General features: G+C 46.9%; 2 protein-coding genes across 13 annotated transcripts; one reads left to right on the top strand and one right to left on the bottom strand.

Moving 5' to 3' along the window:
- The first annotated feature begins 8,405 nt into the window (after window positions 1-8,405).
- PIGH (phosphatidylinositol glycan anchor biosynthesis class H) lies at window positions 8,406-16,984 on the top strand. 2 transcript variants are annotated; one of them, XM_001499883.6, is made up of 4 exons: window positions 8,406-9,021; window positions 13,027-13,236; window positions 13,700-13,783; window positions 15,425-16,984. In XM_001499883.6, exons 1-4 carry the CDS (start codon window positions 8,842-8,844, stop codon window positions 15,515-15,517), a joined length of 567 nt encoding a protein of 188 aa, XP_001499933.1. In that variant the 5' UTR covers window positions 8,406-8,841; the 3' UTR covers window positions 15,518-16,984. The 2 variants fall into 2 exon arrangements, with proteins under 2 accessions (XP_001499933.1, XP_005605320.1); XM_005605263.4 differs by having other exon boundaries at window positions 8,743-9,021; window positions 13,736-13,783.
- PLEKHH1 (pleckstrin homology, MyTH4 and FERM domain containing H1) lies at window positions 16,097-66,655 on the bottom strand. 11 transcript variants are annotated; one of them, XM_070249653.1, is made up of 29 exons: window positions 66,355-66,655; window positions 58,181-58,339; window positions 46,324-46,386; window positions 45,273-45,422; window positions 42,220-42,303; window positions 40,309-40,390; window positions 39,348-40,108; window positions 36,215-36,293; window positions 35,577-35,668; window positions 33,869-34,019; window positions 33,537-33,679; window positions 32,350-32,460; window positions 31,328-31,414; window positions 30,817-30,978; window positions 29,759-29,839; window positions 29,206-29,388; window positions 28,715-28,823; window positions 27,811-27,923; window positions 27,015-27,191; window positions 26,552-26,649; window positions 25,877-26,054; window positions 25,173-25,328; window positions 23,976-24,076; window positions 23,095-23,236; window positions 21,791-21,933; window positions 21,531-21,660; window positions 19,656-19,742; window positions 19,202-19,348; window positions 16,097-18,253 (listed from the first exon to the last, which is right to left on the bottom strand). In XM_070249653.1, exons 2-29 carry the CDS (start codon window positions 58,304-58,306, stop codon window positions 18,092-18,094), a joined length of 4,098 nt encoding a protein of 1,365 aa, XP_070105754.1. In that variant the 5' UTR covers window positions 58,307-58,339; window positions 66,355-66,655; the 3' UTR covers window positions 16,097-18,091. The 11 variants fall into 11 exon arrangements, with proteins under 11 accessions (XP_070105754.1, XP_070105750.1, XP_023483738.1 ...); XM_070249649.1 differs by having other exon boundaries at window positions 39,348-40,132; window positions 66,355-66,460; XM_023627970.2 differs by lacking the exon at window positions 66,355-66,655 and adding an exon at window positions 65,871-66,003 and having other exon boundaries at window positions 39,348-40,132.
- Window positions 66,656-67,315: the final 660 nt, after the last annotated feature.

Raw genomic sequence — 67,315 nt, 5'->3', positions numbered from 1 at the left:
TCTAACAGGCTCCTAGGTGATGTCAATGTTGCTGCTCTACCTACTACACTTTGAATAGCAAGGCTTTCTTTAACCAGAGGTCTTTCACCTTTCCTTATAAATCTTCAGAAAAACTTTCACATGAGGTTGATTTATTTCCTAGGCTACACAGTTGTGGCTTGATTGAAACACTTAAGTCGTTGCTAACAACCACATGAAATTGAGCTGATTTTAACGATCTAACTGAACCTGTTTGTCAAATGTATGTCCATCAAACTAGATCCATATCTTAACTAAGCTTTCCCACAAGTTTGGTTTATTCCATTTTAAGCTTTTAGTGTACAAGGATATAAAGTATCTTGATGTTACAAGGGGAGAGAAAACTTCCACATAAAAGCCAGTTGTGTTCCTTGACTTAAATTGAATATATTAAGCTTTACTATCCTAGAATGCTAAAGATGGGAATGTGAGTCCATGAAAAAAATCTCTGCTTTCTGTTCTATATCTGTTTCTGTAGGTTACTTTCTACTTCTGTGTCTGTTTTTCCTTTTTTCTCTAGTTGTCTATTTTTCCCACCGTCATTCTTCCTTATTTGAAATAATTACTAGCCATTTTCACTGGATAGGAACACAATAGGGTGATACTAAGTAAATAATGGTAGATTAACAGGATGAAACGCTTTGTAGCTATTTTAAGTGGTATTTATAAAATCTGTAGATAGATGGAAAATGTTTGCCTAACCATTAATTTTTAATTACTGTTAAATAAGGAGGCCATTAGATTGAGGTTGTTCTAATATCCTGGCTGCCTACCTAAGCAAACCAAAACCTAAGCCTGTAAACATCTCAAGGTTAGGAAATGCAAATCTAAGGACACCTAATCACAAACAGCCAACTAGGTTTTCCAAATAACGCAACCTTAAGCTATAGCCAATCAAATAATTTCTTTGCTTTGCTTCCGCCTCTTCTCTATAAAAGTCTTTCCCCAGCTCCTGTCAGTGGAGCTTGTCTAACTACTTCCCGTTTGGTGCTGCCCTATTCGAATTGATTTTTGCTCAAATAGACTTAAAGTTTTTGATATGCCTCAGTTTATATTTTCATATTTACAAAATGGTGTAACTGCAACAATTTAAAAAAGTGTAAGAGACAATGATGGAAAAGTAATATGTAAAACAGAAAGGTTTTCAGGATTTTTTCTCTCATTCAAAAATTTTTTATATTACATCATCTTTTCAACAATAAAAACGTTAAAACATAGAAAAGGACCCAAATGCTTAGAAAAATAATTTATTTGTTTAGGTGGCAAGATTATGGATGTATTTTCTTTTATAAAATTCCAATTTGATGTTGTTGGAAAAATAATAAACATATCTTATTAAAAATGGATGGGTAATAAAATTTTTTAAATATATATTGAGTATCAAAAAACATCAAATACCTAAAAATAAGTCTAATGAAAAATGTGCAAGACAAGTGCAAAATATTGCAGAGAGAAATTAGAGAAGACCTAAATAAATGGAGAGATATACCAGGTTCATGGGCTGGAAGACTCAGTGTAGCCAAGATGTCAATTCTCCCTAAATTGATAGATTCAACACAATCCAAGCAGGATTTTTAGTGAAAATACAAAGAATTTAGAACAGCCAACACAATCTTGAAGAAAAACGACAAAGTTGGAAAACTTAACACTCTGAGAAATCAAAACCTAGTATAAAGCTAGAGTAATTGAGACAGGTTGCTATTGGCACAAGGAAAGACATAACAACAGAACATAAAAGAGTCTGGAAACAGACTGGCACCGATATAGTCACCTGATTTACAACAAAGGTGCCACTGCAATCAGTGGGGAAAGGGTGGTCTTTTCAACAAATAATGCTGGGGGGAAAACAAAGAACCTTGATCTTTACCTCATATCAAACAAAGATTAATTCAAAATAGATCATAGGCATAAATATGAAAGGCAATATTATAAAGGTTCTAGGAAAGAAAAAGAATATTTTCGTCAACTTGAGGCAGGCAAAGTTGATGAAACAGTTCTTGAAAAGGACATAAAACAGCACTAATCTACCAAAAGAAAAGACTGATAAATTAGACTTCATCAAAATTAAAACCTCTGTTCATCAAAAGACAACATGAAGAGTATGAAAAGGTAAGACACAGACTGTGTTTTACTGAATGAATGATAACACTTCAATAAAAAAATTTTTAGGGGGCCGGCCCAGTAGTGTAGTGGTTAAGTGTGGAGGCCAAGGTTTGTGAGTTTGGGTGCAGACCTACACCACTCATCAAGCCATGCTGTGGCAGCAACGCACATAAAAAATAGAGAAAAACTGGCACAGATGTTAGCTCAGGGCTAATCTCAAGCAAGAAAAAGAGGAAGACTGACAAGAGATGTTAGGTTAGAGCAAATCTTCCTCACCAAAAAAAAAAATTTTAACAGACAGATGAGGAAAATTCCACTTATGAAAGATGGAGTAGGGGCCAGCCCAGTGGCATAGCAGTTAATTTCACGTGATCTGCTTCTGTGGCCTGGGGTTCACCAGTTCGGATCCTGGGCAGGGAGCTACACACCACTTATCAAGTCATTCTGTGGCAGGGGTCCCATATATAAAGTAGAGGAAGATGGGCACAGATGTTAGCTCAAGACCAATCTTCCTTAAAAAAAAAAAAAAGATAGGGTAGACATATTTTTCTCTATCCTTCCCACTAACAACAGCTACAGTCCTTGGACATTTTATATAAAACCAACAAACAAAAAGCTCTGAAAGAAGGAGAGAAGAGACGAGCTGGCTAGGGATCTCGGAATGACACAGTAGTGTGTTCCCTGGGTTTTCTTTTTGCCTCAGATATTCCTGACTGGGTGCTGGAGAACACAGCAACCAGGAAAACCTACTCCCTCTAGCCAAAGGACAAAGTAAGGAGCAACCTAGTAAGGGAGAAAACTTTAGACGATACTCCAGACAAACACTACTGAAAAAACTTCAGCCCCACACTCACTGCTGCCAGCAAAGGCCAGGCGGGCAATGTAGACCTCTACCTTGCCAGGCTATAAAGAGGTGCCCCACCCTGCCACTGGGGTGGTATCAGAGAAGGCCGAGTAAGGAGTGGGGACTTTCATCCCCGCTGAGTGGTAACTGCTTCCCCCAGCACCAGCCGGTGGTGTCAATGGAGAACTTGTGGGGAGCCTGGACTTCCACCCCCACCCAGAGGTCACAGGGAACACCTCCCAACCAGGTGTCAGTGGAGGCCATGTGGGGAACTTGGACTTCCACCTCTACCTGGCAGTAATGTGGCAGTGCCCCCTTCTTCTACTGGAGCAGTGTCCGTGGAGGCCTGCTGTAACAGAAGATTTAAATAAGATCCAGAATCTCATAATATCCAAAATGCCAGGTTTCAAATGAAAATCATTCATCATACCAAGAACCAGAAAAATCTCACCTTGAATGACAATAGTCAATAGATGCCAATACCAATATGACATAGATGTTAGAATTCTCTGACAAGGATTTTTAAGCAGCCATCATAAAAATGCTTCAACAGCGATTATAAACCCTTCAAAGAAATGGAAAAATAGAAAGTCTCAGTAAAGAATAGAAGATATCAAGAAGAACCAAATGGAAACTTTAGAACTGAAAAATATAATAACTAAAGCAAAAAACTCAAAGTACAGGCTCAACAAAAGAATGGAGGAGACACAGGAATCAGTGAACTTGAAGACAGAACAACAGAAATTACCCAATCTGACCAAGAGAAAGAAAACAGACTGAAAAAGAAAAATGAACAGAGCTTCAGGGATCTGTAGGACTATCACACAAAAAAACCTAACAATAGTGTCATCGGAGTCGCAGAAGGGCAGAAGAAAGAGAGTGAGGCTGAAAAAAAAAATGAAGAAATTACGGCTGAAAATTTCCCAAATTTGGCAAGACCTAAACTTATAAATTCAAGAAGCTGAGCAAACTCCAAATGGGATGAATCCAAAGAAATTCAGGCCAAGATATAGTCAAATTTCTGAAAACTAAAGACAAAGAAAAAGCTCTTGAAAGCAGTGATGGAGAAACAAGACTACAGGGGGAAAATTGTTCAAATGTGAGATTTCCAATGGGAGAGATTTCCCATCGGAAACCATGGAGGCCAGAAAGAAGAGGCACAATATTTTCCAAGTGCTGAAAGAAAAATGTCAATCCAGAATTCTATATCCAATAAAAATATCCTCCAGGAATGAAGGGGAAATCAAGACATTCTCAAATGAAGGAAAACTAAGAGAATTTGTCACCAGCAGACCTATCTTAAAAGAATGGGTAAAGGAAGTTCTCTGAGCAGAAAGTAAATGATAAGAGAAGGAATCCTGGAACATCAAGAAGGAAGAAAAACCCAAAAGAACAAAAATATGAGTAAACACAATAGACTTTCCTTCCTCCCTTCAGTTTTCTAAATTATGTTTGATGGCTGAAGTGAAAATTATGCCACAGTCTGATGTGGTTCTCAATGAATGTAGAGAAAATATTAAGACAATTATAAATGGGGAAGGGTAAAGGGAAGTTAAGTTTCTATACTTCACTTGAACTGGTAAAATGTTGATACCAGTAGAGAGTTGTTATGAGATAACAGGAAAAAAAAAAAAATATATATATATATATATATATATATATATATATATAGTTCTCTGCCCCAGGTTCCTGGCACAGAGCTCCTAAAAACCCATATAATTTCCTCAGTGATAAGAGCACTAGAAGCATCTTTTGTTCTAATAGTTGGTCTTTGACCCCAGTTCCTGACACAGCGCTCCTAAATCCCTTTGAATTTCCTGGGTGACAGCAGTGTCTTTTGTTCTAATGAGGTGACCCTTGGTGGACTCCTGGATGGAGGCTGGTCACCAGAAAGACCAAGCCATGAGTATAAGCTTGGGATTTTTCAGCCCTGCTTCCCATTCTCCAGAGAGAGGAAAGGGGCTGGAAGTGGAGTTAATGATGGATCATGCCTACATGATGCAGGCTCCATAAAAATCTCAAATACAGGGTTTGAAAAGCTTCCAGGTTGGTAACCACATCCACGTACAGGGAGGGTGACGAACCCCAACTCCATGGGGAGAGAAGCTTCTGCATTCGGGACCTTCCCATACCTCACCATATGTATCTCTTCATCTATATCTTTTATCATATCCTTTATTTTGTAATAAATTGGAAATGTGTTTCCCTGAGTTTTGTGAGCTGTTCTAGCAAACAATTAAATCCAAGAGCATGACAACCTGCAATTTGTAGCCACATCGGACAGAGGTTGTGGGGAACCTGGGGACCTACTACTTGCAATTGGCATCTGAAGTCGGGGGTAGTCTCGTGGGACTGAGCCCTTAACCTGTGGGATCTGACACTAGTAGATAGTGTCAGAATTGAGTTAAATCATAGGACACCCAGCTGGTTGTTGTGAGTGAGGTAGCAGTGTGAGACGAAAAGAGAAACACAGGAGGAAGGCTGAGTTTTTTCTAAAACACTTGTGTATATATAATGTAATACCTAGAGCAACCACTAAAACAGCTATACAGAGATACACTCATAAACACTACACAGATAAATCAAAATGGAATTCTAAACAAGGAAAGATGAAAGGCGTTTATGTCTCTTTTTAAAACCCTATTTAGTTGCAATTTCTTTTAACTTATATGGGCCTTTACTTTTTCTCCCCTGTGGGTAGGTGGCCTTGAATAGGAGACCCACTCTGAGTTAAAACAATAGTGCAATCATTAAAGCCACATCATAAAAAAGTAAATAGAATAAAAACTACAGCATAAGACAGTATTCTTAGAACTATTACTCAATCCATAAGTATAAGCAAATACTAAAAGAAGGTTCTATAGAAGAGTTTTAAGAATCCAGCATGGGCCATAAAAATAAAAAGTTAACTGAATTCTTTGATTAGATTTTTTCTTACCATTCATATTCACAGACGTTAAGCTTCCAAGAATACCTTCAACTGTAGAAATAACTACCCATCTTATCAAAAGTAAGTCAGATTAATCCTGTGTAGCGCCATCACAGTACTCAATGCACTCAAATATATTCCCTGGTTCTTGTGGCTAGAACTCTTTGGAAAGTGCAGCAAAGACTGGGCTAGTTATTCTCCAAATCATACTTCTCTTTCCCCACTAGGCATACTGACAGAACATTTCCCAGCCTCCTTTGAAGTTAGGTATGGCCATGTTAAGGAGTTCTGGCCCAGTGGAAAGTGGGTGGGAGACTCTGTCATAAAACCCTCCAGTGCACAATCCTCCATTCTTGCCCCTCATCTGTTGGCCAGATGGAGAGGAGCCAATGGAGAGGACCATAGGAGGCCCCAAGGAATTGTAGCCACTAGAGAGAAGGAGCCTGGGTCTCTGAATCACCACTTGGCAAAAATTATGAGTCATCTGACCAGGAGTACCCACAGGAACAGCAGACAGACAATAAATATTTATTTTGTTAAGCCACTGAAATTGTGTGTGTGTGTGTTTTTAATAGCAGTTAGCCTAACTTAACAAATGCAAGAGTACACATGATTCTCATGCTTCCTTTTTCTGCTTCTCCACAACTGAATTCACTAGGGAATTAGTTGTGAGACTCCTTCAGCGACCCTGCAAAAAGACATCAAACGTCCTTGGAGAAACCTGCCAACTGCGAGCTTCTAAGTTATTTTCATTAGCTGCCCTTCCTTGCTGACATAGTCCACTTAACTTTTGAGTCTGTGAATACTTTGGAATCCAACACTGAGAGCTAAAAGAATCACTCCTTGCTGTTTTTACAGTCATGGTCAAGAAAGCTCGTCACTTGACAGCCCAGTTGGCATCTAGGTGAATGGCAAATACATAGGTTTCCATTTCTACTGAGGAATCAAACTGCATAACAGAGTTAAGATGACGCTGTGATCTGACAGAGCAAAGCAGTTATAGAGATTGTGGAATTATATGACCACACTATTTAGCCCAAATTATTCAAAAAAAGTAAGTACATTTAGGTGTCTTTTGTTCTTTCTACGACTCTACAGTTGTGAAACTTCTGAGGCTGCACAGGTTCTTAAACTTTTTTGTGCCACAGACCCTCTGTAAGTCTGGTAAACCTAATGGACTCCTTATCACAATAATGATTTAAAAGGAATAAAACACATAGGACTCCAAAGAAAACTGAATTAAAATATTATCAAAGTATTTTTTAAACATGTTATTAAACGTCTGTATTGACACATAAAATAACAAGACCCTAGTAGTGGGTCTAATAATTACTGGAAGTTTGAAGTAATGATGAGTGGAAATAACATTTTGATATCACTAACAATTATTATGAAATGAAAATATCTGTGGTTTCTACTGGTGACAAAAATCACAAGTATTACTAATACTAATTGGTTTGTTACTACATTCACAATTAAAAGAAATTAAATTTCAATTAGAAGTTAATGAAACAAAAGATGAAATTTTGATCTTATCCATGGAGCCCAGGTTAAGAACTCCAGGACTAGAGGTTTCCCCAAAACATTGACAGTGTTTATCTCTGGTGGAAATATGGGTGGTTTAAATTTTCCCCTTCCTGTATGTTTCAAATTTTTCACAATAAGCAAACATCACTTTTATAATTATAAAAACCATCACATGATATTTACAAAAATGAGAAGGGTGTATTGCTTGGTAAGTTTTAAGGTACAGAAATAAAATTGGGAAAACAAAGCAATACTTGAAGAAAATCCTTTAGAAAAAAAGGGGGAAACAAAATTCTGGATGAAGATGGAGAAACTAAACCTGACTTTCATCAGAGAGACTTAAAACTGGTAAGACCGTTATCCCATTTACCTTCATACACAAAGGGATCAATTCTTTAATACATGATGTTGCCTCAGGGCTGAAGCACCATAACTCTTTTAAGAAGCCACACAAACACTCTCAGGCCACATCCGAAGTCAAAAAAGGGAACCCACAGGCCGCTATTACTCATTTTACTAATTTTATTATCCATACCGTTTGCATCTTCCCCTTTTGCTAACCTCCCAGCCAGGATTTGTCTGCTTACTCAGTGCTCCGCGTGTGGTCTGGGAGAGAGAACGCCCAGGCAGTGGAATCCAAACTCCTCACCGGGCTCCTACAAGACTCTCCTGGATCTGACCCCTACCTGCTCCCCTACTTCCAGCTGCATTCCCCTTGCGTCAGCCTCTCTGACCTTTGGATTCCTCCAATCAGCCAACCCTGCTCCAGCCTTGGGGGCTTCACCTTTCCTGGTCCTCCTTCCTAGCAGATCCCTCCTTCGGAGCTCCCCATGACCAGCCTGGATCCTCATCCTTGTACTCCTGTGTCTTTCCTCAGAGAGACTTTCCTGACTGCCCTAATTGCAAGTCCCCAAGCCACCCCGCCCGTCACGTTACTGCTAACAGCACTCTCTGAAATTATTTCCATATTGTTTCTCTTACTAGGAAACTACTCGAAGGCAGGAACCTTGTCAATATTGTTCACCGCTGTATCCTCAGCACCTAAAAACTACCTGTCGCAGCAATGAATAAGTGGAATGAATGAATACCTGAGGACTGTCTTCTTGGGGAGCACTCTGGCTTAGAAATAGATAACAGTTTGTCAAGCAAAAGCACGTTAACAGCGTTTTTTATCTGACTGCTGAATTGTTGGCCTCCTACTAATCTCTGGAGTAGACAATCACAGGATCCCCGGCGAGCCCAGGCGCGAAAACCTAAACCCGCAAGACCATTCCACGGCTGTCGGCGTGCAACTGCGGCTGCGCGGAGCGTCGGGAGGGGCGTGGCCAACCCCTTTCTCCGGAAGTGGGTCCAGAGCCGGCGAGAGGATGCGGCGGGCGGGCTAGAGCGGCGCCGGCCGGGCGGGTGGGGCGACCGGATCATGGAGGCCGAGCAGAGCTTCTCAGATATCTGCGGCGGTCGCCTGGCTCTGCAGTGCCGCTACTACTCCCCATCCTGCCGGGAGTTCTGCGTCAGCTGCCCTCGGCTTTCGTTGCGCTCGCTCACCGCTGTCACCTGCACCGTGTGGCTAGCGGCCTACGGACTCTTCACCCTGTGCGAGGTAAAGGCTGGTCGGCCCCTCCCCGCGGTCGGAGTTGGGGGCTTGGGTTTGGAAGGGCCTTTGGGGTCTTAGGGTCGAGCCCGGACCTCTAGCCGAACCCTCCTAACGTCGTAGGGCCGGAGGGCGAGAAGTCGCTGGTTCTGGGGACGCCATTTCGCTGCCGGACAGTTCTTTTCATTACGTTTACTGAAGTTTGTGCTCGTGTACTTTACCCCTGTCTGGGGTCGCTACCATGCTCTGTGGTTCCACCCCGCATACCTGTTGTCTGTGCCCGACAGCCTAAAACTTTAACTTACACGTGCTCTGAGTCCATGCTCATAGTAATTCAGTTTCAAGAGTTCAGAGAACTAAGTGGCTCGTCCTCATCCATCACTTCCACTCCTCAGAGGAATCACTGCTAACAATGTCTTATATAGTCTTCTAGAAACTGTCTTTGCCTCCACAATGTGTGTGCGTGTGTATATACACACACACACGAGTTATTGAAGAGCTTGATGGCAGCTTTTTTGGTTCTTCCTAATCTCTGTTTTTCAAGGCAATTTACCCCTCCCTTCCCAACTTCAAGTTCTTTCCAAAGAATTATGAAATTTCAGAGATGAGTGCTTCCTATGCTCAGTTTCCAGACTCAATCCTATTTTCGGAGCCTCAGTTTTTCACATATCTCTAAAGTGGAATTAATATCTGCCATGCCAGCTTCACAGTATAGTGAGGGTCACGAGGGATAGCTTTGTGATAGACCTCAAATAAAACGAACGATCCTAATTGCCCTTTTCAGGATGAGTTTAGTTTCATATATGGTGCCTTGAATTGAATATATTATTCTAGGAGTGATCTGACCAGAACTAAGTGCAGCAGGGCTATTTATTTCTATAATTTGGATATTGTTTCCATTAGTGCATCCCTTAGCTTTTTTCCATCAGAGCCTATTTGAGAGCATGGTAATTTAGCATAGATATATGCAGAATTAAGACTGCCCTAATTTGTACCAAATTGTATTGAAAAGTTTGTTCGTAAGTCAGTTGAAATGGCTCAGTTGCCAGGATAGTCCTTCCCCCTCAAAATAAAAAAGATTTAATTTATAATATAGTTGAATTTTAAGACTAGCCTGCGTTCTGACCATGTGCTTATGTGAGGAGGAGGGAAACGATAGTTTATTAAATGCCCACTAATTGCCAGCTGCTTTACTGAATGCCTCCTTTCAACTTTAGAAGAAAAGGAAAGCTCAGAAAGAGTAAACTTATCCGAAATCACAAAGCTAGTAAATGGCATATCTGGGCTTCAAACCCAGGCCTGTCGGACTCTGAAACCCTTTCTTTTCCACTATATTATGATGTCTCCTCCTTGGGGAGGGCTTGCTTAGGCAACCTTTTTAATTAGGAGAAGTTTGTTTTTATGCCAGTTCCTTTTGTACTCATCTCTCTCATCCTAGTATATCCCACTTACCCCCATCGAGCGCCTAGGACTCAGTAACCTCATCTTCCTTTAAACTCCACTGTGACACCTAAGGGCTCTGTGTACCAAAATTTCTTATCTTTCCCCCCCATTCAAAACTATTCGTCAGAGTAATGAATCTCAGCTAGGAGTGAGAAGAAATCTCATGAGGAGTTCATTAAAACGTGGCTTAACTTCAACCCAAATGAATATTGAATTGTTAGAATTTCAGACAGAAGAAGGAAGTATAAAAAATGCAAGTAGTAATGAAGTTTTGGGCAGGGATTACCTTATTGAAAAGCTGATATGGATCAGATTCTCTAGGCATTTACTGTTCTTTATCCCTTCTTTCCTTCCAGTTTTTGAATTCACAGTTCTGTTAAAATTCCAAGTTTTTACCTTATTTATTCCAACATGGAATGTTCTTCCCCCTTTTCTCAACTAAGTATATCTGTCAATAGCCGCCACCTCCTCTGCACCAATTAAATTCTGCTTCCTTGGAAGTCTTCATGGGATATTCCTGTGTGCTTTAATCTTTCTCTTTCTGGCTCTCTCTTTTAACCCTTTCTTAGGCACTTATTGTCAGTATCATGGTATTCTCCCAAAATATTTTATATGTATTAGTCTTGCCTCTAATAAATCTGTAAGGGCCAGAACTGAATTTTATTTCTCTCTATCCTTCCATAATGCTTATTCAGTTCAGACTATGTACAAGATACTGTACTAGATACTGGGCATTTAAGTAACTCAAAGTAGATATTTCTGGATCATCAGAGACCCAGCACATAGATTTCTCCATCCTCCATTCATTGATCAACAAATAATTATCTAGCACAGAAGTCAGCAAACTTTTCCTTTAAAGGCCAAATAGTAGATATTTTAGACTTTACAGGTCTCTGTCTCATATTCTTTTGTTTCTTTTTCTTTCTTTTTTTTAAACAACACTTTAAAAATTGTAAAAACCATTCTTAGCTCAAGGTGGACCAGACAAAAACAGATCTCAGGCCCAAATAGTTTGCAGACCCCTGATCTAATACTTACTATGTGCTAGGTAGAAGAAAGTTGAAAGGTACTGTCAAAGAAGACCAGAGCCGGTCAGTAGTTAAGGCAGTAAAAACAGATTTTATTCAGAAACCAATGCAGTAGGAGAAGAGAGACCTCAGTATAGAATTGGGCTCAATTCTGAATATAGCACGGACAAGTGGGAATTTATAGCCAAGGAGCAGGAGGGGGTGGGTGGGGGTAAAGAGAGATTTTGGCTAAACTGACCTGACAGGATTCTTGCTGAAGGCAGGCCAGGGTGATCAGATAGCAAGAGTGGGGGTTCTCTCTAAACTGACTTAGCAAGATTCTTGCTACAACTTGTTGGGCAGTGCAGGCCCAACAAGGATGGAAGCCAAGGCTGAAGGTTTAGAAGAGCTTGACTAGAGTTAGGTCAAAGAGGGCATCTTATCAGTAATAAAGAATAGTAAGACACTTCCTTCCCTCAAGGAATGACACTCGTAAATTACTGAATCTCTTGATTCTAGATCATCAAGGATTTTTTTTTCTGTGCCATCCTTCTAAATAATAGCTTTTTGGAAAAAAAGAGAAAACAATGCCACATGAAAGAAACATACATCAATATAAAACACATTTCAACTTCAGAAATGTTAAAAGGTTGTAAATGTGTCTTAGAATCAAAGGAATAAATACCATTTTTTGAGCCCTTAATACATTAGTTAGTCATTTCAGTTAGTCAGTCAGCCTGCCTTAACACATGATTTAGTCACAACCCAAAATAATGAAAAGAGCCCTATATGATAAGATCTTTATTATTTAACAAAACAAGAATTCAGGAAGTAGGAGGACTCTAGAAGTGACTCAGTTGCTTTTGGTTCTTTTCATCTTACTGCTTCCACCCTTGGTGTACTCTACTTGTCCTCAGCCTAGCTTTCCATATGGTCCGGCAGAGACTGTAGTAGTTACAGGCATTAAAACCTTTGTATGAAGGGGCCTTCTCTTCCAAAGATCTCTTTTTAAGATGGACTTATTTTTCCAGAAGACCTCCCCTCACATCTCATTGCCCGGAGTTGTCTGTGTCCATTTCTAAACCAATCATTGGCAGAAGGAGTAGGAACCAATCATGATTCACTCCAAGTTCAATTAGGAAGGAGGAGTGGCTGTTGAGTATTGTCTCCTACACTGTGCTAAGCATTTTATTGTTCAGTCTATGATTTTGCACTATATAGTCTACTAATGGAGTGTGAGAAGAAAAGATCTGAGTCCTTAAGTTGCAATTTTGGAAGAGAAACCTCAAGAGTGGTGTAATGGTGGATGTTTTCCTGATGGAGGTTTTCCTCCCCACACTTATCCATTATTTGTGTGGGTGTATTTCATCACATGCTTTCATAGCACTTCAGAGCCCAAATAAAAGTGATTTCCTCTTCCTCCATGGATGTTCCTCCCATCTGTTCAACTCAAAGCAAAACAATGGGTTTTTTTCTGCATTGCCTGGAGTTGATGTATTAAACAGCAGATATATGTGGAGGACCATTTGGTAATCTTACCGCCTGTGTCTGGCTCTCTCTTTAGAACAGCATGATCCTCTCTGCTGCCATCTTCATCACCCTCTTAGGCCTGCTTGGTTACCTCCATTTTGTGAAGATTGATCAGGAGACTCTCTTAATCATTGATTCCCTTGGCATCCAGATGACTTCATCTTATGCCTCAGGCAAAGAAAGTACCACCTTCATTGAGATGGGCAAGGTGAAGGATCTTGTCATTAATGAGGCTATTTACATGGTAAGTATTTAAGTGGTAAGTATTACAGGCCTCTCTGGAGGAGGCAGCCTATGGGGTATGCCTGGATCTGAACTGAATCTTAATACCTAAAGTATTTGATGTCACAGAATTAAACTTGAGGACTCTCTGTTCTAGTACTTGCAGTGTTTCCCTTTTAGCTGGCATATCTATAAACGATAAAAGAAACGTCCCTTTATTTTTAAAGAGATGCAGTGGGTTTTCATGGATAGGGAGTCAGCATTTCAACTTGTTTCTAACCCAGCTTCAAAATTATCTCTGGTTGTTGTTTTGTCTCTTTTCATTTAAAGAATGAGAATATACTTCTCCCTCACTTCAAAAGCTATCAAGTGTTCTACTACTTAGAGATAACCATTTATGAAAAAATTTTGAGCCATCCCTTGAAGAAAAAGAAAACAAAATGAGTTTCACTTAGATCTCTGCTATCTGGTTTATTTTCTTACAGCAGAAGGTCATTTACTACCTCTGCATTTTATTGAAGGATCCAGTGGAACCACATGGGATATCTCAAGTAGTACCTGTCTTCCAGGTGAGCACCGAACACTGAAGTTTCTTCTCCAAAGAAGTCCTCCACCTTTCCCCTAGTCTGCATATCCACTGCTAGTTATGTTCAGTAGGAATGTGAAACTTTTGTTGTGAAGAGTAAAGTATTTGAGGATACTTGACAGCTATTTTTAGTGAGAATTAGGATTTTAGTTATTTCAGAAGTTCCTTTCTGAGGCAAATATAGGCTTCCAGAAATATTACAAATTTATACATATTTTAGAGAAAGAATAAATATATAGCAACTTCTGCCTATAAATTACCATTCATCTACTTTGACTCTGTCAGTCTACCATTATATGATTTTACATAGATGGTATTGATCTATACATACTGTTATACACTATTTTGTATCTTGCTTTTTAAATCTAATATGCATATTTTCATGCATCTACAAAGGCCATTATACTTACTATTTTAAATAATTATATCATGTCGAGTATCAGTTTATTTAGCCACTCTATTGCTGGTTTTTGAAATCATGCCCAGGTTATTTTTTGCTTTGCTCTTATAAAACAACACTTATACAAACATGATGATAATAAATTACTTTATAGGTATATAAAGTATTTATGTATGCAGTTAACTCTGCCTCACTGCACTTCTCTTTTCACAAAGGATTTAAGGCAGCTAAGCTAAAATTCTTTTGCATTATAGTTCAATTATTTTATTAAAGCTTATGAATAGTTTCATAGAGTTTTACAGTGTTTCAGATTTGGCTCCAGAGATTGGACAACGTTACCATACTTTGGGGAATTTGTACTTGTTTTTCTACAGTCTTGGTTAACAGTGGGTTTAGCTATTTTTTAGTTTAGTATGTAGGTAAGGGAATTTAAAGTTATTAAATTTGTATCTCTTTAAATGACAGAGACTTTTCTTACTTCCTTTTAAGTATTACCTAGCAGTATTTCCACTTGTTTTAAACTATTCCTCTCCTCTATTAATCAAGTAGAATCTAAATATTGATTATGCATTTGTAACTATTTATATATTTTAGGTAGTAAACTTTTATTAAATATGCTTTCCACATATATTTTTCCCATTCTGTGGCTTTTCTTCTTTTTTTTTCTTTCTCTGCTTTTTTCTCCCCAAATCCCCCCAGTACATAGTTGTATATTTTAGTTGTGGGTCCTTCTAGTTGTGGCATGTGGGACGCCGCCTCACCGTAGCCTAATGAGCAGTGCCACGTCCACGCCCAGGATCCGAATCATGGAAGCAGAGTGCGTGAACTTAACCACTTGGCCACGGGGCCGGCCCCTCTGTAGCTTTTCCTACATATGAAACTGCCCTTATTGTCCCTGAGGACTGTTTCACAGCTTGTGACGTTTCCTGAGAGGGTCTGTCCTTATTATTCCTCTTGCTTGCTCTTAGGTGGAGGTCATGAAGTTTAGACAGATTAAAAACTGTCTTTTGAGCTTCACACAGTTGACAGGCTGGGCTGTGGGCTCAGTCTGGGACTCCTCCCAGAAAGATGCTGTGAGGCCTGAACTTCTGCCTCTCTGACTCACACTCATGCCAGTTAGACCCCTGGATGTGGGTGAGAGATTGAGGTTGCACATGGAGGCAGCACCACTAGGCACTCTATTACATTCATCCCGACTCTGCATTTCTCCCCTTTGGAATTCAGAGTGCCAAGCCCCGGCTGGACTGCTTGATTGAAGTCTACAGGAGCTGCCAGGAGATCCTGGCACACCAGAAAGCCACCTCAGCAAGCCCGTGAGTCCCAGCATTCAGAAGGCCAGTATTGTCTTCCATGGGAGATGACTCCTAAGCCATAGTGGCTGGTTTATTTTCTGTATTCTAAGCCATCAGATGGACACAGTCCTAGGAACCAGTATGGATGCAGTGGATCTCAGAACCATAGAGAAGGTGACTGGAAACCTAATTCACTGTGTGATGTTGAGCCAAGTATTTATTTGTATTTTAGCGTTCCCCTTATAAGGTTTTGCCTACCTTACCAACTGAGGAGAGACCTTATGAAAGGATATGTCAAAAGTAATGTTCACAAAGCACTTTGTAAAATTCCTAAGCACATTCAGGTTTACTTTCTGTTTAAATTTGTGGAACAAGACAATGGGAAACTGATATCAGATCTCTTGAGAAAGATAATTTCCAACTGCCTAGTACCTCTGTATAGAAGTTAAGAAAAAAAGTTCTTCGGGTACTGGTTAGCAGGAAAAAGTATCCTACAAGAGACTAGTCTCTGGCCACCCAGCTCCTGTTTTCTGTACAGGGTTAATTTATGACAACTTTCTTAATAAACAGATCTCCTTCCAAAACATACACGATAATTGCCTGATTCACAGACAGCTGCTTTTTATTGACAAACATGAAGGTAGCATTTCAGTCCTGGGTGTCAAGCACATTAATACCCTTCCGTTACGCTGCATTGTCTGTGGTTTCAAAAACTTCTTTTGCCAAGAGGGATGAGACAAAAGGCCAGACAGAAATTCAACTTTGGTTTCCAGACACGTTAAAGAAGGATACACACACAAACTACAGAAGGCTTTGTTTATAAGGCAGTTTCTTCTGTATAAAATTAATAAACTTTTAAGGGAGGATTCCTGAAGGGTTGGGAAGGAGATAGGGTGAGGGAAATAGCTTAACCCCCAAATTCAGTATGAACACAGCTCCATCCTCACTTTTTTGTGGGGATCATATATTTTTTTAAAACTCCCAGGTAGATAACATCCTCATTGACCATAGGGACATTCAGGATGTTACAAAACCAGAGCTGTAATTTCTGCCTTTTACACCAGCCCCAGAGGGGTTATTGAGGAACCTGTGGGACATGTGACATGTGACTTGTTCGAGGTAGAAATGTCTCAGCTAGATCCCAAATCCTGGGTGGAGGGCAGGAACAGAAATGGGAGATAGCTGTAAAACTGCCAGCCTTGCAAAGTCAAGTTCATTTAAAAGAGGCAGACACTCTGTTGTGCTTTTTTTCATCATGCTTGTCAGTTTAAAGAGTGAGCGGGGACACTTACAGCAGCTGAGGTGTTCAGATAAACTAGTTCCAGCCTTGCAGTTTTTGCAGTGTGCAACACACACACACACTTTGTTGGGGTTAAAGGCTTGCTTCTTGTATGCTAAACTCATACAGTTTTCAGCACTGTATTGACAAATGGTAAGACTGCCTTAGGGCTATGAAATAAAACAGTTTCTCCAATCTGGGAAAATCAGAGTATGAATGAACTCTTTCGTCTTTTTTTTTCCTGTTAGGGGAGGGCAGAGACAAAGATCACCTCCTCTGACTCAACAGAAGGTCTCAGTTGAGGTTGAGGGGATGCTGGTATCATCAGGAAGACAAAAGGTGAAGGAAACTTTCTGTTTCTTTTACCTGATGCTCTTAGGCTAGGACAGATACCACATATGTGCCCTCTGCCCTCGAACTAATTCCAGCGGAAGTTCGCCAGAAGTCTTGAAGAGCCCAGGTGCCTGGAGGGGTCTTCTGTTTCTGACTCATTTTTGGTGGCCTCACAGAGCAGCAAAAAGCAGAGCACATTTGCTTGGTCTTTCAAAGAGTGGGGGAAAAGTGATGACCACCTCGTCCTACAGTAGTGAGCACAGCCTTCACTGAGCCCTGTCCAGTCATTAAATGAGACAGGGAGAGGTCAGGATGGACCTACCCCTTGCCCTTGCTTGTACTCAGTTGGGCTGACAGTCCAGTGTGAGGGAGATCAGCGTCAGTCTCAGCAGGGACAGCGTCTTGTCCTGCAGTGATAGGAGCTGCTGCCCCAGAAGGGGCACTACAAAACTACAAGTGCCTATTCGTTTGCAGTAGGGGAAGGGAAAGGAAGCCCAGTTTTAGTGAGTTCTAGGCCTTTGTCAGAGTTCAGGTGAACGGAAAATTTTAGTCCTATGCTGTTCAGGGATGTTGGGAAAACTTCAAGTATAAATCCCCACATAAGGACCATATACGATATAAAAAGCACTGGCCTCCCTGAGAGTATCAGTGCAGAAAGCCCTGACTCACAGCATTGAGGCCCTCAGGAACCTGTTTGTTCCTGGAATTAGAGAGCATCCAGAGCTCAGTATTCTTGGGAAAAAAAGTTTTTTTTTTTACTGGGTCTGGATTTTTAAAAGTTGGGCCCTGAAACATACTATAAGGCACCTAGAGAGTAAAGGCTTCAGGGACACTAAAAGACACATTTCACAGAACGAACCGGGGCTGGGGTGGGGGTGGGGGGTTGCAGGGAGGGCTGTTAGACTCATCACAGTAGTATCTTTCCCCAGGATGCACATCTCTAATCCTAGAGGCACCAGGTGGGGGGGGGAGGGGCAGGAGGAATATTCACAGCAATGTTGGCCCCTTGGCAGCTCGTGGAACAGAAGGAAAGAACTGTTGTCCATCCAGTTCCCACGGCTGGCGGGCAGCAGGCGGGCTGGTGGGTGGGTTCACAGTTGCAGAGCAGTGGTTCATGTAGCTGGCCATGATGAAGGTTGCCTCTGCAATCTAAGGAGACAACAGAGAAACCAAGGAATTGAACTAGCCTTGGCTTGAATTGTCACTTTCTCACTAGCTGTTATGTTGGGTACATAACCTCCCTCGGGTTCAGTTTCTTTCTCTCTTAAAATACCCACCCAGGAGAAAATGTCCAAAGGGGATTATTACTGTGAGGTTCAGAGGCCCAATGAAATGGGCACCTGTTGGTCTGGAGGTCCTCTGAGATAGACCATACCCCGCCCTGAGGACAGGAAGAGCAATATTCCCCTCTGGTTATCTCCAAGGGGGCATCCCTGGAGGAAGGGAAGGGCTCTGGATATCCTCTCCTTTGGCAGAGGTGGTATTAAAAGGAGAAAGAGGTTTGGCAAACTCTAACTTTAGGATTGAAACAACAGGGTTTCCAGTTACTCAGAAGGGAGTCAGGAACTATAAATCAAAATTTAGGTTATTTTTGCTAGTCAGCATTCTCTGTACTGAGAAGGAACAAAGCCTTTAAAGCAAAAGAGGTCTTTGGACCATTTTCAAGACCACAAGGAAGGGGGAGCATGTGCAGATTGTCCCACTTTGTGACTAGTTTTGGCACTGAGGAAAAAGCTGCCCTGGCCCTGGGCCTGCTGCAAGGAGGGGAAGGACGGATGGGCACCTGACTCAAGTCTGCATGGCTCGGGCTTGAGAGAACTCAAAAAGACAATGTGAAGCGCACAGGAGTAGGTGGACCAGAGTGAGTTCCCCACCTCAGCCAGCCCCTCATCTACCAGCTCGACAGTGACTGCTGAGATGAGACTCCACCTGAACCCTTTGGAGCACTGACTATAGACAAGGTGACAAGTTTTATTTGAGACAGGGCCCTTCTAGAGTACTGTCATAATTCCATAATTCCAGCTTCCTTTCTAAGCTCCCAAGCCTGCCTCATCATACCAGATCAGAGTAAAATGTTTTAGCAGCTGTCAGACCCACCTTGGGAGCAGCCATCCGGAAGATCAACTTCTCAATGTGACCTTTTCCAGAGCTGTGGTCTGGATTGGATCTAATCACAAGCATGAAGTCATCCCGACAACCACCAAAGGTCATCACGGAAGAGTAGGGATAAGTGACATGCACTTGCTGTGGGAAAGAGCCAGTTAGTTCTGGGGAAACTTTCCACCTGCCTCCTGAGCCAGGAGCCAGCAGCCCCTGCCTCTTCTGGGCACAGGAAGCCTTAACCAGGAAGGGAGAACTCTAAAGTGGCCATAATTTGGAGATCTACATCTTGAACGTCTATAAGCTTTGTCTGGAGGACAGCAGTGCTTGGGTGGGGCGGGGGTGGGGTAACCATGGTCACTTAGCTCAGGCCTTTGAGTCCAGAGAGGAGAAGAAAAGACACTGTTCAGGAGAAGGAGGGGTCAGGGAGCCAGCCCTCATCATTCCATACCATAGTCTTGTGGTCAAGGATGCTGACACCATCCTCATTCACAGCAATCCACACCAGAGCATTCTCCTTGGAAGACAGCTGTGCAGGCTGGGGAAACAGGAAAATCCCATCAGACATATCCATAGCTAGATTCTGAACCATAAGAGCTTTCTGAGGAAGAAGGCACATCCAGGGATCTGCTAGGCAGTAATTTCCAACCTTTTCCTTATCTTGGAAAACATAAAAGATGGTATTTGTACAGCATGCTAAAGCAAACAGGAGGCATCTGGCCTTGGGGCTCTGGCCACCTGTGAACTATCCTGAGGAGGGAGGGGATCACTTTCTTGGAGAACCTATAGCCCACCCTGCCATAGGACATTGGTTGGGAAGCTCTGTACTGCAGAACAAAGGCCAGCCCTAGCGGCTCTGTCACAGGCATGGAGAACAGGCTGTTTTCTCCTAGCTCTCAGAAACTGACAGCGTTCCACCAAGGTCTTTCCCAGCTGAAGTGCGTGTTGCTTCAACCAATTTCCTAGGGACTGTAAAAGAAATAGGAAAGCAAGAATGTAATCTTATGGGCTTTAGGCCCTACCAGGGAGCAAAGTGACCATTTGGTGGACAATTCCTGGAATGACTAATTTTCCCAGCCAGGGCTGCAGTAGGGCAATCCAGATTTCCTCTCCCTCCTACCCAAGAGGCTGGGGAGAGAGACGGACAGACAAGTCACCTTCTTCAGAAACTCCCCAACCTCCCAGACCAAGCAGGTCCCCCTGTTATATGCCATTATAACATCCCTGTAGTTTTCCTTCATAGCACTTGTGACAGCTTGTAAAAGAATTTATTTATATTTAGGGAAAACATTTGTGATTATCTGGTTAATGTCTGTCTCCCCCACTAAATGCGAAGCTCCATGAAGGCAAGGACTGTGTCTGATTTACTCACCTCCTGTAACCTCAAACAACCAGCACAAAGGCCTGAGACACAGTAGGAGCTCAACAACTTTTTTTCTTAAAGATTGGCACCTGAGCTAACATCTGTTGCCAATCTTTTTTTTTCTTCTTCTCCCCATACCCCTCCTCCCCGCCGGAACATGGTTGTATATTCTAGTTGTGAGTGCCTCTGGTTGTGCCATGTGGGACACTGCCTCAGCAAGGCCTGACGAGTGGTGCCATGTCCACGCCCAGGATCTGAACTGGCAAAACTCTAGGCTGCCCAAGCAGAGCATGCAAACTTTACCACTCGGGCATGGGGCTGGCCCCAACAATTCTTTGCTGAATGAATGAGTGAATGTCTATTGTCTACTCTGTACCTTCAGTGAACTGGATCATGATCCAACTTCAGGGACAGGATACTATGATTATGTATAAAGTTTGTGCACACCAGACACCCAGTGAAGAAAAGTTTTGACTGAAATCACTACCAGCCACCTGGCCTTCATGCAGGAGAAATTAACTGTTGCCTGTGCAGTTAGAGTCCCCTGTGGCCATGCCAAGTCAGTAGAGATGTATTTGTTTAGGTTATACATTATTCTATCTTTCAAATTTTTTTTTAAATGGAAGCCTTCTTAAGCAGGCTATCAAGGCTGAACCCTTGTGTGTGAATTAGTTGATCCTATCTTTTTTTTCAGGGGGAGCATTGAGAAAGAAGTCAAAAAAGGAAAGCTGAGGGTCATTCAGAAATAATCCTGGCCCGAAAGCAATGATCACAACTCTGCTCTGGACCATGGAAATCTGGAGGCAGCAGAAATGGGTGGAGATAGTGACCCCTGCTGGCTTCTAGTGTGCAGGCAGGGCTGCAGCCTGGACGGGCTCAACCATGAGCAGATGGGGACAGCAGCTCCAGGAGAAATTTAGGGTGTGGTGACCACTGCTTGCTCTGGAAACCAGCAGCACTTACCTGAGCAGCAAAGAGCTTAGCACCAAAGAAAGGCCATTTCCGGGCCACTGTCAGGTAGATGCGGATGCACTCAGGAGGGGAGCAGCCTTGCAGAGCTGCCCACTTTGTGGTCAGCAGATCTGCCAGGTGCCTGGTTGGGATGGATGGAGAGAAGGTGCCAGTGAAGTGCCAACATGTTTTCATTGAAGCTGTGAGGCCTTCCCCAACTCTGCAGCCCAGGCCTCCCCAACAGGAACTACCCTCAAGACCCTGCAACCTACCTCAGCTGTTCAGGGGGTGCCTCGTGTCTGTAGCGCCTTGGGTAGAACCTGTCTAGGACTTGCTGGAGGTGATGCTGAGCCTTGGCAGGGGGTGTGCCCCCAGGGCCCGGCGGGATGGGCCTCTCCAAGTCCCCATACTCTACCTGTGGTAGAAGCATATGGAGGGACTGGTCAAGGATCTGGAGGTGGGTGGGGTGGGGGTGGGGCTGTTGGAGAGATGAAATAAACCATTACGTCATTACTTTATTGGGGGTATGTGAATGGATGTGAAAAACACTTCTTGTGAACAGACTTTACCTCAAGTTTCATCAATGCTAAATCCTAAGGTCCCAGAATGTTATAGATTGTCTAGACCTACTTTCATTTTGCAGCTAAGGTTAAGTGCCTTATCCAAAGACACAGTTAATCGGTGGCAGACAAGGGAAAACTATGTAGAAATTCTGGCTTCTGAGCCAAAAATCTGAGATACAGGATTGAAGATGCTATAGATCCTAGAGCACAGGAGAGTGTTCCAAACGTGGGCTTTGCACTCAGACACCCAGCTCAAATCCCAACTCTGCCATTTACCAGCTTTGTAATCCTGATCAAGTTACTTAACCTCGCTGAGCTTCAATTTCCTCATCTATGAAGTGGGGATGAGAACTAACAAGGATAAGACATACAAAATGTTTAGCACAGGGCCCTCTATAGAGTATTCAGTAAATGTTTATTATAAAGATCAACTATTATCATTTCCCCTTCCTCTGCAGCATGTAGATCCAGACTCTTTCTCACTGGAACCATGAAGGTATCCCAGATGCCTCTGGCAAGACGGCCTCCTAAAGGTCAGAGGGAGAAGAGTTGAAGTCTGACTGCATGTTCCTCCTCCTAATTACACTTATAATGTTTGACGGTTCTAAGTACAAATTTTATCACAATGTTATGTGATATACATCATTTAAGTATCATACTTAGTACTACCCTGTGGGGGCAGGCAGGGAGGCATTTTTGTCTTTAGTATACAGAAAAGGAAACTAAAGCACAGACAAGTAATGCGACTTGGCCAAGATTCACAGTGGGAAGGTGGCTAGGACTCAAACCAGGTCCCTGGATCCCACTTGCAGAGCTTTGCACATAGCCTGTATCTGCAGTGAGGAGCCCTGCTGGGTCAGGAGTCAGCTTCCCTTCACAGCAGGGACCGCAAGGTGGCCCTATTCTCGGGCACCACAGGATCTGCAGTCTCCAATGTTTCAGGCTGTGTGGTGCATTCCACCTGAGTCCAAAGGTGGTGTCCTGACCTTCTTGACTCCTGAGGAGAACCTTACCTGGGCCATCAGGGCAGCCATCTCAAGAGCCAGCTCCTTGTTGACAGGAAACCTCCCTGCCACTATCTCTCCACTAGTTTGAGAGGCGAGCAGCAGCCGCTCGCGCTCCGTCTCCCCTTTGACTTGGCTCCGAAAGTACAGCCTGCAGGGAAGAGAGTGAGAGGAAGCCAGAACTCAGCTGGGATCCCAACTGGATGAGGCCATCTCTGCATCTGTTTATCTTGATTTCCAGAGAAAGAAACTTCTCTTTTTATACCATTTGTGAGCCTATTTTCTTTTGCCTCCAGAAAAATTTAACCAAGCATGGCACAGAGGAGATACAGCACCAGCAGCACATGGTTAATTCTGAATACACCATTACCCTTAGGGGATGTGGTGAGGGAATCTGGTACCGGAATCACAGCTTACTAGGGAACTGGATGAGTTAAGATTCCAAGAGACTAATGGAAATTATTTGCCTGGGGACATATCTGGGATGGAATTTTCTTCCTCGAATTTATAAAAAGTCAGGATGTCTACTGTATTTCCCGGAATTGGTATAGAAGCCATTTACTCTTTAGCCTTAAATATCTAGTGCTCATACAAAATTTCACTGTCATAACATAACACATGCAGCCATCCCATAAGATTGGCCTGTTTTCTTGGCAGGTGTGTTGTGTGGGGGTGTGTACATGCAGTACATGGACTGAGAGCCTGAGCTGCCCAGGGTCTCACATAGGATCAGCAGAGCCATCCTGTGCCCCAAGTTAATGACCACCATGCAGTGTTGTATCTGTGGACCCCCTGCTTGTCCAGGAGAGGCCATCCAGTTGGGGAAGTGACAGATGGCACCCCAGTGGCAGCCCTCATGCTTGGCCCCACCCTTGGGCAGTGCTCAGGACCTGTTTTTGTACATCAGCTTCACAACGCGCGTGCCACCCTCAGACTTCCCCGAGTGCAGCTCCTTCAGGGCTTGTTCCCACCTGGAGATGGCATCGCAGATCTTGAAGAGGCAAAAGAGGAAAGTCAGAAAAGCCCCTGATGAGCTGGACTCTGGCAGAGCAGCCAGAGCAGTAGAGTTGAGTGACTGTCCTCCATCAGGAGGCTGACCTGCAGGGCCTCATGTTCCTGGGACCCAAGGTCCTTACAGTTCACTCACAGACAGACAGACAGGTGTAGCCTGTGCATGGCGTGAGTGGTAGAGCATGGAACGCTGCCTCCACTGGCCCAAACACCTGAGGGGCCTCCCAGGAGGCTAGGCAGGCCTCAGTCAAAAACCAGGGCCTCACATCACTGGCTCTGCTTCCATTCCCCTGACGGCTATTCTCCTCTTCAACAAATACACCCAGAGGCCTACTGTGTAACAAAGACTTAAGAGACACCTGCACATTTACAAAGAAGATATAGGGCATAGTTTTTCCAGGCAATGGTAAAAGACTATAGAAGCCTTTGTCCTGTTGCCATAAAGAAAGCAGACACTGGAGCCAAAACACTCATGCTCCTCAGGTGCTACAGCACATTCCCACAAACACTTAACACCCCCGTGGCACTAATACCAGACCACGTATGTGCAAGACAGGCCTTAAATCCCTTTCAAGGGCCTTTACCTGCAGAGGTACTGTAAGGATCTACCTCCTTAAAATGTGGTTGACCCTGTAAGCACAGCATACATGGTAAAATAGGTGCCAGTGTACAACATGGCGTCCAGTGGGCCTGGGCATAACAGTTGTCCACCCACACCCGTGTGTGCGTAACTGGCAGCAGGTTCGTTTGGGGCTGCTGCTGAGAAGTGCCTCTCTGTCCTTCTGACACTGAGCTGAGAAGCAGCTTTCCCTTGGATGCTGCTCAGCCACTCAAGGGAGGAGGGATCTGGGGATCTTCTCTCCAGAGACAAGGGCCCAAACAACTTTTCTCTGCCTATATGGGTGCATTTTAGTTTGGCACAGAAATGCTGGCCAGGGGAGCATCTTGGGCTCAGCACCAAACAGGCTGTGGAATAGTCAGGCACCCACCAGATGGGCTCTTTCCCCACCACCAAAATCCCAAAGCCCCAAGGTGGCTCAGGAGGGGCTCAGCTGGCCTAGTGGGAAGGCCATCACCTTGACGCTCCCCTGCAGGCAGTGTTCCAGGTCCCTGCCAGAAGGATCGTCCGTGAAGAGGGCAAAGCCAGAGTGGGATGACTTTCTCATGCCTGTCTCCTGGTTCAGCCGCTGGAGGAACTCATCAACTGTGGAGGAGCCGTCGAAACCGACCACCTGCAGGGGAGAGGTGTTAGTCCCAGAGGGCACTTCCCGAGTGGGGCTCATTAGGACTAATGGAGGGTCTGAGTCCGGAAGGTGGAAAGATTTGGCTGAAAGGAGCAAGGGCGAATGCAAAAGCCAAAGACAGTTGGTTTCCATATCCCCATGCAGAGGCTGAGTGTGTACGATGGGCCTGCCCACTGTGACCAGGAGTCGGACATAAGCTCTGCTCCTCCTTCACTGTCACTCTTTCAGAGGCCCTTTCTCATGCCACTTTCTTGGTCAGTGTCTCAGCTTCCCTGTTAATGCAGTGGGTTCAAAGGATCTATTTCCCAGGCACCAGACAGTGGAGCACTTTTGTGTTTCAGACTCTCTTCTCCCTCCACACTGGCGCTAACGACCCCCAAACTGGCCTCAAATCCCAGGCCCATCCTTTTGCTGGTTTGCCTATTAAGAATCGGCCAAGCCTAAGGAGGCTTAGCACCCACCTGGCCCAAAGGTGTTCTCCTCTGGGATGGTAAGATGAGAAGACTCGGGACAGAGAGCACGCCCAGCCTCCTCACCTGGTAAGTCCCATTGGCGAAGTGCACGGGGATGCTGAAGGGCAGGGAGTGGTGGAAGGGGTTACGCAGCAAGATGGACACCACTTCCATGCGTGACGGCCTGGCTTCCCGCTCCCCAGTCTGCAGGGTCCGCTCCACTGCTCGCTGGCAATAGGTGGCATACTGGCCAGTTTCATTTCTAAAAAGACAGGTGAAAGAAAAAGGGAATACTAGGGAATCCACTCATCCCTGCATCCTGCTCCTTACCCAGACCAGCCAGGACAAAACCTGCAGCTGGGAAGGCTGTGAAAAAGCCCTGAAGACTTGGGTCTCAGGTGTTAATTTGTCATTCAGGTCTTAGATGCTGCAGGTTGCTGGCATGGATATTTTCTCCAGAAGCCAGAAAAGCATGGCAATAGAGAATGAAAACTTGGGGACAATTTGGGGGTATTGTAGCTTCACGTCAGAGTCCCCACAAAACATCCATGTGTAGCAGGATTGGTATGCAGAGAAGCCCAGGCATGCCCAGATCTCCACGTGCCCATCTGTGAACACAGCAGTGGGTGAGGTCTCTGTGACCACGGAGCTCATCTCAGTGGGTAGGGATGACCTGATCCATCCTAGTCTTCCCCCATCCCTCTCAATCGTGCTACAGTAGGTAGTGCTGGAGTAGCAGTGGAAATGATGCTCACATACCTGGGATCTGCATGGCGCTGGAGCTGCTGTTTCACATACCAGAGGAAGTGGTGCTGAGGCAGGAAAAGTGGGGCACACAGAGCCAGGAGCTGCCAGCACTGTCAGGGAATAAGCAGTATAGGGTGAATGCTGGGTCTGCAGTGCCACCAGCCCTCACAGTCCTGAGCCACAGAGCCTTCAGTCCTCTGTCTCCAAACCAGAGCCCCGAACCTTCTGTGGATACCAGCATGACCAACTTAGTCAGGCTTTGTCCAGACTAGCAATCACACAATCTGACTGTGCACACACATCCAGAAGGGGCGCAGAGAGGGCAGCTGTGCCAAGGCAGCTTTGAGCACTGAGGCTACCCACTGGATACTAGGCTCACAGGATACCTGCCCGGTCACCTCCTTCCACCTTTCCCTCCTCCTGGGCAGCCTCTGCCAATGGCTCCTGTCAGCTGTTCTGCCCCATGGGTGCCCACCTGCATGAGGGAGTGCTTCTGAGGTGGGCGGCAGCTGGTCTGCTTCATGAGTTGGCAGTAGATCTCACTCTGCAGCTCGGGGTGAACCAGGCAGACCTGCAGTGCTGTCTGGGCCAGGGACACGTGGTAGTCCACCGAGGCGGCTTCCACTGGCACATTGATGAAGAGCTGGCAGGACTGGCAGGGAAATGATGGTGGGCACAGTCCCTTGGTTATCATCCTCTGTGACAGTGGACAGACTGCGTGCCCCCAGGGCTCATGGAAGGCTCCAGTTCATGACAGAAAGCCCTTTCTAAGAGGGAGCATTTTCATTGCTTGATAGCATCCATGCTTGCTGAGAAGGCTACTTTTGGATAGAATCTTTCCTTCTCTAAATGTTTCCATTACATAAAAGCAAGACATTTTCATTTTTTTAAAAAAATAGAATATTCAGACGGGCACAAAGAACATTCTAAAATAGGTCAGAATCTCTCAGGTCCAGAAGCAACATAAACCTGGCCTTTCCTGCTGTTTGCTACAGGAGGAGGGCGACTCCTCAAGGAGAGTCACTGGAGCTTCCCAAGGGCTTGTGGATGAAGTCACTGAGCTTCCGGCCTCCCTGCTATAAAGAACGTGCTGGGGACGCTGTGGGATTCTCTTTCCCTTCCTCTTCAGATCCCTCTGTGGGCTTCCCCCTAACTGCCTGGGTCCCCTCTACCCAGGTATCACCACAGTGGGCAGAACTGCTCCAGGCAGAGCCTGGGCACATGGCAAGGGTGCCCCCAGCCAGTGGGCCTGGGCTCCGCTCCCACTTTACCTTGAAGAGCTTGAGGGCCTCCGTCTGCAGGGCCTCGGAGGGCAGGGTAGTGAGGGACGTGTACAGCCCGTCTTTGCTGTAGCACAGCATAGGATGCTTCCAGAGGGGGGAATCTGCCCAGAGCACAACACCAGAGAGGTGGCAGTGAGCACTGATGAGGGAACTCGCCTCCCACCCGCCCCCACTTTCATCTGTGGGGCAGACAAGGGTTTAACTGTCTGGGACACGTGGGTTGTGCTGGGTTTATGTCTGCAGTGTGGGGTATGCAGTTGTGCACTGCATTTAGCACACTCACAAGCATGGCTTACAGGAAGACAGCTACTGCTTTCCCCTGGGGCTGCAAAGGGGTGAGTGTGCAAGGCTGTGGGCAGCTGAGTGCAAGCATGTGTGTGCAGGGAGGTCTGGAGGGAGGAACATGTGTATCAGCCTGAACAAACAAGCCACAGAACAGCAGGAGAGGGTCAAGTGTGGTGGGTGCTGTTAGTTCCTCAGGGTCCTGAGAATCAGTAGCAAAATAAACACCCAAAATGCCCCAGACTTAGGTTAGTCTGACCCCAAGTTAGGCTTCATTTATTGATTAACAAACTCTAACTAGAGATTAACCAGCTGCTTCCTTTCCTCAACTCTCTGCCCAGCCAGCAAAGTTGCAAGTCGAACAAAGTAAAACACTGACCCAGGTCTCCAGAAAGTCTGCTTCCCAGACAAACTCCCCTAGACACAGAGTGCTCACCTCAGTACCTTCACCAGAGGCAGGGGCCCTGCAGCCTGGGCTGGGCATGCCTTTCTGTGGCTTAGACAGTTTTAAAACAGCTTTGGAGTACAGTAGGGCTTTCTTTGGTTCTGGACCAACAATTACCCAGCCACCACCCTCCAACCCAAGCAGCGATGGCCACCCTTGCGTTACCTGGGTCTCCCTCACCATCCATCAGTTTTCCAATGAGCTGCTCATAGGCAGTGCCCACCTTGGCACTGGGGCCACCGGCAGCCACTGTGAGGTGGTAAAGCCACGTATCCTGGAAGAGGATGGAAGGCCATCTGATGTGGCTGGGTGGGGAGAATGGAGGCAAGAGCTCCAAGGAAGCTTCCTTGAAGGGGGCAAGCCCAGGTGGGGGTCAGCTGGTTTGGCTGACACAAGTCAAGGCCACCAGTCTCTAAAAGGAAAGACTCAGGATCAGGTGACCATGAACCCACGTTTCTATCTCATGGCCCCAGTGAAGACACATTGGTCACTGAGGGTGAATTCAATATAAGGAATATTCCCAACCAGGGATACTGGTTGCCAAAATGTCCAGGAGGGAAATAAACTTGAATTTTGGGAAGCTTGGGGGAAAGAGAGAAGGGAAGATCAGAACCACAGGTCCGAGCTTGGCCGTGGGGCCCAGCGCCCTCCCTTACCTTTTCATGCTTAGTGCCAATGAGGAGGTAGGTGGGGCTGTGCTCTGGGGGGTGGATCACCAGGGTGCAGTGGGAGGAAAGCAACCGCCCGGTTCCTCCAGCCTCATAGTCCTCGTCGGAGTCACCGGATCGATCTACTTCTTCTATGCGCGCATCCCGCACAGGCAGACGGCCCAGGGGTCGCTGTGGACACGAGCCTTCCATGAATGGAAGAGCCAGCAGGGGATAGGGGAGTCTCTTTTCTCTTCCTCTGACCCCTCAGGCCCTGCAGGGCTGTGTTCATGGACGGGGACAGATGAGAGGATGGGGAGAGGCAGACTACAGCTCCCTGGCTGAGGTTTGCTTGGGGAAGCACGGAAGACCACACAGGCAGAATCTGTGGGCCATGCACACTGGACATGCACTCTGGAGGCATGCAGACAGCTGGCTCTGTATTTGTTGTGGGGTTAAGTCGGGTAGAGGGTAAAGCTGGGGCCTTCCATCAGGACATGGAGCCACTGCAATGTGGTCTGGGGGAAGAAGAGAGTGGGTGCTGCTGGGAGCCAGGACATACCTTGTCCTCATGGCTCCGATAGTAGTAGAAGGTTCTCCCAACAAGAGCACACCAGACCAGCTTGGAGTGGCCATGTTTTACCTGTAAGACAGAAATGCACCAGCATTATCAGAACTAGGTGACCCCAGAAGTAAATCCAGGACTGGCAAAGAGAAGCCACAGAAAGGCAGATGTCAAAACCCTTGGTCAAACTCAGGTCCTTAGTGGAGATGCCACCCAGACTCCCTACTACGGGAACCAGCCCTTTCACAGCAAGAGGTCATGGTGTGTACCATGTGACACCCATCCATCTTTGTACAACCTGCCATTAAAAGATTAACCAGGCCAGTCAGATGTGCTGTCCCAGGAATGTGAACGTGGGAAGAACCTGCTAGTCCACAGAGTCTATAGCTATGCCGAGACGGACGCTGAGAGGGAGGGAAGGGCCATGCTGGACAAGGGTAAATCATGAGGGAACAGCAAATGCACAGGCAGAGCGGACTGACGTGAATGCAGACTGAGTCAGGAAGCAGAGGCAGAGAGAGCCCTGGAGCACTGAGCTTGCTCATAACAGTAGCTCTGCTTCCTGATGGCATGCTGGCTCTCTTGTTAACTTCCCTTGACTTGGGGTTAACAAGTGCTTCTCTGCTCCTCACAACCAGAAGAGCCCTAACTAAAATGTTCTTAGGGCTGGCCTAGGACATTATCAGTCTTTGAATGGCCACACCTACCTTGTCTAGGTAGCAACTTCCCACTATTCATACTGAGGCATGGTGGGTACAGGTGGGGGTGGGGGCAACTCCTAATGACCTCAAAGTGGGTATGAGACATTCCCTTCCCACCTCCGGCTTGAGAATAGCTATTGTTCTGACAACCCTGATCCCTATCTCCACGGAATCATTCACCATCACCTGTGTGGTTAGACCATGCTTGAGGCCAGCCAGCTAATCACTGGGAGAAAATTCCTGGAGAACCGAGCTGTGTGCAAGGAGGGAGACCCACCACCCCTTAGCACTTCTGCTCCTGGCTCCCCTGACACTCAGGAGGCCACATTCTCCCCCCACCAGCCCTACTCATACCTTGGTCAGCCAGCCCTTCACAGTGGGCTTGGTGCCAGCCTGAGGCAGGGCTGGAGGCCCAATGGCCTGGACCTTTAGCAAGCTCTGTAGTACTCGGATCCATTCCTCCAGCAGGCTGGGTGAATCAGCCGTCAGGTAATAGGTTTTCTTCTCACAGATGAGCTGTGGAGAAGTGAGGGATTGGGGACCGGGGGCGGCGAGACAAGAGGATGGAATAACAGGGAGCTGGCTCCGAGGTGGCTCTAATCCCTTAGCCATGGGGCCTTCCTTCTTCCCCCGGGTACTCCCTCCCTTCTTTTCCTCCTCATCTTGTTCTCCTTGTCTCTATCTTCATCCTCTCTCTCACACTGGCTCCTCTTCCTTTCCTGTACTCACAATTAGGATCACATCCACGTGTTGATGTACTATCTTTCATACATGCCCATTTTGCCACATCTTTGTCTCCATCACAGCCATATCCAAACCAGGCACCTCTTTCATCTAAAATACTAGCTGCTAGGAGCATGCTCACCTGGAATGTCTGTGCACCCTCCCCTCGAACAATTTGGCAACGGGAGTTCAGCTCCACTTGACCTTGAGGTTTCCGGATGACATCACTCTGTAAAGAAAGGAACAGGGAGGAAAGAGCTTGGAGCCTTAAAAAGCACATCATTTGTCCTCATATCTTATTCCAGGTCACAGGCAAAGGGGAAACCCCAAGCTTGCCTGGGCCATGGCATGATGGGTAACTTGTTCTAGACCCTGGCTCAGGCTAGATGGAACAGCGATTAGAGACAGAGGTCCTTCTGACCTGGGCCTCAAAAAGGACAGATTTAGCCTTTAAAATTGAGTCAGAAGCCACCAGGTTGTTACTGAGCTATAAAGCCCTTAAATTCTTCCTACTACATCCTTTATACCAAGTTGGCAAATCAGTGGCATATACATCACCATTACCATTTCCGGTAGCACTGCAGACATTATTAATCAATCAGAGCATGCCTGCTCATTGAGTGATATAAGCCCAAAATCCTTATCACGTTGTTCTAGACAGCCACAATCAATCAACTGGAGTTGCACAAAAGACAAGGCCTCTTTAAAACATTAACATCGGTTTTTCAGGGAGGTCCTGTCAAACTAGGTCCCAACATCCAAGGCTCTCTAATTCCAAACAGTCCAGAAAGGAGGTAGAGAAGGCAATGGGCTTGCCTGTTAAAACAATTAGATAACATGAGGGCAGCTTGGGAACAGTTCTTTTATGGGACCAGGCATAAGAAGAACTCAGCTTCTGAAGGAAGAAGGAATCACTCAGCCAACTTGTCTGGAACTGCCTGTGACCACCTGGTGCCTGATTGCACCGTGAGAACCAATGACCAGCCTCATGGTCCCCATGTGTGGCTCTAAGTCTCGGGGGCCCAGCCAGGCTGTCTCCCCACACCTGCCAGACCTTTGCCCTCCAGCCAAGGGCCACACTGCCCCTCTTCCAGGCCCTCTCACACGGTTTTGGGTCTGGACTGGGGTCCTTTCAATGACAGTCCAGGGGTAGGAGGGGCTCACCGGGGACTTGTAGTACATAATCTGCCCCTGTCTCAGGACAAACCAGCGCCTCTTCCACGTCTTCACTCGGCTCCCCATTTTCAGCAGGTAGCCCGACTTCTCCAGTGACTCCTGCACGGGTGGGAAGGTGTAGGGGAGAAGAAGGGTGGACAGAAAGTGGACATCACTAGGGTTCCTGGATGTGATTGCAGTATCTCCCCTGCCAGGTAGGTATTCCCAAGTATCACACAGGCCAAAATGGCCCAGTTGAGTCACTGCTTTGTCATCAATTAAAAAAAAATAGAGTACCAACTATGTGTATTTTCAGGGCACCGTGCCCAGCTAAAGGTTCAGAGGACTACATAAAGCATGCATGGTCCTGCTGTGGAAGTACTCCCACGCTGGCTGGAGACAACAACATCTGACCAGGAGAAGACGGTGGATCAGGGGCTGCACACGGGAGAGGCTGGCTAGGGAGAGCTTCAGGAAAGAGCCAGGCCTGAACTGGCCTTGGAAGGAAAAGTCAGCCTTTCCTTCAAAGACGAGCTGTGAGGAGGAAGAAGGCCGTTGCAGGCATCAGGGAAGGGAGAGGTTTGGGGAACAATGGGCACCTCAGCCAGGCTGGGGCAGAGGGTTCGTGGAGCGGGGAGACGGAGATAGGGCGGCACAGTGGTGTGGAGCAAGGGCTGGGGAATGACATCTGCATTTACTGCTGGCTCTGGCATGTAATAACACGTCTCTGAGCCTCAGGCTTCTCATCCATAAAATGGGGTAATGATCCTGAGAGGACTGTGAGGACAAACGCGACTGCCCGAAAGCACTGAACATGGTGCCTGGCACACAGGGAGAACTCAGGAGATCTTGGCATTCAGCCTTCTAGGGTCAGTGTGGAGCTAAAACAAGACAATGTGTGTAAAACTCCTCCTGGGCCTGTGGGCCATGGTGGGCTTACAGCAACTGGCCGCTCCTGGTTTGCTGAGGAGCTCAGGAGGCCCCCTCTCCTTCCTCCCAGGGTCTGTGTGTGCCTGACTCCATAACTGCACAGCCCCCTCAGCCTGCTCCCTCCCTTCACCAATCCCAGGGACCCTGCTCTCACACAGCTGCTAACTGTGTCTTGTGCTCAGGGCCCCAGGCAGCCTCTGCTGGAGGTCTGCCCCCACCCTGCCCGCCTCGGCCCCCATCTGTGTGGGGCCACGCTCCCAGCTCACCCCGCCCAGGCCCAGCCCGTCCATGGAGTAGGATGAAGTGCGCTGGAGTTTGTGCTCAGGCTCTGAGTAGTCACTGTCCAGGGAACAGGCGTCCGGGGGGATGGCGTAGTCGCCCTCAGAGCTCAGCGAGGACATGGAGACACCTGGCCAGGGGAGAGGAGTCACCGTCCGGGTCCCAGGTCTTCCTCAGCTCATACAACCGGGGAGCTGCAGAGCCCTCCTCACCCACCCAGGACCCCCGAGTCTGGGGCTGCGGGGTCACGGGCAGAGATTAAGCAAGGACCCAGGGGCCCCTTGTTGCCCCGCACCCGTGCTGCTCCCCTTCTCTGTACCTCTCTTGATGGCCCGGGGGCTGCCCAGTCCGCTCGTCTTCCTGGACTCAGAGCAGGGGAGTGAAGTTCGGAAACTCGCCTGAGAGCTGCAGTCATCATCAGACCCAGAGGATTCGTCCACAAAGGGTACAGTGCTGATCTGTGTGGCTCTCTGCAAGACAGGCCCCCTCCCCACTGCAGCTCAGGCTGCATGACGAGCCCCCTCCTGCCTGCACCTGCGTTCTGGCTCCGGGTGCCAGGGTGCAGCCAACACCACCTGCTGGGGCACATGGACACCATCACCCAGCGAGGGCACCCAAAAGACAATGATCCCTTTGAGATCTTTACTCCTGTGTTCTCACCTCCGTGCTTCTCCTTGGGCCTCCCTCCCCCACACACCATCTTCTGTGGTCCCCAAAGAAGCTGCCCCATCCGGCTGGACACCTGGCCGCTGTGACCCCTGCTTCCTGCCACAAGGGGGCCAGAAAGCCAAGCAAAGGGCCAAGTGTGAGACAGGAGCTTTAAAAATGTGTGAGGATAAGGAGACACCAAGAGATCATCTCAGTTGGCAAACATTTAAAAAGACTGATTATCTCAACGCTGGTGAAATTGTGCAGAAAAAGATACTCTGTAGTGTGATAAAGCTCCTTTAGAAGATAATTTGGTACTGCCTGTCAAAGTTTAAAACATACATCTCATTTGCCCATAAGTTCCACCTCTAGAATTCTGTCCTACAGAAATATGTACATATTAAGTGCACAGAGATATATTTGCACAGTGATGTTCATCGCAACATTTATTTTAGAGAAAAAATGAGAAATGACCTGAACTGTCAGTCAGTGGAGGAGAGGTTAAGGTAGTTACGGGGCATCTACAGCAAGAGGCACTGGACAGCGCCAAGGGGGGCACACAGTTGTGTGTGGAAGATTGGCAGGAAGACCTGACACACAGTTGGGTGAACAGGCAAGGTACAGAATGACACACGTAACATGATCCCCTTTGTGTGCATGTGTGTGTGCACATGCATGTGTGCATGGGAGAGAGACTGGGGCAAAGAGAATATTTGTAAACACATTTGTAGATGCAGCAGAGGGCCTTGCAGAATAAACCCCAAGCCATTAGTGACAGTTGCCTCTGGGGTTAGGAGTTAGGGAAAAGGGGGCGGAAATTTCACTTTTGGCTTTTTATTCTTCTATAGAAAGTTTTACAAAGTATTACTGTTATGATTTCAAAAACCAATAACATGTATACTTCAATTTAAAAAAAGCTTATTAACTGTGTTCCTAATTACTTCAAAGAAAAAACCCCAACAACAAAAGGAGACAAATGTATATGAAAACATCATGTTGCAGTTATATCTGATTTTTGTTTAAAAATATGTAGGGCTGTTACAGGAGTATGTTTGAATACACATAAAAAGTTCTGGAAGGAGCCCCACTGCCCTCTGGGACAGACATGAAAAGATGGGGAGGAGAGACGGAGCAGGCACAGGTTTAACCTTTAACTTTTTACTTTGCCCACAATCATATTGATTCGAATTTTTGTAAATGCAGAATTTTTATAATGAAAATGTGATAAACAATAAAAATGAAGCGACATATGTGGGTTCAGCTCCCTGCCCAGAGTCACATGTGTGTGGAAGCCTGACCCCAGAGCCGCACTCCAGCCACCACATGGATGAGAGGCCTCTCTGGATGGGGACACCCCTCCTCGGACAGCAGCTTCTTACCCCCTTCAGGGCTGTGTAGACAGGCACGGTGACGTTCTTGTAGACAAGGCCAGAGAAAGGCCCAGGGGACGCCAGGGCAGGAGGGCTTGAAGCTGGAGGGGGCGACGAGAGGGAGGAGATTAACTCAGGGGGGAGTCTGGGGGAGGAAGAGACCTGGGCAGAGCTCTCTGGGAGACAGACTGGGTCACAGATCTCAGTACGAGGGCCAAGGTGTTACAAGTCATGTGACTGTGGGGCTCTCACATCACCGTGGGGATTCTGTGGCTGGCTGGTGACTCAGCAGCCAGTGGGTGGGGATGCGGGTCCTTCAGGGGGCTCCTCCCACTCATAGCCCTTGCACTGCAGAAGGGAAGCCAGAGCAGGTAGGAGCCTGGGCTGGAGGACCCCACCCCTAAAGTCCCTTTCAGCTCTGTCACCGGCTACAGCTCTGTTCATGCCCACTCCCACCCAGCAGGTGATGAGCTGAACCGGCACGGCTTCCTTTTCTCTCCAAGGCAGCCCTGGCTGTGTAACTTCACCTGAACCTCACCTGCTGGGGGAGGACATGGGGTCCCAGGTGACCTGGCCCGGGGTGTTGCTGAGTCTTCTCCTACCCGCACGCCCACACTGCCCACTTGAGCACCTCACTTGGAACTCACTGCAGCAGGTGACATTATTTCTGGGAGACACATCCGAGAGCCTCATGCCTGACGTGGCCACAGCATAGATCCGACTCTCCTGGAATGAGAGGTCCCAGGATGGTCAGCGCCCAGGACTGAGCCCACCTGAGCCCCTCTTGTGGCTTTGGCGTGGGCAGACCTGGGTCCATATCCAGGCTCAGCCAGTTACTGGCTGGGGAGTCATGGGCAAGTTACATCATTTCTGGGCCTCATTTTCCACAGCTCTAAAAGGGAGGTAATAACACTCCTCTTCAGGCTGAGTGAGAATCAAGTGTAATTATTAATGCAAACATTTAACAGCTGGAATATAATCTGTGCCCAAAGATATCTATTCCCTCTCACTGCCACCCTTCCCTTGAGGCAGTTCAAGAGGAGAGGGCTCAGTCGCCTGTTTCTCTGAATCTTATCGTTGTAGAGGCCCTTGGGCCTCAGGCTCTCACCTCTAGAAGTTGGGTGTTGACAACGAGGTCAGAGCCCCACAGCCCCTCCTATAAACCAGTCGTTTGGGACCTGGGACACACTTGTTTCCTACAGTAATAATGTCACATCATGGTTAGGTTTTGAGGCGAACTCTCAAAGACTCTCTGGCTCACCAGACCCCAGAAACCCGTTGTGGAAGACGCCTCGACAGGGAAGGCCCACCCTCAGCTCTTCCTCACTCCTCAGGGTGTCCCTGGGTCTGACGCAGGCCCACAGCCCCAGGGAGCTTTCCTAATGGTTTTGATGCTCCTGAAGAAGACAGGAGGCCCTGCCTCTGCTTTTCCATTTTTCTTCATATCCACTCAAAGTAAAAGGAAAACAACGTGACAAGGTGAGTCACAGACCAGGGAACATCGCCTGCCTCAGGGAGGTAGCGGGGCTGGGGCTGGGAGGCGGGGTGCTATTGGGGTGTCACCCCAGAGGAGGGAAGCAGCACTGGGCACTTGGGGGAGAGCGGGAGGGGCTGGCGAGTGCCGGGTTGAGATCCAGAGGTAAGGGGAGGGATGAGGAGGTAAGAGGTTGAGCGGCAGCGAGGAAGGGTGTCCCAGGAGGGGCACAGGGTAGGGCAGGGGATTCCTGTGCTTTTGGAGGGCAGATAAATTGGGTCGAAGCAGTAAAATTAGGCATAAACAAGATTATTCCTACTAGTAGTGGTTGTGGAATTCAACCAAGGACAGGCCTCTGACTTTACAGAGGAAATGAAAGTGAGGCCTGAGGGATTAGCTTAAACAAATGTGGGAGTGTCTTACAAAAGGTTATCCAATGCATAACTCGCAAGGTTATTTTGAGGAGCAACAGAAAAAGGGCTCTGCAAACTCTAAATTGGCAAATAAGTATATGGGATTGAGAAATGTCCTTCTCTGAATTCTCAGTCTGGATTTTTCCACACAGTACTGCCCAGCTGTCCCACCTGAGAAGTGAGGTCAGGCTCTCTGGTCACGGTGGTTTCCTAAGCTGACACGGGTAATCCCGACTCAGGCACCTGGTGGCACTGAGCCCTCCTGCCATGTCCCTCGCTGAGTGCTCCCTCACTGCCCGCCTCTGCCTTAGGATTCCCGAGCATCTGGATTCACAAGACCACAGCGAACAAGAGGAGGGATGGTTCTGAGGGGGTTCTCACGACCTGGCCCTTCTCCGTTTCCAGCAGCCTCTCCACCTGTGCCTTACCCTTCCTTCCCGTGAGGCAGGGGCCTCAGGGACAGGTCAGCAGCTCACGGCCTGAAGACTGGCTGGCCTTGGGAGACCACTGAGCCCTATCCCCCAGGCCCGGCTCCTGGGCATGGCTGCTTTTGGTCATTCTGGTCCCCACAGCCATCAGCACTGGTCAGCAATCACTGCTAAGGATGTGGCCCCTAGGCTTGGGGTGATGAGGACCCCCAGACTACCAGAATTTCAAAGAAGACCCTGGAAGGTGCTGCTGAAAAGGTGGGCCATCCAGGCAGTGGTGTGGGGTGGTGCCACCCCCAGGGCCTCATTCCCTATGTTGCCAGGAGCCTGACACTCAGACGTCCCCCACAGCGCTGCCTCACACCACAGCAGCATCCCAGGGTCAGACCATGCGTAAGAGGCTGACGTCTGCTCTCTGATGTCCCCTAAGACGCAGTATAACCGGAGGGGCAGAGTCGGGCTCTGGAGACAGCCAGACCTACATTTAGAGCTTGGCCCGCCACTACCTACTATGTGACCTTGGGCAAGTAACTAAGTCTGTGGGGACAGCAGTTTCCTAATCTGAAAAAGGGGACAGCACCTACCTCCTCCCACAGGGAGGGAGTCCTGCCCAGGGGCCAGGTTCTGTGCTCAGCACTCGACCCCATTATCTCATCTCAGCCTCACCACTGGCCAGGGCAACCTTAGTGTTGCCCACCCCCAACCGACTCCTGTTTTTATTTTAACTTGTCCTCACGGGAAAGGTCAGACACAAAAGTGGAGAGAAGAGAACAGAGAATGACCTTGTGTACCCGTCACTCAACTCTACAAAGATTAATGCTTGGCTGGTCTGTTCCATCAGTATTCCCCACCCCAGATCACTGATTCCGAAGCATTTCCACCAGAACTCATGTCGTTTTATCCAATATCACAAGTAAGGAAGGTAAAGCTCAGAAATAATAACATAGCCAATGCTTACATGTCACTTACTGTGAACCACTACTGCAAGTACTTACTATATGTTAACACATTTAATTCTCACAACAACACTAGAAAGGAGCTACTATCATCCCTATTTTACAGAGAGGGAAACTGAGGCACAGAGGTTTAGTAACTTGCCCCGGGTCACATAGCTAGCAACTCAACCCTACAGTTTGACTCTGGGACCTGTGCTCTTTGCCGCAACACCACACTGCCTCAGAGTCATGAAGACTAAACAAGAAATGTGCATGAAGCACCCAGCCTGGTGTGTGGCACACAGTGAGCACTTGCTCAGGAGATGACAGCCAGCCACTGTCCGTCATTCTAAACCCCAGCTCTGCCCCTCACTGGTTTGGGTGGTCTGGGCCAGCTTGGTGGGACTCGCCTCCCAGAGTGGCCGTGAGGATGATGGCCTCGTCTCACGCTCAGCATGAGGCTGTGCTCAATGAACAGTGTTCACACCGTCAGCTCTGCCCCTCTGCCCAGCCCCCAGGGCGCCTCTTACCCAGGATGGAAACCGGTGCAGGGGGGGTGTGGGTGGTTTGTTCCCCAAGTCCACTTCCTCCAGCTCAGCTCTGGGGGCCCTCGGGCTCTCTCTGTCCTCCTTCTTCCCCGCGGGGGGTTGCTCCTCCATCTCCATCTTCTCTGGTTCCTCCCGGAGCTCAGCTCGGGCCTGCACCTCAGGAAGGCTGGAGGGGTGGAGGGCTGAGAGGGTGCCAATCTCAATGCTCACCACCTGGTTGAAGTGCCCAGGGCCCGCCTGGGGCTGGCTGTGGTGCCGCTTGGCCAGCTGGATGCTGTCCCGGGGGGTGCTGGGAGCCCGCACCTTCGGTAGGGTCAGGCTGCTGCCAGGGCCACCTCCCCTAGCAGAGGTCTTTGTCCCAGGGAGCATTCCTCCCTGAGCAGTAACCAGGCCCTCACCCCAGGAAGCCAAACCATGTCTGGGGGTGTGAGGCTTCACGCACAGCTGGCCGGGAGAGCCTTCCCTTCCCAGACGAGGTGGAAGGGTCTTGGCCTCTGATATTTCCCCAGGATGGACCATGCTGGCACTAGAATCCTCAAAAAGGCTTCCTGTTTTAGCAACAGAGTCCTTGTTCTGCAGAGTACCTGGAGAAGGTGCGGGAATAGCTACCTTCAGGGCACCCTGGGCCTGAGGACCACTGTCCTGCCCCATCAGCTGAGTTCCTAGCCCTGAAGGGACAGAATCCTCTTCTAGGGCTCCCTGGGGGGCCACCCGAAGCTTCCCTGAAGGTGCCATCTGAAGAGCTGTGATTGGGGCAAAAAACAGGTCTATTGAGAGCTCCCTCAATTCAGCCCACACCCCAACACACACACACCCCAACACACATACACACACAGCTCCCTCAATTCAGCCCACACCCTAACACACAGACACACAGAGAGACAGACACCTACCCACTCACCCACCTACCCATCCCCACACACACCCCCGCCGGCCTGCTTACCTCCTAGCGCATCTTGAAGGGCCCCCACCTGCTCTACCAGGTGTTGATTACAGCTTTTCAGGTGCTGATTCTCCATCTCAAGCTAGGCAGAAAGGAAAATGAAGATTAAGGATACTCAGCCTTCAGGCTTGGATGCAGAATTCAAAATAAGATTAAGATCCTTTTTAAAGATCAAATCTTTGAAAGAGAACACGTAGTGCGCCACCAACCCAGCGCCGACCCTCCCAGGGAGCCCTGGCCATCTCCCTCCCTCTGTGCTCACTGGTTTTATTGGAATAGAATAAGCCCCTGAACTTTCTTTTCTAGGTGTTTTAAATCTTTTTCTAAATTGTGAAATATAACACACACACAGAAAACTGCCTACCACGTCACTGAACAGCTCAACAGATGATTCCGAAATGAATACTCATGTGACCTTCATCACTCAGGTTAAACAGAAATTTGCCAGCATTCCCAACAACCCAGACCTGTACCTTCCCAGTCACAGTCCCTCCGTCCCCACAAAGGCAACCACTCTTCTAGGCTTATGAGACTCACCTCCTTACTTTCTGGGTTTTACCATCTAAGTATGCATCCCTCACACCCTGGTTTAGTTCTGCCCATTTCTGAACTTCATATAAATGGAGTTATATAGTAGGTACTTCTGTGTCTGGCTTCTTTTGCTCAACATATTGTCTATGAATCCATCCTCATGGTTGCTGCATTTTCTTTTAAACCGAACCCAATACACTTTTACTGAGCACCTTTTAGCAAGGGTCAGGGCTGTGGAATTTGGAGGTAAACCCAGCATCAGCTGTGTCCCCAAGAACTTGCCGTCTAGCAGGTGACCTGAGATGTGCATCCACAGAAGGGGATGGGAGGCAAAATGAGCCAAAACCCCCTGCAGGTGAGAACCACTTGCGTCAGGACAGAGGAAGAAAAGATGAGTGCTTGCCCTTTGCCAAACTTCAATTCCCTTTCCTTTGTTTAGAAAGGGGTTGTTTTTTGTTTTTTGCTAGTAGCACTGTAGCTTCTAGTCCTGATGTTCCTAAATAAAGCTGGAGCAAGGGATGAACTATGACAATGAATGGACAAAGGTGGAAAGTAGAATAGAGGTACCAGGGGCTTGGGGAAGAAGAGAAGGGGGAGTTGGTGTTTAATGGGTACAGAGTTTCTGTTTGGGGTGATGAAAAGTTTTGGAAATCAACAGTGGTGACAGTTGCACAACACTGTGAATGTACTTAATACCATTGAATTGTACACTTAAAAAATAGCTAAGGGGCCAGCCCAGTGGCATACTGGTTAAGTTCACACACTCCATTTTGGCGGCCTGGGGTTCACAGGTTCAGATCCTGGGTGTGGAACTACATCCCGCTCATCAAGCCATGCTGTGGCAGTGTCTCACATACAAAATAGAGGAAGACTAGCACAGATGTTAGCTCAGGGACAATCTTCCTCGAGCAAAAAGAGAAGGATTGGCAACAGATGTTAGCTCAGGGCTAACCTTCTGCACCAAAAAAGAAAAAAATCAAACAACAAAAACCAACCAAAAAACCCCAGAAACAAAAACAGCTAACATGGTAAATATAATGCATATTTTTAAAAATTTAAAAAGAACGGAGAGGACAGAGGAGAAAGGGGAAAGAGGCGATACAAGGACTGTGTGTACACCTCAGAAGGAAACAGGTGGCACTCTTCAGAAGTGAGTCTTGGTTCTTCTTCCGAAACACAAAGTTACTCAGGAGCCCTAACTGCGAAGGGAGCGGTAAGTGAAGCAATGGTCTCAGTGTTTAAGCTGAAGGAAGGGCAAATGGTTAACAAAAAAGGTCAGTCGAGGCCCCACACACAGAAGGAGGCAGAATGACACTGAGGGAGGGAACAGCCCCACGCAGAGGTCCATTCCAGGCCTCCCGAGACGAGGTTTTGACTCACCTCCGCTAACTTTAGTGTCACCCACTCCTTGATCTTTGCAGCTTTTTCTTGAACAATTTTTGCTTCCTCAGCTCTCATCTGCTTCTGCAAGAAAGCGAGGGCCCTTAGCGAGTCACGGCAGTCACTAGCTTAGTGAATAATCAGAGGCGGGAAGCCGTGAGAAGAAATATCAAGAGACTGGATGGGGGTGGCCCGAGAGAAAAAAATTAATTCATTTATGACTTTTTAAAATATTCTTAAAGTGGGAAAGGCTTTCCTAAACACAATACAACTCCAAAAAGCCATGAAGGAAAAGGCAAATAAATCTATATCATCACTACAAATTACTATATTACCAAAGAAAAAGAATCCCTTAAACAAAACCAAAAGACCAACTGGGGGGTGATTTGCTACACAAATGATTTATGTACAAAAGGCTAATTTGAAATGAACAATCCAATAAATATATGCAAAGGATATGACCAGGAAATTAACAGAAAAAGAAAGAAAGGGAAAAGAACCCATGAAAAGCTGTTCAATCTTAATCATAATTTTAAGAAGGTAGATAAAAGGGAGACATCATTTTCCTCTATCACGCCAACATAATTTAAAATTTTGCTATTATCCCAAATTGTCAAGAATGTTGGAAAACAAACCCTCTCACACAAGTTGGCAAAGCCTTTCTGGGGAGCGATTTGTTACCCATCAACATTGTAAATGTACACACCACTGACCTAACAAACCCACTGCTTAGCAATCGTTAGTTGCAAGATTATTTGATAAAGCAACAAGAACAAAAACCTCAAGACTGGAAATAACCTGAGTGTCCTCAAATAAGGGCTTGGCTAAATAAAATGAAAATGGAATGCTGGGCTTTGGTACACAAGAAACGTTCACAGCAAACAGTGTCAACAGTGAGGAGGGGAAATGAACGATTGGGGACAGGGGAAAAATGTTACTTGTCATTCTATACCTTCTGGTCTTTTTGTATTTTTTACTATAAACATGAATTACCTTTACAGTTAAAAAACAAAAAAGCTACATTATCACATATGTGCAGCAATTCCCTCAAAATAATCAAGAGTGTAAGGGAGGTTTGCATCTGAAGAATAGCATCCAAGGATAGAACAGGGCTGAGATCTTGGCTCTGAGGCTTATTTGCTGTGGGACACTGGGCAGGAAACCGAACCTCTCTAGGCCTGCACGGTCATGTCCACAATGGGGGGATGATACATCTCCCACCCTGGGCCAGTGTGAGGATTAAGTGAGAGGAAGTGCACAGCACAGAGCCTGAGGCACAGGCAACTGACCACTTCCACACTGAGCACCAGTCCCCTGACCAACAAAGCCTGGGGACGCCAGGTGTGTGCTGAGTGGTGTAGAGACCAGCAATAAGGACCAAGGTTACACTTCTAGGGAAAACTGCCTGATAATTGTAAGATTAGGGACATAAGCTCCAAACAAGGGAGTCTGTGGAAATGAGATAGGAATGTGAAAATGGCAGACTCTCAGTAGTTCAGAGCTCAAATGACCTGAGGTCATCTGGCTCAGGGGTTTGCAAACTGGCCCACAGGCCAAATTCAGCCTTCCACCTGGTTCCCACCCCCCCACCAACTACCTATTTTTGTAAATGAAGTTGTACTGTAATACAGCCATGCCCATTCATTATCTCCCATCTAGGACTGCTTTCTCCCTATGATGACAGAGTTGAGTAGTTGCAACAGAGACCATGTGGCCCACAAAGCCAAAAACATTTACTTATAAGGCTTTTTAGGGAAAAAGTTTGCCAACTCCTAAACTAGTTTGATACCCTCTTTATACAGCTGTGGAAATTAAGGCCCAGGGCAGTGAAATGACTTATCTCTGTCAGTTTGTGGCACAGCTGGGATTAAATCCAAGTCTGACTTGCAGAACAGCATTCTTTCTGCTCTGATCTTCACTTATTATTGTAAAATGATTTTTCTGACCTAAGCTTTAGCAGGAGCCATTTTGCCCACCAATGCCCAGGATGCTGCCACTTCTAACCACTCAAAAGAGAAGACAGCAGCAGAGATAGAATTGACGGGAAATTGATTAAAGGGTCCATGTGTCAAAGTTCTATTTTCTCATGATTTTTCAGGAGCACATGGTGCCCGCAGCATACAAAGGCACATCCCACAAAGGAAATACTCAGTGAATGCTGATGAATGATTACGAATTTGCCCATCATGGTGGGAAGGTAGTACCAGGATTAGCTGGGACCTTCATGGAAAATGTACATGTGGAAAATTAAAAGTCATCTGGCCACACTGTGGGGTTGTCTGCTAGAAAAGATGGACCTCTGTCACCAGGAAAAGTGGGGTAGGTAAGGCCAACGGCAGAGGTAAAAGTGAGAACTAGGATGAAGTTAGTGAGATCGGGCATAGGGAACCAGTGGGGGATGTTCCAGATGCCCTCTCTAGAGCAAAGGTGCTAACTGTAGCTGGAGCGCTGGGCAGTGGCCTCTCCTGGGCCCCCTGTGCTCAGGATGAGAGGCACTGCTTCTTGGAGGCAGCAGCAACTTTGGTCTCTGCCGACTCAGGTTCCTTGAGAAACTGTGGCCAAGCAGCTGACCAAGGCTGACGGTCCAGCTCTGTGCTGCTCTGAGACTACAGGCAAGCGTCCTGTCCCATGTGTTGGCAGGGCACAAGGCCAGGGTAGAGAAGGAAAAGCTCTTCTTCCCAAGCACCGACTTCATGTCTGACACTAGACACAGATTATCTGAGTTCATTCTCCCGACAGCCCCATGAGGTATTATCAGCCCTATTTTATAGATGGGTAAAATGAGAATCAGCAACTTCAGTAATTTGCCCACAATCAGACAGCAGCAGGTGCTAGAGGTGGGATTCAAACCCAGAGGTCCTTTTCCCACTATACCCCCTGCCTGGCTCCTAATGTACCTTCCAGTAATTAAATCTCCACATGAAAAAACAGTCTCATGAAGGAGTGAGCTCCCCACCCCTGGAGGGCTCAGAGGGGCTCAGCTCGACAAGCCAGGGCCAACTGGAGCAAACAGTGTAGAGGGCACCAGCACTCTGCTTCATGTTAGCTCTTACCTGCTTCTCCAGCTGTGCCTCCAGCTGGCCGATGAGCTCATCTTTGCCCTGCACGGCTTTCAGCAATTCTTGGTACTTTCGGTGCAGGCTGCCTGCTGAGTCCACATTCTTCAGACTGGACAGTTTCACCTTCTCTTCCATCATACCCACCTGAAAAGTATCAATACTCTCATAGGGTTGAGACATGGTATGTGGAATGGGCACTAATGTGGGATGGAATGCTTCTTGATGTCCCAGCCCGTGACTCCCAGGCAGAGCCCTTACCCAGAGAAGTCAAGGCCAATTAAGTCAATGACCAATTATGAAGCTTCATCTGAGCAAGAGAAGGAATTGACAAGGAAGAAACAGCCAGGTGTTGGCCATCTAATTCAGGGCCATCTAATTCAGTAGGGACAAGCTGGGCAGGACACACAGCCCTGGAGAGGAACTGCTCCACCCTCACTGTGGCAGAGACATCTGTGGCTCACTGCATGCCAATGTGTTTCCTGATATTTCCCAGCCCTCTTGTAGTTAGACAGCCATGGAATTCTCTCCAGCCAATGGGCCAGAGTGCGATGACACATCATTTCTGGGCTAAAGTATTTAAGAGCTGGTGCGCAAGCACCCAGCTCTCTTTCCCTGCCATGGCAACCAAGGAGGTTGCATGTTCCAGATGGTCCAGCTACATGCTGGGGAGCTCCATTAGCCTGGATCCATGAAGCACTGGGTGGAGCAGAATCCCTGGCTAACCCTCAATTTAGAGGGGCACCAGGAGTGAGAACTAAATGTGGTAAGTCACTGAGACGTCAGACTTAATTTGTCACCTCAGCAGAACCTAGCCTATTTGGACGAATCCACTTACCTGCTCACTGCACTGACCCTTACCCAAAGACTGTTTCATGCTCACAGAAAGCTCCACACACCTTAATTTGTTCAGAAGGTCTAACAGGTGACTGCTGGTTCCCCTTGTCCCCGTAAAGAGCTTATCAGCATGAGTGTGTCCATGGGAAGTGTCAGGAAAGGCCATCTGTCATTCCCGTACGCACTCCTGCCAATCCCCTTCCCTGGTTACCTGGGTCTCTGCATTCTCTGCTCTCTGCTCTGCCTCCAGCAGCCTCTGCTCCAGCTCCTGCATCTGCTCAACCAGAGAAGAAGGGGAGATGTAGGTGTGGCATCCCTACCATGGACATGCCATCAAGGCAACGTGGGCAAATGGTGCAGACACTGCACCCAGGCCAGGCTTGAACTGCCCATCTCAAGTGGCTCAAGGAGTCAGAGCAAAGATTTTCATGGCAAACCTCGGTTCAACTTATCCAGAATTTAAGAGGCAGGTGAAGAGCCAGGGCTGCTGTCCTCGCTGCTGAGCAAGTAAAAGCCTAAGGAGGCGTTTCTCCCTGTGCAGGATACTCAGGGAGGGGCAGCAGTGCCACGGCCTTCTTCCTGAGGCACCCTGCCCACAGTCCCGCCTGCAGTCTCCTCTCCCTGAGGCCTCTTTCCTCTCAGAACTGGGCAGCAGGCAGTGCACTGCTACCGCTCGCCATGTGCCTGGCATGGAACATGCTCGCACATGGGCCCCCATCATGTCATCAGTAAGAGAACGTTTCTTCCCACCTCGGAATAACTCACTGGCTGGGGACAAGCACTTCCTCACTCCCTGTCAAGGATGCCTCTGACCGTAAATGGCATTCACAGGTATCACATAATTTGATTTCTTTACTCTTAAAGAAATAGAGAGGCTCAAGACAATTTTTTTAAAATCCTATCTTGCTACCAGTAGAGCGTGTCATTCAGGTCTGAGGAACCTGGCAATTCCGGAATCTTACGCCAAGTGGCCCAATCACAGGGACCAATGTTCTTACATATGGAGGCTCATCAGGGACCAGATCTAAGCTGAAGCCTAAGGAGCTGCTCACGAGCCCACAACCCACACGGCATCTCTGCAGCTTCGCGAGCTCGCAGCTTGGCGAGTGGAGTGTGGGCTGGATTTCAGCTCCTACCCTTCCCCTGGTCAGGGCTCGGCCGTCTACTGCCCTAACCACACATCATCACACAAGGTTCCGAGGAAGCAGAGCAGAGTCATACATCCAACTTTCCTGTCAAACGCCATGTGCCATGGCCTAGTCAAGTCAACTTCTTCCTTTCCTGCCCTGCCTTGCCCCCGGGCAAGAGGTATGCATTAAATATACAGTACAGGCATAATCTTCCAGGCGTGTCCTCTGCGAGGCTGAACAGCCTCCACTTTCAAGCTCCAGTCCAGCCTGCGCCCACCTCACCTCTGTAGATTTGGCCTTTTCTCCAGCTACTCAACCTTCTCCCGTTGGCCTGGATGCTGGCTTGATATTTACCAGTAAACTGAGCAATTAATTCCTTCTCTCTTTTCCAATCTCTCACCTCAGCCAAAATTCTGCTTTCCTTCCTTGATTAAAGTATGGAAGAGAAGAAGCCCCCCAGTCTGGTGCTGGACAGTGAAAGGAGAGTTACCCGGAAGTAGCTCATGTTTGAGAACCTGGGACCCCTCTTTTCTCAGGGCAGCCCTCCTGCATCCATTTTTTTCCTCCTTCTTGGGAGAGGAGAGACACAGATGCTTTCATACACATTCTCTCTGAAAGGAGCTGAGGATCCCAAATAAAACTCAAGATTTACAACCATGGGACAAAAATACCCCTTGGGCTTCCAATGGACAGGAACACTTCTGCCAGGCATTCATGTGCTCGGGACAAGGATAACTGTATCTCTTCTTTCCTTATTCTCCTGAGTTTAGCAATTATGATAGAACCACTTGAATCAAGCCCCAGAGAGTGGGTTGCTTCTGGCCAGACTCAGGCATCAATTAGAGCTAGATGGCCTTTCTGAAATCAAACAGCCCTTGGGCCTGTCTTACAGGAGTCCCTTGACCTTCAAACAGTTGCTCTGCAGCTACAGGGGAGATAACAGCATAGCAAAAACCAATATTATGGTTATAAGGGTGGCTTCCCAGTGCAAAGAGAATTCCACATGATGGTGGGGCAGGGGAGGGTTGGTTGACACATACCAGTGCCTCCCAGTGACCAGGTGAGTACTATATAAAACTCCCCCTTCAGCACCAGACCTGACTGGATCAATCAGGTTCTCTCTCACCAGGAATCTGAAATCTGGGACTGAGAGACCAGAGACAAGAGCCAAGGGGCTGCCCCGAACGTTCACAAACTTCACCAAGTCATGATTGCTAGGAAGTTCCTTCAGTTCCATGAGCTGTTCCAGGATCCTCCCAATAAATTCCCTGTTTGCATAAGCTAGCCCAAATCAGAAACGACTCTAACTAATACAATTACCAGGAGCATTTAATTTTTTTATTTTATTTTATTTTTTTTAAAGATTTTATTTTTTCCTTTTTCTCCCCAAAGCCCCCCGGTACATAGTTGTGTATTCTTCCTTGTGGGTTCTTCTAGTTGTGGCATGTGGGATGCTGCCTCAGCGTGGTCTGATGAGCAGTGCCATGTCTGCGCCCAGGATTCGAACTAACGAAACACTGGGCCGCCTGATACGGAGTGCGCGAACTTAACCACTCGGCCACGGGGCCAGCCCCCAGGAGCATTTAATTTTTTAAGACTACAATGAAATATTGAAAGGGAAGGCTTTGGATCCCTGACAAGTTTCTTAGATTAACTTTCAGCTGGACCGTTTAGATCTCACACCTGCTCTGGAGCTCAGAAGACAGAGGATTTCCATAAGAAATGATCGTTCACATTTGTGACTTCTGCAACGACTGTCTAATATTTTCTAACTTCATCTGATAGAAAACTTCCCATTTTACAGATGGAGAAACCAATGTAGGGTGAAGTACAGAGTGTATTTGAGTCCTACCTCCCAGCTGGGTATTTCCATTTGGGTGAACAGTGGTCAATGATACTGGCCAGAGCCAGAAATCACTCCACTATTGACAACATGGTGAGCACTTTTCCCCTCAAGATTTTAACACAAGACATCCCTTTAAGGTAAGCTATCATGGAAGCAGATGGAAAGGAAGGCCTCCTCCCAGCCTTGGGCCGGCCGCCACATAGTCCTCATTGCTTCCCACCCTCCAGCGGTTCCTATCTTCCCAGCAAGGGCACTAAAGACTCAAACCATTCTGTATTCACCTTTATGCTGGAGTATTCTTTTTTCTCTAAAACTAATGTCCAAACATTGAAAACATGTGGAACAGTTGGAACTTTTTTAAAAGAGAAGAGTATAATGACCATCCGTGTATCCATCACTGTGCTCCAACAATTACCGACATCCTGCCGTCCTTGTTTGAAAAGAATATTTTTAACATCATGTTTCCCTCCGTTTTTACGAAAATATATTTTCTCCATTGCCATTGGAATACTCCCAGGTGTCTCTATGCCAGAATGTCATTTTTAGAGTTTTCAAACTCCTCTGTTAATCCCAGCATCAACTTTTCATGATGGCAGACTGCTCTTTACACTTGCATAAAGGGCCACATCTGGAGCTCTGAAATGCTTACACTATGGGCGGGCCACCCTTTATTTGGGTCCTGTTTCTCCTCTCAGAGGGTTCCCTAGGACCGTGTCCTCAGCTGTCCTTTTGGCCTGTGGGCCTGGAGTGACGCGCCAGCAGAGGAGGTGTCAGGTTTAGGCGGCTGACTTTTAGGCGGGATCCACTTACACCAGCTGCGACTCACACATGAGACTCTAAGCTGGCTAGAACTGGCGCAACAACCTGATGAAATGCACTTGGCACCAGCCTGGTATCTAATCCCCATGTCCACAGCTCCTTGTTACACTCAGTGATACTGTGAAATATCAGCCCCCTGGGGCAGGAGCAGTGGGCGCTCTCCCGTGCTCTCAGCACAGTCCTGGTGTGCCGAGCAGTGGCCTGAGCCAAGAGCCTCGCCATGCTGAGTCTCAGCTATCGCTTTGAAAAGGGGGTTCAATATTCTTACCACGGCTTTGCACCCACTGGAGAGAACAGTACAGGTGAGAGCTAAGGCTCTAGCTCCTGGGTGTGGCTTTAGATAAGTTCTTTATCCTCTCTCTGCCTCAGTTTCCTTACCAGTGAAAGAGTATGAGTCTCCATCTCCGAGGGTTGTTGTGAAGATTACATGAGATGCGTCATGTAAAGCTCATGTGCACACCTTGGCACTTACTGAGCAGTTTACAGACATAGCTACTTGTTGGCTTTTTGTCTACAAAGACGGCACTTGGGACCAGGGAGACCAGTTGGCCTGGGACAGTCTGGTGCTCACCTGTCATCCCAGAATAATTATTAATAGAGCCTCCCTTTCTTTCTCTAACGTGCTCCGATTTAGATGATAAATTATATGGTCAGCCTACTTATGATCCATCTACAGAAAGAATCGCTTTAAGCCAGAAGTTGCCGACTACTACCCTACAGTGTCTTGTAAGACCTACAGTGTCGTGAGATTTGGCAGACACAGATATAACAAAACAAGGCCACTTGCTACGTGTCTGGCACTGCTTTACGCACTTTATATGTATTAACTCAACTAATCTTCATTCCAATCCTAGAAGGCGGGGACCATTATTATCCCTGTTGTACAGAGAAGGGAACTGACGCAGAGTGGTTAGCTAACTTGCCTGAGGTCACACAGTCAAGAGGCAGAGCCAGGATTCAAACTCAGGAGCAGTGGCTCCAGAGTCAATTGTACTGTTAGCCACTGGGCCTCACAGATCCAAATCTCATGTGTCACATAAAACCCAGATTCTACATGTAATCCCTGACTTCCAGCTTCTCTTGAAAACTCAGATCTGGACACACTAAGGTTACATTTTCTTACGGCAATAACTGGCTTCCTCCTCTTGCTGTAGCACACTCCCTCAAGGTCTCCCCAGGACCCACCTGTCTCACTTATTTAAGTCACTTGCAAGCATTTGAGTCTGCAACCCCCAGTTTTAGCTATTAAATGCTTCTAACTCTGTTGTCATCAAAGACAGTGGTTTTCAACTTTATTATTTTTAGTAGCAGATCTTTTGTGCAATCGAAGTCACATGCTTATTCCTAAATATATAAACTACATGACTGTGGGGCTGCCCCCGTGTCTGACTGCAGAAGACGCAGCAGAGAAAGGGCTCCAAGTCTCATCTGTGGGTTCCCCTGCTCCCAGCCAGCCCAGAGCCTCCTCGGGAGCACATGGGGTTCGGGGCATCCACTAGAAGGACAGCCGAATGGGGCCCAGGGGCAAGGCCGTGGCGGGAGTTCTTGGCGGTACATCCCAGGCTTTCAGGGGTACAAGGACCCACATGGAGTTTGCTGCAGGCACACTCCTGGGTCTTGCCCACAGAGGTTTGTATAGCAAGTCTGAGGCAAGGACCCAGAAATGTGCTTGAAAAGAAAACTCCAGGTGATCCTGGGGCAGGTGTTCCACAGATACACTCTGAAAACACAAGACTGGCCACAAGCTGACTGACTCCTTCGGAGACACATCCCGGGGCCCAGCCTCCAGCAGCACAGGCTTCTCAGACGGCTTTACAGGAGTACAGAGCTCTGTCAATACTCTGGTTCCTGAGAAATACTCTAGTGGGCCTTATAAAAAATGGGGGGTTAGGAGAATAAAAAATCTCTCTCCCCCCCCACACACACATACTCACACGCACGTGCGCACGCTCACACACAGTGAATAAAAGTTCTAGAAAGTATTTGCTCCCAAAGCAAATCGGGTTTGTCAGAAATGAAATCTGCTAAGGCCGATGCTGCGATGACTTTGCACAGACTTCAACGTATTTGTGACCAGTCCTGACAGCCCTAGTATTCTCCTTTTATGGCACCTGGCCTTTTCACAAGTCCTGGGGTATTTAAGGATATGGTTTTCTGGGCCTTGTGTTCTACCCAGACGTTGCGAAGCTGGTGCCCGAAGTAAATCGCCACCTCTGTATAATCCACGGTCTGAGGGGGGAAGAGCAATATTCATTGTTCTTTTGTTGAAGGAGATGGAACTGAGCCATTTATACATTCAAAAAGAAGTCCTGAACTACAAATTTTTGGTAAATACAAAACTGAGATACTGCATTTCAAAACCTTGGTTGGAGAAACCAGTAAGGGACTTTAGAAAAGACGAAGCGTATACAGTCCCATTGGAACAGGATTTGGGAAAAGCCACTTCAGTTAAAAACATGCAAGCTAAAAAAGGAGGGATGTTTTATTACATTATTTCTTCTTTTTAATAAATCCATCAAATCCATCTTGGAAGCAGACAGGGAGTAAGCAAATAAAAAATTTTAAACTTGCATTAATTCTAATCTAATACTAATACTAATCATGATAATTCCTACAAAGTTCTTCTGTGGATATTATATTTCCACTTTTCTGATGAGAAAACTGAGGCATAAGTTTAGCAAGAATGAAAAAAGTCCAAGGGGCTTTTAATATCCATCTCTACAGCCTCTTAGAACAGTATCAAGTTTTAAACTGACCTGACTAGCCTTTGTGACTTCCGCAGCACACCAAGAAGACGGCTGGGGAGCAGAGTGGGATGTGAACTCCGAGACATCAGCCACTCCCTCGACTCCTGCACTGGATGGGAAGTGAACCCACAAAGCCATCTGGCTCCAGAATGGCGCGGCCCTGGCAATGTGGGTGTCCATGACAACAGTGACCAGGGCACACCAGTCCTTGAGAGGTGTAACAGCAGGAAGGTCTAGAACTCTCTTCTCCTCACACTCCAGCTCCTCTCTCACCCTCTGGTGAGGGATTATCGGGTAGCCTTTTTTCTTTAAAAAACATTTTTCTTTTTAGCACAGATCATTCCCTGTCTAGAATGGCAATGCTGCAGGAGAGAGGCAGGTGCCAGTAGGCTGTGTGGTGGGGAGGGAGGAAGGGCACGCTTCCAAGCCTTAGCAGCCAATAGGTGGCGTCTGATCCCAGGCAGCGCCGGCAGTGAGGGGGCGGCCAGCAGCCATGCAGCAACGTAATCTCCACAGATGGGCGGGCAGCTGGGCAGAGAGTGGAGGGGCAGGGGAGTGAGACAGCTGGCCAGAGGGCCCCAGCTGCCCTGGCTCACCAGGGTGCAGGTGGTACCGACAATGACTGACGTGGAAGTTCTGCAGGGAGCGGCAGAGCTGGGACCAGGGCTGAGCCCCAGCAGGAGCTGTCCTGAGAAACCTGTCATCTCTTCCTGTGATCTGAAACTTACCTTGACGTATTGGGGAAACTCTCTAGTGAACTGTTGAACCCGTCCTATTGCTTTGGGAATGACTGCAGGTGACAGGCAGGGCCCCAACACTGAGCAACATGGTGTTCACAGCCTTAGGCTTTCCTCCCAAGAGGTTCGCTGTTGGGCTAACATCCCAGCCCTCTTCCTTACTCAAGTCTCCCAGCCCATGAACCCCAGTCAAGATTTCTCTCTCCTTCTCCCCTCCTGCACCCCAAATCTCTTCTGCCCTGAGTCTGCTTCCCCCTTCTTTACCCAAGTAACAGGCTGAGCCCCCAACATTTTTATGAGAGGGCATCCTGGTCAAAGATGACCTGGAAGAGAAGAGGAGCCGATATGAAAGTTCAATCTACCCAGAACAGAGGGGCTGTGGAGGAAGAAGGTGTGTTTTTATTGTGTGTTTAAGGCCCCTAGGGAATAGGGAGAGCAGCACTTTAAAACATCTTTTATTATGAAATATTTCAGGCCAAAAGAAACACGTAGAGAATAATTTTTTTAAGACATGTATACACTATTCAGCTTTGTCACATCCCAATTTTTCTCAAAGCTGCTTCTGATGTTTTTGTTTCTGTTTGTGAGGAAGATTGGCCCTGAGCTAATGTCTGTTGCCAATCTTCCTCTTTTTGCTTTAGGAAGATGGTCCCTGAGCTAACATCTGTGCCAGTTTTCCTCTACTTTGTATATGGGATGCCGCCACGGCATGGCTTGATGAACAGTGTGTACGTTCACGCCTGGGATCCAAACCTACAAACCCAGGGCCAGCAGAGCCCACGAACTTAACCACTACGCCACCGGCTGGTTCCCTGATGTTTCTGAGAAACGGACCACTACAGATAGCTGGGGCCTCCTGCATACTTCTCCCCAATGTTACTCCTCTCCTTCTGGTATTGACCCTGCACTTGGTTGTATTTAACTTTTTAACTCATTTGCATACACCCCCTAAACAACAGACAGTATTGTTTTGCAGTTTTTAAAACTTTATAAACTCCATTGTTCTAAATATATCCTTCTGGACTTTTTTTGTTCAGTGTTGGTTTTTGAGATTTACTGATCTTATATACGTAGCTCTACTCGATTTATTTTTACTTGCAATGTTGTATTACGTTGTACAAATACACTCAATAGGTTTATCCATCCCCTGTGAATAGACCTTTAGAATAGCTCTGTTTTTTCATACATCGATGCTGCAATATACATTCTGGTATATGTCTCCTTGTGACCAATATATTTGGATTTATTTCTACCACTGCATTTTGTGCTTGCTGATTACTCCTTTTTTTCCATACTCGTTTTTTTCTCTTCCCTGCATGGAACTAATAGACTTTATTCCACTTCCCTGCTCTACTGATTTGAAAGTTATATACTCTATTTGTTATTACTATTATTCTAGACTTAAATTCTAAACTTAAAGACTGTTCATTGTTCCCCAGTATCTGTTCTCCCCTTCTCTCTCACATAAATAGAACCTCCAACTTTTAGCAGAGCACATGTTTATCCAGAATAATGACAACACTTTCCAACCTTCCCTGCGGCTAGGTACAACCACGTGAATAAGTTTTGGCCAATGGGATGTGAGCAGAAGGAATGAATGTAACCTCCAGGTCACGTGCTTAAAGGGAACAGGTTGGAATGTGGACATGAGGGCAAACCATTTTCAAACACGTAGCAGACATCACCCTAGAGGTAGACTGATTATGCCTGGAATGTGACATGAGAAGGACATAAGCATCTGTCTGGTTTAAGCCGTTGTTATTTGGGATTCTTTCTTACAGCAGCCAAACTATGATCTAGCTAAGACAGTAGGCATAGATTTAAAAAAACTTTATGGTGCTTAGACTCATTCTGCTTCCTGAATCTGAGGCTTCATGTCTTTCATCAAGCTTGGAAACTTTTAAGCCATTATCTCTTTAAGTAATGCCTCTCCTTCATTCTCTTCTCCACTTCTGGAATCTTATATAGGATCTTGTCATTCTAGCATCCACATCTCAGTCTCTGTGTCCTTGTGCTGCCTTCTGGATGATTTCCTCAAGTCCATCTTTCCATTCGTTAAGTCTGTCTTCAATGGTGCCTAGTCTGATGTTTAACCTATCCACTGAACATTTAATTTCAACAAAAACATTTTTCACTTCTAGCAGTTCTATTTGTTTCTTTTTCAAGTTCACCTGATCTTTTTGGATAGTGTTTTGTTCTTGTCTCATGTTTTCAATTACTTCGTTACATCTGCAATAGTTTTTAATTCACTTATTTTATAGTGTCTTGCCAACTATTCTATTATTAGAAGTTCTTGAGGGGTGTCTGGTCCAGTTGTTTGTTGTGTATGTGGACTCTCACTCACTGTAGATTATTCTCTCAAGTATTGAGTCATTGTGGATCATATATTCACCTTCACTAAGGCTTTTTTTTCCATGGAGATCCTGTGTGATCTCAGTTGAGGTCTTGTTTCTCAACCAGGGAGGCTCTGTGTCTGTTCCTACAAGGTCTCCCAGGTGTATCACTGGTCCAGAACTTAGGGTTCCTAATCCACAGAGATAGTACAAATTCTAAGGTTAAACCAATGGCATCCTCAGGTTCTCAGGGAACACTTTCCTTTTTCTTTATTTTTGTTTTTTCTGCCCAGAGCCTTGCCAAGTATGAGAAGCTGTTCTGCCATCTCCCTGTGCTGGTGGATGATTTTCTTTTCCTTGTATACCTTTTTACTTAGGGTAAAGTCCTTTGATAGTCCTGACTTTATGTGGAAGTTTCAGTTTCAACTCCCACTTCCAACTGGCCAGACCTCATCTCTGTTCCCACAGATGTTAAAACTCAAAACTCAAAACTTTCATTACTAAAGGGAGGCCAGACACACACCCCATCCCACTCAGATGCCAGAACTGAGTATCACTCGGGATTTTCCTCACTAATGATTCCTTTTACTTTTTTCAGTGCACAGATCTGCACTGAGAAGCATATTTTAAACAATTAATCCAGTATTTCTAGGTGTTTCATAATGGTCTTTTTTAAGGTTATTTTGTTGTCTGTATTGTTAGAAACAGGAGTCTCTTCCCTCTGAGATGTGTTTTAGACCATCTGGTCTAGATCCCTGCTTATCCTTTCCTTCCTTGCATGCCTCCCCCAATCCCATATCCTAAAGCAAGGTTCTCAAACTTTATAGTGTACGAAACCAATTTCTGGGAGCTTGTTAAACATGCAGATTATCAGCAGCAGGAGACTTGGATCAGAAGGACTGGGGTGGGGCCCAGGAATGTGCATGCTGAACAAGCACTCCAGGTTTCTGGCATAGGTGGTCCGAGGACCACCTTTGAGAACCACTGCGTAAGGCCCACTTCCCTTTCCCTGAGGTGGCTGGATTCTACCCTTTCTACTAGTAGAACCTGAACCATATCCATAGGAACCCTGCTGGTCTCTGTTCTGCAAAGCCTGAACTAAGAGACAGCAATGCCAACAGACCCACCGTTCACGATTCTAGTCCAGGCTAGGCCAGGGCCACTCCCCTCAGCAGTGGAAATGTAGAGGTGATACCAATAATTTGTCTTCCTGGACTCCAGGTTTGAGGCTATCAATAAAATAGGTCATTTATTCAGGCTTTACTAATCAAGACTCTGACATTACTTGAAGAAGGATGGACTGAATTTTACTTTTGTACTATGAAAGAAGGGTTTGCTAGGCAATGGATACAATAAACAAAACTATGGAGAGAATAGTTGATTCAGGTAAGATACATATATTTTCTTAGTGAAGGTCTCTACTATCTAGATGGGTTATGCTCCAAAATGCCTCTGAAAGTCAGCCATTTAGAATGTAGCTTCCCGTAGAAACATTATGACTCATGGTCAGTTTGCCAGACCAGCCTACCCAAGCCTGTAAAGATAATAATTATTCCCATTTAAGATCTATTCTGTGCTAGAACATTTATATATGAGATATGATATAATTCTCAAAATAACTCTGAAAGGTAGACATTTGTGTCCCTGCCTTAAAGGTGAAGGTAGTTGCCTAGGGTCACATAGCTAGTAAGTGGCAGAGCCAGACGTGTCTGGCTCTAAAGCCTGTGACCTCGTCACCAGGAAACCAGGCTGCCTTCCATAGCTCCTTAATAGAGGATGCACAGGAGGGTGAGGATGCATAGGAGGGTGAGGATTTCCATTCTTCTCTCCTATATCATCCTCCTGCCCCACACTGGAGAAGAAATGTTAAGGGAGTAATAGAACCTTCACTGCACTACACGTGACTCAAGAGTTGATGGAGAACTAAGAAGACCTGTGTCACTTCTTTGGTGTGCCATACGAAGAGGCAGAGCAGGGAAGGATGCAAGCTGACAGCTTAGTCAACTGCTTTGATTTCGGTCTTTTAAAAAAAAAAAACCACCGTGGGTTTCAGTTTGCATGTGTAGAAAGCATCTTATTAAAAGTTCACTCTTCCGTAAGGAGTAGCAAATAAGGATCTAATGCCCAGTATAGTGAATACAGACAACAGCACTCTATTATAATCATCAAACTTGCTAAGAGACTAGAATTTAATTATCCCAACCACTAAAAAGAAATGCTAATTATGTGATAGAGGTGCTAATTACCACTACAATGGCAACCCTATTACAATATATAAATGTATCAAATTAACATGTTGTACACCTTAAATTACACAATGTTATATCAAATATATTTCAACTAAAAAGAAATAAATGAAATAAAACAACAAAAAAAGAAAGCTCACCTTCCCCAACTCTCCCTCTCTCACACAGACCTCTGTGGTGAGTCGGGCCTACCTGCTCTCCAAGACCCACCTTGTCAGCCAGCAGCTCCCTTATCTTGCTGGCCTGTAGGCGGAACCGGAAGAGCTGGGTTTCCAGGGCCAGGCAGCGCTTCTGCCAGTCCACGCTGGTCCGGCTCTCCACCTTGAGTTCTGCCATGATGGAATCAACTTCTGGATATTCTAGGGAGCCCTGAGAACCAGCACAGTGAGAGAAGAAAAGATAAATAAGGGTGTGGGAAGAGTTGTGTGGGGAGAGGAGGAGGAGGAGATCAATGGAGGACAGAAAACAGGGCTGGGGAGGTAAGTTAGTCATTGCTCTCCGCCTGTCCCATTGCCACCTTTCTCGGCTCACTGTGTCCCGCTCCACTCTAAGTTAGCCGAGCAACCTCAGGAAATCACAGAACCTGAGAAACCGTAAGGAGAACCTAGTCTCATTTTTACAGAACGGAAAAGTAGGGCTCATCTGTTTTTCATTCAATTATCTATTTAACAAGCATTTATCCATTCAACAAATATTTACATGCCAGACACTGTTCCAGACACTGGAGATGCAAAGGTAATTAAGAGAGGTCCCCTTGTCTTTGAGTTTTTCAAGAAAGTCTAATTGCAAAATTACAAGGTAGTCACAATTGCTTTTTTTTTTTCCCTCCCCAAATCCCACCAGTACATAGTTGTATATTTTTAGTTGTGGGTCCTTCTAGTTGTGGCATGTGGGATGCCGCCTCAACATGGCTTAATGAGCGGTGCCATGTCCGTGCCCAGGATCTGAACCCTGGGCCGCCGAAGTGGAGCATGTGAACTTAACCACTCAGCCACAGGGCTGGCCCTTATAAATATAGGAGTTTTAGGGGGGTTTTTTTTGAGGAAGATTAGCCCTGAGCTAACTACTTCCAATCCTCCTCTTTTTGCCGAGGAAGACTGGCCCTGAGCTAACATCCGTGCCCATCTTCCTCTGCAGTTGCTAATCAATATGCAGATAAATGGGAGCAGGCAAAGGGGGCAGATTATGCTGCGGGGGGGGGGGGGGGATGGTGTTTCAAGAAGGCTTAAAGTGGGGAACAGATTCATCTGGGATCACAGAGCTAACTGGAGGCAGAACCCTGGTTCCCAGTTTAGTTCAGATTCTATTACAACTAGATAATTTTAGATGGGAAAAAATGGAAAGAAAATGTAATGGTTTGAATTTCCTTGACAATTTTCTTTTTAGTTGGGATTTTGTCAATTGTTGTCATCAAACCATCCTGCTTTGGAGCAGATTCTCACTCTTTCCTTTAAATTATAAAATGCAAACCAGAAAACTGGTAGATATATTGCTATAGTCTCCGGGAAAAGCCACAAGTCTTTGGAAAACACTTTACACAAATTCAGAACAAATCAAGTAGACATCTATAATATCCCCAGCCAGGGGAATTTAGCCAGATGTCTCCTGGATATATTTAAGAAAAACTGGGTTGGGGATGAGAAAATGAAGAAGGATGTATGAGTGTGCATGAGAGGAGACAGAGGCACAGAGTGAGCACAGAGGAGAAAAGGGCTGGAAGATACATCCAGCATCAGATTTGTTTAAATCCTCCTTCTAGGGCACTGTTAATAAATATGCTTGGCAACAAGCATCACTTTGGTCTGTCCCAGACCCTAACATATGGTCATCCTAGTGTTAGATGATTTTAAGGGATGACTGTTAAATCTTTTAGGTTGATATATTTTTTAATGTCATCATTTAGAAATACATATGACTTACAGGTGAAATGATATAATCTCTGAGTCTTACTTTAACACTTTACGGTAGGGAGTGAGGAGTGGGTGGAGATATATGAAATAAGATTTATCAAAATGTTGATAATTTTTGAAGCTGGGTGATGGGTATATGGGGTTCTTTATACTGGTCTCTCTCTAGTTAAATATATGCCTGAGATTTTCCATAATAAAAATGTTTTTTTAAATCCCTTTTCCCCTCTTCAGGAGCCACATGGCCTCAGAAAACCCAGCCACCTCCTGTACTGCCAAATACTACCCTGATGCACCAATGAGGCTGTCCTTGACGGGTTAACCACAATATTGCTTCCTATCTCACATCTGACTTTTACAAGTATCTTTCTCCCATTATAGACCACAAATAGCTATCGTTTATTGAGTCCTTATTGTAGGACAGGTACATGTGGCCTCTTTAATCCTCAAGACAACCCATGTAGGCACTAGTGTCTACACTCTCACGCGAAAACACGGAGGAACTGAGAGGTTAACCAACTTATATAGAGTTCTACAGCTAGTAAGTAGTGGAGCTGGGATTCTTGTTCCAAAGTCCTTCTTGTTATCCACTGTGCTCTTTACCCATCCAAAAACTGGAAAGAACTCTGATTTCAGAGTGAGGTGGATTGTTAAGAATGAAAGAAATATTTTGTAGGATCTTTCGGGATCATTGGTGCTAGGGCAAACCTACATCCCAGATTTTCTAGGGCTTCAAGATCTCAAATATTCTGACACCATGACCTCCATAAGCACAGGCATTTATCATGTGTCCCGATTCTTTGTTTAAAAACCAGCGTCAGTAGACCTGTAGAGAAAGGCCCAACAATTAAACCACTGATGGGTCTGGTGTCTGAGTCTTCTGGTTCTGGGCTACTCAGAACACTGGACACATGACCTCAGCCCGGCTCTCCGGGAACTGTCATCCCAAACAATCCCAACATTGTGAGCCCCCAGCAATCCCCACCTCAAAGGACTGGGACCAACTGGAACGGGCAGGAAGACAAAAGACAAAAACAAAACATGACCTTTTCTGATCTAAGATCACAGCTGAAAAGACAAAACAGAACCTTGTGGGGGCCTCCAGAGAAGGCTGGGAGGTTTCATGTTTATGTTTGATTTGCTTTGTCCTTTAAGGGGATTTTGCTTTTCCTTGTATAAGTAAAAAATGTGGCAGATCTGAAACTAGGAGCTGAGAGTCTTGCAACTTAGCCCAGGGCTAAGAATTAGCAGTACAAGCACCCAGGTAAAACCAAGGGGCAAGGGAAACTTAATCCTTTTGTGGTATTAAAAGAAATTGGTGAACTTTAATTCCCTCTCATTGATTGTCAAAGCTGCTGCTCAGATTCCATGGGGAGAGTGGAAACTCAAATTATCAAGATCCCCGGGGACTTTAGAAATACGTCATCGGCCTCTGCTGAGCCCTGATATGTGAGATTATACCTAGACGTAGCGAGTGCTTTCCCCAATCAAACATCTGCATGACATCACGGTTTTGAACCCATCAAGCACTCTGCTTAATCCTCTCCCTGCCTTGAGGATGCTGGCAAGGGGGCTGGCACTCATCTTAGGCTTGTCTGGGCATGCGAGGAGAGCTAAGAGGTTTGGAAACGGATCTGGAGCAAGGTGTCTGCTGCCAAGCACAAGCCCCAGAGGCTCTTCCGACTGAAGCAGGTGGTGAGAGCAGCAGCGATAAAACACAGGACGTTAAGGGAAGATACCAGTAAGTTGAACCCCACCTGCAAAGTCACCTTGCGATTGTACCTCCCATAAAGATGCACAAGGATGAGCAGAAATGAATTTACTAATGGTTCTTATCTTTTCAAAGCATTGCGACAGGTGTGACTTCTCTCCCTATCCTCTCGATATCCCTGAGATGTAGAACAAGTGATATTATTCACCATGAACAGATGAGGAACCTCATCACATCTGTGACTTGCTTAGAGACACAGAACTAAGTAGTATAAGAGCTGGGCCAAGAATCCTGATCTCCCAACAGATAGAAGAGTCTCTTTCCATGAAGATGAGTCGGTGGTGGAGGGAGAGTCTCACACTACCAGGCTAGCCTAACACAGACGTAACATTAATGGTAAAAATAGATGGGGAAAGGAGAGAAGGGACATGAGCTGGGGACGAAACCCAGCTCCGCTGTTTTTTTCATTTTTTATTCTGGAAAGCTTCAAACACACACAAGAAGCAGGGAGACTAGTACAGTAAATCCCCATGTGCCTCCTTCTAGCTACAATTATCATCAACTCACGGCCATTCTTGTGAAACCCAGTTCTCTTAATTCCCACTGGTGCCCAGCACACTAAACAGTTTGGCAGGTGAGAGTCAGATGGTTGCCATGGCCTCAACACCTGCTTTGCAACTCCCTAAGTCCTCCAGCTCCCTGGACTGACATGGCCACAGAGGTCAGCAGAGATGTGCCTCAGGGGTAGGGGCTGCAGGTAGGATGGGTGGTGAAAACAGGGCACAGGTAGTCTTTAGGTGACGTCAGACTCTGGGTGTGTATCAGAGAAAACACAAAGGTGACCTGAGCTGGCTCTGGCAGGTTTAGGAATTTGACCAGAAATTGACAAAATGCTAAGATTAAATTTAATTCAACTAACTTTTGTTAGGTGATTTCCCGTGTGCAAGGTTGGGGGCATAAAGGTGACTAAAAATCCCATGGCTTGCGAGGATAAACTCTACCATCTGAATATCCAGAAACTTCCCTGCCAGAGGGGCCAATCAATACAAGAGCCTAAAAGAAAGAGGTCAGAGGTCACTGCAGGAGGCATCAGATGGTAACACAGATTCTGTTCTGGGTACAATTTCCACCGGGCTCTCCTGTGTCAGCTCCCTATGGTTCATTCCCTGAGTGTGAGCATCTTTTGTGATTTCCACCTGCTAGTGATGGGCTACCACCATCTTCTAAAAGTGCTCTGCTAGACAAGTCTGACCACTTGCCCAACTGCAGGAAAGGAAGAGCTCTGTGCCCTCTTTCTGGTGATGCAGCTGCGGGGGGCAGAGGGGGAGGTGGGCAGTGAGTAGACGCAGGGCACAGCTCCCTCTGATCTTGCACTGTCATCTGATCAAGCCAACAACATGCGTTTTACCTCTTTTGGGAGCTGAGCGTCACATTTCACAATGTTGGGGGAGACAGGAAAAGGTGAGCACATTCCAGCCTTCAGGGATCTAAATAGTAGAAGGGGCTGGGACAACCAGGAATAGCATCCCTTGAGAACAAAACCAGTAAAGAAAAACAGCAGAGTATACAACCTAAGACACCACGTCCTGGCACCAGACAGGCCTGGGTTTGAATACTGGTTCAGGCCCTAATTAATCCCGCAACCTTAAATCATTTGCTTATTACCTTCTCTGAGCCTCACTTACAGTTTGAAATTGAAGGCAGAAAGATTAGGTTGAACCATATGAAACTGTCAACATTTAACCATTTTTTGGCCTTCAAAAACAGCAATTTCATAGACCACACTATGTCATATTTTTTTGAGAATTAAAGGAGATATTACAAAAGCATGGCACACAGTCGGCACTCAATAAATGACAGCTACTGGGAACAAGCAAAAGGTAAACCAACAGTACCATGGGCATAGGGAGAGATGTGGCCCATAGAGGTGCTCACCACCAGATCCACCTTGGAATGGAGGTCAGGGGATTTTTTAAAACGATTTTATCTCTTTATTTTTGAATATTGAACAAAAGAGTATATGGGGCAAAGTTAAGGCTTCTTTCCACCCCTGTCCTTCAGCAATAGTTCTCCCCAGAGACAATCACTGTTATGGGGTTTTATGCCTTTCAGAGATATTCAGTGCACACAGAGGCATTCAAATAGATGTGGCATACACATACACAAGTGGTAGCATACCATACACACTGTACTTGCCAATATAACCTAGAGATCTTCCTAAAGCAATATACATATCTGCTCCATTTCCTCTCCGTGCTTTTTAACAGCTTTATTGTTTTCTATCGTGTGGCTATGACATGATTTCATTTAAGAATCCCTGATTGACAGATATTTGGGTTGTTTGATACCTTTGCTAAAATAAACATGCAGCGATAAATCTTTAATGAATATACATAATTTCATCCACATCAGAATATATGTGAAGGATAAAGTCCCAGAAATGAACTTGTCGGGTTAAGTGACGTACACTTGTATTTGGCCAGTCAAAATTGCCCTCCCCTGAGGCTATTGTAATTCACACTCCAGCCAGCAATAAGTGACTGTTTCCTCAGAGAGGAGCTCAGTTGTGAACTAGTTTTTGACAGAAGGGAGGGACGGCTCAGGTGGGCTGGCCAGAGAAGGCAGGATGGTGGCTCAGCAGCCAGCCTGCTGTGAAGTCATGGATCAGGAGTGAGGGAATCCTGGCACCTTGATGTGAGCATGTACAAAGCACTGTCAACCATAAGAAGCAGAGAGCTCCACACCCACACACACAGCCTCAGAGAAGAAGGGGATAGTAAAGAGGAGAGCACCATGGGGGAGGAGAGTGAGAGATACACACATCTCCTTAGTCAGTGACTTCTTAAAGGGGCACAAGGGGCATCACATTTTCTCAGCTCAGTTGTTAGTTTCAGTGAGTTTGGGACCACAGGGTGTACCCCACGGGAACCCAGCTCTGAGCAGGGCCCCTCAGCAGTGTACAGGAGGGACGGTGGCAGACAGTGGACCAAACCCCACATTTGGAATTTAGGAGGCTTCAGTTTGAGTCTTGCCTCTTCCACTCTTTAGCTACATGACCTTGGGCAAATCACGATTGTTCTGAGTCCACTTCCTCCTTTGTAAAATGAGAATAATATGCAGAAACACAGGAATCGATGTTCTATAAAGTGTTAAGTGATGTTACCATATACAGTATCTGACGCACTGAAGACAGTCCAAAAAGTTTGATGAAGGACCCATTGACTTCTCCCCTGCAATTGTTATTAAAATAATCTTTCAAGGAGCAGTTTTAGCTGGAACTAAGGCTCTGTCCGGAAGCGTTTTATGAGGAGGATTCTTAGCAAAAGCTTATGGAGATGTCCTGGCAGGGAGAACTCCAACAGGGAGAGGATTCTACCCAGATGAGGGTCTTCACTGCCTCTGCCACCCCACTTAAGGCCCCCTGGTTCCTGGTGACCGATTCCTCTCGAAATCTCAGGACACAAAGCTCCTGGTGTCATTCGGCGCCCAACTTGTTTTCTTTTCTGCTTGGCTGACCTGCCTCTAGGAGTTGAGCCTGATCCCATTAGGACTCCTAAGAGAACCACCGAGAAATCACACAAGCGATAACCTGAGATGAGGTGAGGAGGGGAGCCAGCGAGCGAGACGACAGGTACCGCGGTGGGAAGACTGCCAGTACGCCCCGAGGGCCGTTCCCGGGAGCAACTGGATCCAGCCGGTCCCAAACTCCCGATCCTCCCCTGGAAGGCGACTCCTCGCCTCACCGTGCGGGTCCTCCGAGCCGCACTCGCGGCTCCAGCGCTCCCAGCGGCTGGGAGTTCGGTTCCAGGTGGGGAGGCACCTGCTCCGGAATCGCCCTCGGCCGGAGGGAGCTGGTCCTCTCCGCCGACCAGACACCCTCCCGTGGAGCGCACACCCCGCACGCCCAGCCCTGCCCGCGGGCCGCGGGGCTGCTCACCTCCGCCGGGCTCGCAGGCGTCCGCGCCGCGCCCCCGCACCCGCACCCGGCGCCCTCCGCGCGCACCCGCCGCTGACCTTGCGTCGCTCTCGCCCGAGTCCGCGGCGGCCGCCGGGTCTCCGCTCCCCGGCAGCAGGGGTCGGGGTGGGCGGGGCGGCCGGGAGGGGCGCCCGGAGGCTGGCCGCGCACGGCCAGTCCTCGCCTCGCTGCGCCCCGCTCTGCGCTCCGCCGCGCCACCTCCTCCCGCCCGCTCCCGCCCGCTCCTTAGAGGCCAGCGCCGGCTCGGCTCTGCGGGCGGCTCGCGGAGAGGCACAGGAAATGACCTCAGCGGGCTCGGCCTCCTACCTCTCCGCACCGCGGGCCTCGGCCCTGCGGCGCCGGCCTCCCGGGCTCCGGCCCCCGGCTCTCTGCGGAGGCCGCACAGCTGCCGCGCGGGATCTGCTCAGCTGCCAGCCAGCGTGGCACCCTCGCGGGATGGGACGCGACACCAGACCCTTCCCCCCAAAGGGCGTTCCAGCATTTGTCTAGCGACCTGTAGGAGCTGTAACGCCCACATAGTTGGAGCAGAAATCCTTATTTCAAACAGCCTGTCCCACTGGCAGACCAATGCTCTGATTTGTAATTTGGGGGCGGGGGGGGGGGAAGGTCGCCACAGCCCTGGGAGAACTTGCTTGCTTGTGTACTTATGCATTGTTTTATTTTATTTTGTTTCATTTTAAAGATTGGCACCTGGGCTAACAACTGTTGCCAATCTTTTTTTTTTTTCTGCTTTATCTCCCCAAACCCCCCCCCCCCACACACACACACACGCACACACAGAGTTGTATACCTTAGCTGCAGGTCCTTCTACTTGTGGGATGTGGGACGCTGCCTCAACGTGGCCTGACAACCGGTGCCATGTCCGCGCCCAGGATCCGAACCCTGGGCCGAGGCAGCGGAGCGCGCGAACTTAACCACTGGGCCACGGAGCCAGCCCCTGTATGCATTATTTTAAAGGAGCCGGCCAAGAGGCCAGAAAGGCCAACAGGACACTGCGGGGCAGCTTGCAGGGCAGTCTTCACTGGACTGTTGTTCTTCGCGGGCTTGCTGTCCGTCAGCTCGCCAGTATTATCCTACACCCAGTGAGCACTGGAACACTCAACTGTTGGTCAGGTGGATATGGGGTAAAGAAGATGAATATGGATATTATTGCAGGGAGGGCGTTTCAAAGCAGAGCTTTCGTCCCCAATCCTGCAGGCTTTCAGTCTAGGCCTGAACAGGGGCAAACACCACCAGGGCCCTTTTCTCCAGCCTGGAGTGAGGCTTTAGAAGACTCACTCCAGGCTGTGGTGAAGGATCCCCTGGCACCACCCCTGGTTTGAATCTGCGTCTCTGGAGGTGAGGCTGGGAGACTGCCAGCTGACAAGCTCTGCACGCAATTCTCATGCACGATTTTGAGAGCTCAGACACTCCAGAAATCTGGTTCCAGTAATTTAGGAGGCAAGGGTGAAAGTTCAGCTGGGCCAATGGGACTCTGGCCTCTGCTATCCCCCTCAACACTCTGGAAGTTGCCTAAGGAAGCCCAAAAGCAAGTCCTCTGGAGTTTGTAAGGGAGATTCATTCATTCATTCATTATGAATAGGTAATCATGCACGGAGTATAAATTTCAAATAATACCGAAGGGCTAACCATGAAAAGTAAGTCTTCCTCCCTCGCTGTCCTGCGTCTCCCAGATCACTCTTCCCCAAATGCAACTGCTGTTGTAAGTTTTTGTGTATATCCTGTCAAGATATTTTATGCATACATAAGTA

Source organism: Equus caballus, chromosome 24 (assembly GCF_041296265.1).
Source record: "Equus caballus isolate H_3958 breed thoroughbred chromosome 24, TB-T2T, whole genome shotgun sequence".
Lineage (NCBI taxonomy): Eukaryota > Metazoa > Chordata > Mammalia > Perissodactyla > Equidae > Equus > Equus caballus.
This window is presented reverse-complemented; position numbering and strand designations above follow the sequence as displayed.

Bases quoted from the DNA above. Each gene is read 5' to 3' on its own strand.
- PIGH (XM_001499883.6), top strand. From the start codon at position 8,842: ATGGAGGCCGAGCAGAGCTTCTCAGATATCTGCGGCGGTCGCCTGGCT. The intron at 9,022-13,026 runs GTAAAGGCTGGT...CTCTCTCTTTAG, and splicing joins GACTCTTCACCCTGTGCGAG to AACAGCATGATCCTCTCTGC. The intron at 13,237-13,699 runs GTAAGTATTTAA...ATTTTCTTACAG, and splicing joins TTAATGAGGCTATTTACATG to CAGAAGGTCATTTACTACCT.
- PLEKHH1 (XM_070249649.1), bottom strand. From the start codon at position 58,306: ATGGCAGAACTCAAGGTGGAGAGCCGGACCAGCGTGGACTGGCAGAAG. The intron at 33,680-33,868 runs GTACAGAGAAGG...TCCCCTGGCCAG, and splicing joins CCCCCGGGCCATCAAGAGAG to GTGTCTCCATGTCCTCGCTG. The intron at 27,192-27,810 runs GTAAAGTGGGAG...TTTCCCTGCCAG, and splicing joins AGGCCCTCAAGCTCTTCAAG to TCCTGCCAGCTCTTCATCAA.